The sequence below is a fragment of the Varanus komodoensis genome, unplaced genomic scaffold, assembly GCF_004798865.1.
Source record: "Varanus komodoensis strain SLA01 unplaced genomic scaffold, ASM479886v1 scaffold135, whole genome shotgun sequence".
Lineage (NCBI taxonomy): Eukaryota > Metazoa > Chordata > Lepidosauria > Squamata > Varanidae > Varanus > Varanus komodoensis.
In genome coordinates this window covers 130,893-201,471 of record NW_025335391.1, presented here as the reverse complement: position 1 = coordinate 201,471, position 70,579 = coordinate 130,893, and the positions used below count along the sequence as shown (strand labels likewise).

At 51.2% G+C, this 70,579-nt stretch overlaps 2 protein-coding genes across 6 annotated transcripts in view; one reads left to right on the top strand and one right to left on the bottom strand.

Moving 5' to 3' along the window:
• The window catches only part of LOC123019734 (immunoglobulin superfamily DCC subclass member 3-like), a 30,038-nt gene extending 29,060 nt beyond the window's left edge, over window positions 1-978 (top strand). The window contains exons 14-15 of the mRNA XM_044422788.1: window positions 338-442; window positions 845-978. Of these exons, the coding sequence (XP_044278723.1) occupies window positions 338-442; window positions 845-978 (239 nt within the window). The remainder of the gene's footprint in view (window positions 1-337; window positions 443-844) is intronic.
• Window positions 979-10,262: 9,284 nt separating this feature from the next.
• GATAD2B (GATA zinc finger domain containing 2B) lies at window positions 10,263-69,003 on the bottom strand. Of its 5 annotated transcripts, none has more exons than XM_044422771.1 (11): window positions 68,926-69,003; window positions 31,620-31,949; window positions 26,068-26,200; window positions 25,283-25,414; window positions 24,630-24,761; window positions 20,132-20,302; window positions 19,261-19,576; window positions 18,760-18,962; window positions 18,232-18,345; window positions 17,670-17,787; window positions 10,263-17,065 (listed from the first exon to the last, which is right to left on the bottom strand). In XM_044422771.1, exons 2-11 carry the CDS (start codon window positions 31,946-31,948, stop codon window positions 16,932-16,934), a joined length of 1,782 nt encoding a protein of 593 aa, XP_044278706.1. In that variant the 5' UTR covers window position 31,949; window positions 68,926-69,003; the 3' UTR covers window positions 10,263-16,931. The 5 variants fall into 5 exon arrangements, with proteins under 5 accessions (XP_044278706.1, XP_044278705.1, XP_044278704.1 ...); XM_044422770.1 differs by lacking the exon at window positions 68,926-69,003 and adding an exon at window positions 50,429-50,638; XM_044422769.1 differs by lacking the exon at window positions 68,926-69,003 and adding an exon at window positions 46,426-46,723 and having other exon boundaries at window positions 19,261-19,573.
• Between the last annotated feature and the right edge of the window lie 1,576 nt (window positions 69,004-70,579).

Below are 70,579 nucleotides of genomic sequence, written 5' to 3'. Positions count from 1 at the left end.
GAACCCCAGCCCACCAGCGTGAAATGGCACCTGACAAACCGAAAAAGCGGTGCCCCCTGCAACCACAGCCTAAAGTGGTACAGTCTGTTCCACCACCCTCAGGGCTCTACCACCTCCTCCGAGGAGCAGAAACAAGGAGGAGTGGTTTAGCGTTGCTGGTCTTTCCACGTGGCTTTGAATCCCCCCATTTCCTGGCCTTCCACTCTCCTTGCTTCCCCAGGGCTCCTTAGAGACGGGCATCCCTGCTAGCACCCCCCCGCCCCACTGCCCAGGCACAGCGCCCCCTAGTGCTGGCTCCTAGCAACCTGACCTGGCAAACCTCTGCTTCCCACCGCAGAGCCCTCCGCTACTTACGAGATCAAACTCCAGGCCTTCAACGGGAACGGCGACGGCAACAGCAGCGTGAGATTTGTCTCGCTCAAGGAGAACTCTGAGCGGCTGGGTAAGGGCTTGGAATGAGTGAGGCCGCCCCACACGCACAGACACACATCCTGACAGGTGTGTCTCTGCCGCACGCAGGACCCAAGCGTGGAATTCGCAGGCACAGACTGCTGCTCCAGGGTCGGGGCAGGGGCAGAAAGAGCATGCCCGGCCCTCGCCTTTGGGCTGGTGTCACGCGCCAAACAGGCCCAAGGGGGCTTTAGCCGGATCCTGCAGGACGCTTCCCGTGTCCTGCTGCATTGCCACCGCCTCCCCGATCCCTCTTTTCCTAGGCGGCACCCCAGCACCCCACAGAAAACGCCCAGGAGAGGTAGGGCCGCTGCCCAGCTTTGCCCAGCTTGCCCTGCCCCCCTCTGGCCCACCCTCCCCGTCCCCCTGCTCACATGCCCGCTTCTCCCCACAGACGCCAACTCGGTTTGCCAGTGCAGCCAGGACGGAGAAACCTCCCTCGCCGGCATCGTGGTTGGGGTCCACATCGGCATGGCCTGCATCATATTCTGTGTCCTCTTCCTTATGTTCGGCTACCGCAAGAGGTGAGCATTCAGAAGCCCGTGGGAACCGTTTCGCTTCGACCCGCCGGCGGTCCTGGCAGTGCTGAGAAGCGATCACGCTTCGCCGGTGCCTGTCCCACCTGGAGCGAGCGAGAGCAGGGCCCTTGCTTCCTCAGTGCCCTGAAAGCTGCCACGGGGCACCATGGCCTAGATTCCTGGTGAACGCTCACCTCTGAGCCTGCATGGAGCTGGGCACACGTGGCTCTTAAGAGCCACGCAGATGCAGGGCCCCAGGTGTGTCCCTTGCAGGCACACTTCCCCTCCCAGCATCCTTGACTTCCACCAAGCAGCTCACATTGACTTTGCTCGACTTGTCCCAGGATGCCATGCAAAGCCGCTTCCATGGACTCCCCGTGCCTCCCTGCTGCTCAGATTTTTAATGTCCCCTTTGCAAGCAGAGGTCTGAGTGTTCCCTGACCCCCTGGCCCTTCCAAGGATATGCACAGGCTTTCAGGCAAGCTGGGAATTCAGAACAAGAGAGTGATGCTAGGCTTCCAAGCCACCGTCTGGGAAAAAAGGCTTCAAACCAAGACCACGTTCCCCTCAGCCCCTCTCCGTGCCTTCCCAACAGTCTGTTCTGCAAGAAGGGGATCCAGGAAAGCTGGACGGTTCCACAGGGCTCAGAGCTGGTCCAGACCACTTCCCGGGAACTTCCCCGATCCCAACGCAAGCCAGAGAGTGGGGCCAAACCCTCGGAAATGGTGGAGCTGGTCACTCAGGTAAGCTGGTCTGTGTGTGTCTGTACATAGGGCAGAGGTCTTGGTGCCCTTGTCTAACTGGGGAGATGTCCTGCTGGCACTGAGGTGCTTGGGAGGAAGGCGGCCGAGTCCTGCCGATCTTGCAAACGGGGACCACAACTGGGCCTGGCCACGGGGCCCAGCACTGCAGGGGAGGGTCTCTGGGGCACATGGGAAAAATGAAACACAAAAACCCGTCTGTGGCATTTTTATGGAAAGCTCAGCCATACAAGGTCTTGAGAAACTTGAACACTGGGCTGAGCTGAAAGCCACAGAATGGGATTCGATAAGGGCAAGTGTCAAGTCCTCTACCCGGAAAAAGACACCAAATGCTGCCGTGCAAGATGGGGAATACGTGGCTCAACAGAACTGAAGAAGAAAAAGATCTCGGAATAATTGCGGGCAATAGGCTAAACATGAGCCAACAATGTGATGCAGCCGCCAAAAGGGCAAATGCTATTTTGGGATGCGTTAACAGAAGTATTGCTTCCAAATCACAAGAAGTATACTCCTCACTAGTCAGACCTCATCTGGAATACCGTGTCCAATTCTGGGCACCAAAATTTAAGAAAGATGCAGGTAAATTAGAAAGGGTCCAGCAGAGGGCAACAAAAATGATCCAGGGTTTGGAAACACTGCCCTGTGAAGAGAGACTGAGGGAACTGGGCATGTTCAGCCTTGAGAAGAGAAGGCTGAGAGGGGACATGAGATCCCTCTAGAAGTCCCTGAAAGGCTGTCACAAAGGGGAAGGTCAGTATCTCTGCTTGCCGATGCCAGAGTGTAGGACAAGGAAGAATCAAGTCAAGTTGTGACAACCCAGATTCAGGCTGGACATCAGGAAAAGCTCCCTCGCTGTCAGAGCAACACAACAGTGGGACCAGCTGCCTGGAGAGGTGGGGGGCTCTCCCACACTGGCGACATTCAAGGAGAAACTGGGCAGCCATCTGAGCGGGATGGTGTAAACTGGTGTCCTGCAACTGCAGGGGTTGGACTCGATGGCCTTCATGGCCCCTTCCAACCCTACTGTTCTATGGTTCTAAGATAACCCCCCTCCAGAAGGAAGAGCCCTCCCTCTGAGATGCTAACTTGGCACCTCTAAGAGGGAAGAGCCCTTGGCCTCAACTGAATCCTGAGCAAACGCGGTCCAGTTTACCTATGGAAGGGGGAAATGGTGGCGCCTTTAAGCACCCTCCCAACCCCTCGTGTGGAACACAGCGGGTTCTGTGGGGCAGCAGACACGGGCTGCGGGGCTCGGCTGGGGCAGGGCTTCCAGGGGCCGCTAGCGCTGATGCCGCTTGCTTTCTCCCCGCAGAATCCCCCCTCCTCGGATGGAGTCACCAGCCACGACGCCCCCCAGTTCGAGGTGACCGTGGAGCGCTGCCTGCCTCCCCCGCCCAGCAGTTAAGCCTCGGCGGGGCGCGGGGCAGGGAGCGCCGGGGCAGAGCCACGGTGGCCGCTCTGCGGGCCCGGCCTCCCTTCGCCCCAGGGCATGCTGCCGTCCAGCAGCTCGGCCATAAACCTCCGAAGAATCTACCTCACCTCCACCGGACCCAGTGGCTGGCCCAGTCGCCGCCCCAGCCTGACCCCCCGGCTGTCCCGGATTCTCTATTTTTGATACAAATGCCAAACTACCTCAACCTGCCAGCCGCTCTGGCTGCCAAATATGCCCCCCCTCCCTCGCCAAACCGGGGTGCGGGGGCACTGCCAGAGAGGGGAACCTGGACCGGTTTTCCGTGGCAGCTGGAAGATTCCCGGGAGCGAAGCTAGAAATGGGGGGGCGCTTTGCTCCTCAGCGCTGAGGTGGGCACCGCCCCGCCTCCTCCTCCTCTACACAGTGCCAAAACAAGGCGTTGGGAGGGGTGGGGGTGGTTGAGGCCCCCCCACTGATCCCTGGTGAGCAATACCCTCCCTTCCAGGCGGGTGAGGATTGGCCCCTTCTGACACCCCCACCCACGGTGCCTGGGAGCAGCATACCAAATATCGCCAAACCAAAAGCAGGAGCAGCAGCGAACCCCCCACCCCGCAAATGTCCACCACCAAGGGCCCCCTTTGCCCCCTCCCTCCGTCATGAGGGGCAGGGGGTCGCTTTGTCCACCCCCACCCCATGTCCTATCTCTGTAGCTTCTTTCGCTGCTTCCTACAGAGCGTCTTTTGCGTCGCAATCCAAATATTTTTAAAGAGGAGTCACAAAAGTTGCTGAACTACTTTCCAAAGATGTAGAGCTTTAAGTGTACATGGACAGAGCCGCAGCGTTCCGTGTTTCTCCGAGCGGGAGCGGGATGCCCGCGGGCGCAAAGACCACACTGGCCCCACGCCCTGGAGCCTTGGGGCTCTTCAGCCAGCCAGGCAGGAGAATGCTTGCGGAAGAACCCAAATAGACCCCCAGGTTGCCTTCAGGGGACTCGACCCCCGGAAGGTGGGACTTCGAAGCATTGGGCTGGCATCCGAGCTGCCTGGCTCCAAATTATACCCCATTTTGAACCGTAATGTTCTCCAAGAGCAGAGTCAAACTGAAGAGCCTCAGGGCTGCGGGCTGCGGTGCCGCACTCGGGTCTGGGGACTTCACGCTGTTGCTACGCCCGTGTCTCTCTCCTCCTCCTCGTCCTCCTCACCCCTTTTCTCCCTCTTGCCAAAGCTGCCCCCCTCTCTCTCTCTTCCTTTTCTCGGACACCAAAGCTGGCATGACAGGGCAAGGTGACGGTGCTCTGGACACTCATTCCCACCCTGCGAGGCACAGAGGGGCCAGGAGTGAGTGTGCGGGCACAGGGTGTGGTGCATTTCCCACAACTGCCCCACTCTTTCCGGTCCAGTCTGTCTGCTCAAAGGGTTCCCGACAGACCTTCTTCTGCCACGAAGGAGCAGGGCTGGGAGGACGCCTCCGTTGATCTTCGCTAAATGTGGCTCTTTTGGGTCACAGAAGCAACGGGATGGCCTTCTCGCCACAAGTTCACCCACCGACACCTGATCAGTAGTCTGATAATAAATTTTTTTGTCCAGTAACAGGAGCCTGGGTGTTACTAACCAGTAAACCCTGCGACCTGCTCCATTTGGCCAAAATACAGCCCTGGACCACCAAGGTTCTGCCCCGGTCCCTCCAAATCGGCTGTACACCTGAGTCATTTGACCTTGCATTCTGGCCCTTGAAAGGAAACCGTCGATTCTCGTGTGAGCCGTGCCAAAAAAAGGGCCATCTGGACAAACCCCGGCAGAAGTACCCCCAGCTTTGTTCATGCGAACACAGAGAGACCCAGGTCCTGCCAGCTCCCTTCTGTCCACTTCCCTTCCTGCTTTTGATTTGCAGCTCATTCACAGAAGGAAAAGCACAACCAGGCAGCCAGAGACGATGTGAGAGCGCGTTACTCTCCTCTTACACGAGTGACCTCAAAACCCGCCTTCTCTGGGTTCTCTCTGTGTGTGTGCGGGGAAAAAAAACCATCCATCCAAAGTTTGTGTACAAAAAAAAGAGAGAGTACCAATAGGGTAACTCCATCCTGAAGTTTTTCTGTCCCCACTTTCACCCTAGTTTCTTCTCTAGGAATCATAACCAAAATTCCCCCTTTCCCCCACCAAAAATATGAAAAAAAACAAAAAACAAAAATACCCGAACCCTTTTCTTTTCAATTATTTTTAGTGCTTTAGGCAAAAATGTTTTCTAGCTGAAAAGAATTTTTCCACCTCCCTTGGATAGACAGTGGCTCTCGAACAGCAGGGGGCCACACAGTGGTTCCACGTGAGTCCAGGGGCCTGTTAGAGGCCAAGGACAAAGGAGAAAGATTCCAGTGTTGGCCACGCCAAGGCACCAAGACATATTCCACCCCACCATTGCCCGCAACGCTCCAAGAGTAACCAAAGGTATGTCCAAAACCAGTGGCTGCAGCCAACATTCAGAGATGCCCACCGGTGGCCTACACCGGGCCACACAGGCAAAAAAAGCTTTCTCCCGCATACATTACCCCATGGCTTTACGCACCCACAGAAATGACATTTCAGCTAAGTATCCTTGAAGCTGCAGCCCTTTGAATCTAGGCTTTGCTTTCCGTGAAAGGCCAAGCAGCCATTTCCTCTCGCCCCACAAACCACGCTCTCCACACCTGAAAGGCGTCGTGGGGCTACAGTGTTGATTAAAAGCTCCTTGTCCACAGGTAGGGCCGAACTGCCTGTACACCCAGCTCCCTGAGAGGTTTGTTTCCACAAGCACCACACTGCAGGGTCCCTATATTCAGGGCATTTTATTCCTACCTCACATCCTAAAGTTCTCCCAATTAAAAGCCATAACATTGTCCCTCGTGGGCTTCTTCGGCTCACAAGATCGTTTTCAACCCATAGGTTCTTGTTCAGTCGTTGCCAGAGCCCAGCTTGAACAAAAGATCCCTGGATCTTATTACCAGCATCTTCTAAAATATTTGGGGAAATCCTTACTTCTCCCAGAGGTCAAAAAGATACAAGCTCATCCCCTCACACTGGTTCTGTAGGTTATAGCCTGAGCCAATGCAGTGTTACCCAGAAGAAAATCTTACCAATTTCAGAGGAATCTTTCCCATTAGGAAATGCCCACAGATTTTTTTTTAAAGTTTAGGGCCCTCACAATGTCCAACTTCACCACCATCTTCCATTGCCCAATTCCTGTTTGGCTTGTGAATACATTCCTCCATATATTCTACCTAAAGTACTGTGCATGAACAAGATCTTTTGCCTGAAAGTTGGTTTAAACCAGACCATTGCAAAACTTCCAGGAATTCACCAAGGCACCTGCAAATAGGCCAGGCAGATCCTCAGATGGGAAAGCTCTTCCGGTGAAGAGCACAAGGGGCTCCTCCGTTTTAAGCTGACACACCAAACGACGACAGCTAAGTAGAGAAAAGCAGGAACAGGGCTGTTGGCATGCAGTGACTGATTAAGCTCACAAAAGGCCTTAAAGCCTTTCTCAGCCTTTTCCAGACCCAGGGATGACCGCATTTTAAACTTTGGTGACCACCTAGAAACCGGTGTGTGTAAGAGTCATTTTCATAGTACTTCAGCTTTGTACCAAAGCATCTCCTGAAAACTAAGTCTAGCATCTAGCTTTTGCATATTTTGGGGCATTATGCCACCTGAAGACTGCAACCGTTCAGGGATGCCAACAAACTATACCCAAAGAGATATGAGCAACTGTAACGGAGGTGCCCACATAACTTTAAAGACTGTGAAATGTTTAGCTTAAGGGCTAAAGTCGAAGGCGGCGACACAATGCTCCTTTCCCCAGTGGGAGCCACTGCAGCGGCACTGCCTGGCACCCTTACGGCAATTGCATTTTCTGTAAATCTGGAACTGAGGTCTAGCAAGCTGCCCCCTTAGCAACATTATCTTGCTATGTCAGTGAAAGCCACCTCTAGGCTTGACCGCTTAACTCAAGACCTGTGAATAGTTCCCGTCTCTTTAGAAAGAATCCACCCCAGAATAGGCAGCATGTCCTCCGGAGGTGCACGAGATCTGCTTTCCAAGAATTGCACATCTGATATGTTTCTATTTCAAGGCACAGATTAAAAAAAACCTGTGCAACAACATGCTGCTGGATAGATCTTCCATAATCATGGCATTTCATGAAACCTATTTTCATATTTTATACATGGCACAGAAATAGATTTTGCCAGACGTTCCATATACGTGCATACTCTACAAGAAATCTTTCTTGCAACTAAATTCCTTTTTCCATTCCATTCTCAAATCCTTTGGCTTTTAAAAATACGTTTGAGACTTGCTTTAGAAAATCCCAGTTTTTTTCCTGCATTATCCTTGAATCCAAAAGGGCTCCTGAAGTTACACCAATCAGAAATGATGGAATCTGCCTCTGGCAAAATTCCGTCCATCTCACAAAGTAAAAATCAGCTGCCTGATTAATTGTGGACACTTTTTTAGTCTATCAAAACATTTTGGATCAACCAACTGAACATTGCAACCCTAAGCATCTATTAGACAGGTATTCTATCTTCCGAAAATCTGCAAGATTGGAACTAAGGCAGGGCTGTTTCCAGTTCTGGGAAAACAAACATTCTTTCAGCTACCGGAAGCATTATACCATACCATCAGTTATCTCCCCTTTCCCTTCACTTCAGCTCAGCAGATAAATCCAGGCACATTAGTAACATATAAAAATATTACTGCCAAAGAAGCGCGACCACTTCAAATGCCAGTTTTTAACCAGTTTACACATGCAACATTAACAAGTTATGGCTTAAAAGAAAGAAAGAAAAAGCAAGTCAGGCTGTATTTCAAAGCTTGTCTGCCCAGAGATTTTAATTCACCATAGCTGACAACACAAGGAAGTTAATCTCGTGCCTGCTTCATTTAAAATTGGTGCCAACACAAAGATGTACTTTTCCCATGATGGCCAAACGGAGCCAATGGGAATAGAACAATGCCCAGTATTGTTGCTTCTGACCCATATTTAGCAGAACACGACAAATAAGCACCTCTGGTCCAGATGTGATGCTAGGCAAATTTGGGCAGAGAAAAAGGACTACAATTCCCAGCACATTGGCAGTTGTAGGCTTTTTTTCTGCCTAAATACACAGTGGTGCCCTGAGAAACAGATGCTTTGACATGAATGAACAAGCACACAGGGTTTTCCCCCCATTATTTTCTTCAGATATTTAACATATTTCAACCTCTTTGTGTCCGTAATACATACCAATGTAATGGAGATGGCGTGATCGGCCTCACTGCCATTTTTTGAGCCTGGCCTCTGCCCCCGATGAACCACTGTGAAAGGAACTATCTATTAAGGAAAAAATGGCTAGTACCAATGAGATGAAGAAATGCTTTTGAACCTAAAGAAATTGTTTAAAATGTGTGTTTGGTGAAATGAAGAAATGAGCTTTAACAAGGTGTGGCCAGGGTCTGCCCAGAAGATTAATTATTGGAGAAGGGAGACGCCCTCGCCATGGAAAAGCTACCATCCGATGCAAGAGAGACAGTACGGACCAAGGGTTGATGGAGAAGAACGGAAAATAAAGGATCGGTGGGAAGAAGTGGGTTGTGCTGAGGAGTTGAAGAAAGGGGAATTAGAAACTGACCAAGAAACTCCACTCTTATCACCCTTCCCCTTCAGGGCCCAGTGCGTACGATCAGAGAAACACTCACGATTTTAAAACCCCACAGTAGCTGCTCACTTTTCTAACAAAGAAAACCAAGGAATTGGGGTGGGGGGAACATAAAACAGACTTGCTGTTTTGTTGGCGGATTGTCACAGTATTATTTTCCCTCAAATTGGTTTGCAAAACTTATTCTAACATTCGCTCCTATTTTTGGATATTGATTGGAGATTTTAGAGTGGGGGTTTTTTCTGGGGGAGGAATGTGAAAACACTAGAGCTGATACGTTGCATTATCAGCTTACCATTCCTCACTGTTGCTGAAGGCAATGCTTTTCTTGAAGATTGAGAAAAGCAAAGCGACCCAAGCAGTCTGCATTCTGAAAGCAGGAGGTCAATATTTGAAAAGTCCAAAATAACTCCCTAATTAGAGAGGTTCTCCCCACCCCAAAGAGTGCATATTTTGTTTCTGTTTGGCATCTGAAAAAAGGGGAGTGGGAACCCTGTCAGAAGAGTTTCTTCCCACAGCTGTCCCCACAGGCAACCCCCCCCCCCCCCAAATTCACAGCTTGATTCAAGCAGAAGCAATCACTGAGGGTTTTAAAACCGTGAGGCTTGCCGTGCTGATGTCCGGAAATCTTTCTTGTGTTGAAAATTAAAAACGAAGTGGAAAAATGGCTCTGGGGTCCGGTCATTTCTTTGGTCAATGGAATCATACACATTAACAGCATTTAACATGGGGTAGAATGTGAACCAGCACATGGAAACGAACGTGGCTGCGAGAACAGAAGACAGGTAGGTGCTCATGCCAGCTCCAACAGGTCTACCCAGCCCAGCACATGCTTCCCACAGTGCCACCAGTGGATCCCACTGGTTCCCAGTGACGGGTCATACCTGGGCAGGCTGCCACCGAGGCCAAAATGACAGCACTCACGCCTCTGGCTCCGTGCCACGCTTTTCACCGACGGGCCGCGACCGAGGCTCTCCGTGGCCAGCAGGAGCATCGATGCCGCCCTTCCAAACAGAACCAAATTCCCGAAAAGCTGATTTTTTGAGTTGGACCAGGCAAAGGGTGCTCCCCTCCCGTTTATCAGGGATGCCAACTTCCAAGCACTCGCAAGGACCTCCCGACGGAGAGGGTCCGCGGCCCGTTTTTAACCCCGAGAACCAGTGCACGCAGAAGGTCCAAGCCACATCTCCAGTTCGAAAAAGCTCAAAAAGAAGGGCTAGGAGCCTGGTGAACTGGCGGCACAGAGCTTGGGGACCCATCATCTTGAGGTGTGGGCTCTTTCTGGGTGAGCAACAGCGGTAGGACCTGCTCACAGCGACCAATCCTGCTTAACCAAGCAGGACACATGGTAACCACAGAGCGGAAGTGGTTGCTTTGGGCTTCTGGGCCCTGGAACACACAGTTGCCATTTTAAGATTTGGCTCCAAGATAACTCCACCAAAACAGCCACATCAAAATGTATAAACCATTCCTTTCTTTATTAAACATAGCTTGCAAGTGATAAATATTACAAAGGTTTTTTTTAATCTTTTCTCCAAAAATTAGCTTATTATTATTTTTTTTAATCAGGTCACTGCATAATCAATTGGCAATATTTAAACAGCTTTTCTTCTTCTTCTTCTCCTTTTAAACCAGATTCAAAAACACAATGCGGAAAATAAAAATAAAAAGCCCTCTTAAAATTGTGCAAAAGGTCTGGTTTCCCATCCGAGCCACCCTTCCTTCCTTTCCAAGACTTCAGCTGAAACCTCCCCCCACCCAGGCCACTACCCCTCCCTCCTCCAAAATATCTAAACTCGGCTCTCTTCCCACCCCCAGTGTGGTGGTGCCGAGATCCCGGACGGAGCCCAGCTTTGCAATTCAGTCTGAACACTCCATGCCTAGCACACACGGGCACTGAATGCTGTGAGCAGGCAGGAAAACTGAAGGCTGAGGGAGGATCTTGCCAAAGGTTTGTGGGAAGGAGGGGCAGCATTCTTCCTTTGATTGTGGGCTGGGGCCGCTTTCACAGGCTCTTGGCCCAAAGACACCCTCAACAGAGAGAGCCAGTGCTGGCATGCGCTCTGCCCATGTAAGATATCGGGTTGTGACACAAACCGAACTGTGGTCCTGCCCCCAGAATCACAGCCATCCTTACCAGTGCCTGTGTTTCACCTGTAACAGCCTGAGGGGCAAACCCATGATGCCAAAGCCTTCCGATGGGAGGAGGCGGTCCAGCATGGAGGGGCAAGAGGGAAGGCCAAGTGGGGAGATGGGCCCTGTAGGAAGTGGCGGCCGGTTGTCAAGACCCGGGCAGGCCCTTTGGCAAGCAACGGCGCGCTTTGGGGTCGAGGCCCCACCCAGGGCAAGGGGGGCAGGGCAGAGAGGTGGGGGAGGCTGCCAAGCTGCATAGAAAAGGGCCGTGGGGGCACGAAGCCAAGAGGGAAAGTCTCCGGAGCGGGAACTCACTGGGAACCAAAGGAAAGGCGCGATCCCTTTTCCCAGGCGGGGGAAGCGTGCGGGCCGAAGCTTGCCCCACTCCACGCACAGCACAGCTGAAGACTCCAAAGGTGGCCAAGAAGATCCTGTTTCGGTGGGCAATATTTTATAAGGGCAGGGGCATGGGGAGTGAAGGAGCACGGACTGGGCAGCGATAAGTGCTGGAACCCACATCTGGGGGGCTGGACTGGGCCAGGGGAGCCTTTGGGCTATAGCCAGGTGGCTAGCGGCTTTGGCTGAGGGAGGGGCACAGATCGCCAAGCTGGCTCCTCCGGGCCATTCTCAGGGGCCGGGCAAAGACGCCTGCACACAGGTGGACCCCTGAGGCTCCACACAGGATGCCTTCTTCAACTCCAACCGTTTGCTAGTTCCAAACCATCTTTGATGAAGAGGTGTAGCCTTTTCTTAGAAGCCTAGGGTTATTGGTTTAAAGGGAAAAAACTGGTGGCAGGGATGAAGGGGCTGTGGAGTTGCGTGACAAGCCATGACGGATGTGCACACGCACGCACGCACACACGCACACACGTGCTGGAGGCTAAAATGACAGCCCCTGCCGTGGGTGCCTTCTTGAACATACAACTGTCACGAGGACTAGAAATTTGACCACAGGTATTAAAAACGAGCAAGATGCAAACTTCTCAAGATGCCGAAATGCTGCACGAGATGCTGGTGCCAAAAGGAGTAGAGCCTCTCAGAAGTACCTCAGCCAGGTGCCTCCTCTTGGTTCCTGACACATTCTCCAAAAATGCAGGAAGCCTCACGGGTCAGGGAGGCTCCAAGACGGGCTGCAGCGAACGGTGAAATGGTGCCATCTTGGCCCGACTGCCAAGATGACCGTAGGGCTAATTTCAAAAGGGGACCTGGCATGCTGTTAAGGTGGGAGGAGGGTCCCTAAAGGCTGAGCATGGGCTCTTCTGACAGGGTGGAAGAAGGAAATTTCAACTCTGCAAGGCGAAGGCTGCTTACAATGTTCTCACAGTCCGTCCTTCCTAGAAGAGGTCTGAAGGACCAGACAAAAACACAGGTTTCCTCGCGCCCAGTGGGTGTCCAAGGCAGCACAAAAATGCCCCTCCAAGGGAGCCTACGGTGGTTTTTGTCCCACAGGGCAACTGAAAAGGAGCGCCTCTTACATCAGACATTCGAGCGCTGTGCTGATGGGTCCGAATGGTCCGACCACTGGTGTTCCGCGGTGCAAGATGCGCCTCTGCCTACTTAACGGAGCCCGTTATGAAGGGGATGGCCACACAAAACACAGACGGTGACCAACCTGAACTGCGGTAACTTGTCACAGAAGTTGCCCATACGCCGGCAGGAGAGATGCTTTGTTTAAAAACAGAACACAGAAAAGCAGAGATAACGAGGAAGCCAAATCCTGAGCGCCTATCAGGGTGGGTGGGTGAGTGGAAATACCAACAGCAGCCCTAACTAGGGGGTGATCCCGCATGCCTTCGGAACTACAGAAAGCTGACATTTCCCCCGGGAGGGAAAGGGGAGATCCCAAGCAGGAGGGAAAGAATCAGAGGTGGAAAAGGCTGCAGCCAGGAATGACGGAGAGGAGCCGAGACGTGCCTGGTGGCCAACAGGTGGTGGGTCAAACAGTGCAGAGAGGGGGCCCCCCTTAGAAAAATCGCTACAGGGGACTCCACCTGCCCGCTGTGGGCTCGTCCCATCTGCCCAAGGAAGCCTGCTGCTAAATGCCAAAAGAAACATATATTGTCCCAAAGCTAAAGCAATTCCTTATAAACAGTGCAAATATATATACAGTTTAATAATAAGATTAATACTTACGTTGCTCACCCCCTGCCCTGGGGGAGAAGCAAAGGGTCACCCCCTTTGGACGCCAATGAGTGCTCGAGGGGGCCGGGGCAGGGAAAGAGGTCCAAGGCCCCCAGGTTCCGCCCGAGCTGTGTGAGCTGGTAGCGTGCGGGGCGGGGGGGGGCGTCTCCCTGTCTCTCAAAAGAGGAAGAAAAGGCACCTTTGTGGTGGGTGGGAGAAGGAGGGCTACACCGAGTTCTTTTCGGCGTTTGGGGGGGAGAGGGCTTGGGGGGTGGAGTGTGTGACATAAGCTGCATAGCCTCCCCACAAGAGCCACCTGCCCGCCCCGCCGGTTTCCAGGAAACCGCCTTTTGCACATTTTAATGTCATACACAAAAGTTCACACTACAAAAGGACGTTAACAACTTTCACAATATTCATGGCTAAGCTGTCTTTTTTTTCGTCGTTTTGTTTTCTCTACACAATGTACAATTTCCGGTTTGTATCAGAGGGTTTTCTCCTCAACCTTATTTTTTTGTTTGTTTGTTTTTTTTTAAATGTGTCAAGAAATAGCTTATATACAACGAAGGAGTCCTTGTTATAGTTTCGGCAGCAAGTACTGTTAAGCGAAGAAAATCCCGTCTGGAAGAGGGAGCGCAAGAATGGGGGAAGGGGGAAAAAAAAAAAGGGACCAGGAATGGAGGCTGAGGGAAAAGGGCACACAAGGTGTGCTTCTTTTTTTCCTGGGGGGAACACAGATTAAAAAAATAATAATAGAACAAAATAAAACAGCATCAACCACAAAGCATCTACAACCAAGCTGTAAAAGAAAGGCAAAACGGAAGCTGGGAAAGGAAACCCTTAATTCTGTACCATTTTATAAAATTTATTGAAAGGACATCCAAAAAAGCAGAGAGAGAAAGCAGAGGGCAGGGGGAGAGGGCGGGAAGTCTTCCGAGTCTGTTTTGGGAAAGGGGGCCACTGGGAAGAGCCATTAACGGAGTGGGGGGGGTCTGTGGCTCCCCCAGACAAAGCCAGGTCCCAGAGTGGGGTGTCGCTGTGTGTGAGGAGGGGGATGCGGGGGACGCGCACGCTCACACACACCTGTTACACCTGAGCAAGTTCCACCTCTGGGCGCAAGTGCAAAGGGGCCCCCTCCTGCTCTCTGCTCGAGCAGCACTGCACGCCGCTCCCCGAGGGGGCACGGCCCGTGGGCGAGCACGACCCCCTCCCCCCAGGGTGGGGGCAACAGAACTGCCCCCGGAAGAATTCTCCTTCCTACACACCAGCTTGAGCCCTGGCGAGGCCAACGGAGCCGTGCTCTCCCCTCCCGCTGCAGGGGCATGTGAACCGCGAGCCATTTGCTCCGTCCTTCCAGCCGACCCACTGATGTCAGAGAGTGGGCTGCGGGGGGAGGATGAATTTCTGGCCAGCTGACCCTCAACTGCAAAACCCGAGAGGAGGGGAAGGAAGCAAGCGGGAGAAACACGGAACGTGCCCCAGTGATGAAACCCACGCTCCGGACTGGGATGGGGGAGCCTGCCGGACCCCTGCCCACCCCCCCACCCCCGTCCCCAAAGCACTGTCTGGCCTGCTACCGTTCAGAATTCGCTGTCAAAGCCTCTGCCTCGGCCGTTACAATGGAGGCAAAAATTATTGCACATGTCTTAACGTCGTCATCGTCGTCGTCATCACCATCGTCTTTTTCTTTAAAACAAACAAACACACCAAACGAACAAGTAAAAAATACCATATCATACCAAAAAGAACAAAGCCCTAATTGTAACCAAGATGGGGGTGGTGCTGGGATTCTTGGCAAGGCCTGATTTCCAGGGGGCTGGGGCGGTCCATGGCACTTGGGCTTTGGTTAAAAGGGAGGTGGGGCAGGGGCTGGAGACCATCAGCCAAGTTCCGGAAAGCGGTCCGAGTTACTCGTGGAGAGAGAAAGCTGCTCGTGAGTGTTGTGCCGGGTCAGCAGAGGGGATGACTTAAGACGCAACGTAACCTTTTGGAGGAGAAGGCCATCGCAGCTGCAGCCAAGCCAGGCGCTGCAGGGGACAGACACGTGAAGACGCTTTCCTGGAGAAACGCGGACACTGGGCGGCGGGGCCCACGCGGACGCGCCGATAGAGCCACACATCTGCCTGTACACGCGCCGCCACGCGCCCGCAGCGCAAGCCCAGCCTTCCGGGGCCAGATGCCCTCCGGGCGTGTGGGACTACAACACCCCGCTGGCTGGGGGACGCTGGGAGTTGCCATGGGACATATCTGGAGAGCACCCGGTTGGGAAAGGCCGCGTCGACCAGTCACTAGGTTTGAAGGAGCACTGGGCGGGCACACGCACCAGCGTCCCTTCCGCCTCCTGCAAAATGTAAGTGCTCAGTGGACGGAGGCAGGGGAGCAAGTGCGTGTCACGGGTGCCAGGCGGCTTCCGGAGGGAACCTCGGGCCAGGGAGCTGTGGCTGCTGCTTCTTGGGTGGATGCTTCTTGAGGAGGCGGGTGGCTGGCGAGGAAGCAGAGGAGGAAGGGGAGCCCTACACTGCGACGAGCACACCCTCCACTCCTTGGGCCGCAGGGTATGGAGCAGAGAAGACAGGCGCCGTGCTGAAAATAAAATGCGGCGGATAAACCTTGCGGAGTCTCTGCAGCAGCCCGGGCTGCGACCGAGCCGTTCAGCGGTGCGACCGACGCCGGGTAAATGCCTCCAGGTCCGACCACGGGCCACCTGCCCGCTCCCACACGTGCTGGCGGTGGCAGAGGAGGCCAAGGAGGCGCCTTCCTCGCTCAGCGGCCGGGCCTCGTGTGGAGCTCCCTGGACCCACCCCACCGCGGGCGGGCGGGCGGGCGAAGGTGGACGGGCTGGGCGGGCGCGAGGTCTGCGGGGTGTGAGCTGCTCCGGCTGCTGGCACGTCGCTCTCTGCTCGCCTTGCCCGGTGGGCTGCCCGCCACTGCTGGGTGACCTTTCCCGCGGCTGCGGCGCGACTCTTCGGGGCGCAAAGGTGGGGCCGGCAGCTCCCCTGGGCCTGGTGGTGGGGCCGGGGAGCAGCCGGCAGGTGGAGGAGCAGGGACAAAAGTGCGTTTGAGAGCCCACGGCGCCACGCCCCTTTCACCGATGGCCTCCTGTCCCGAGCATGGCGTCCTGGGAGAAAAATGGCCGGCGCCGACCTTGGCTGGCGCCCTCCAGACGGAAGCATGCACGGCCCCCTTCCTGGCAGAGGACAGGGCCCTCGCCCCCTCTCTGGTCCAGGGCTGGGCGGCGAGACGCGGCCAACTGCGGCCACCGCCCTGTGGGTGAGATGCTCAGACGTGCCCACATGGGGGTGGGGGTGGCCCCTTCCCCCGGCCTCAATACTGCTCTGGCTGAAGGCAGGAGAGAACACCAGGGACCCTCTGGAAGTGTTAATATTTCCAAGATGACGCTTAAAAAAAAAAAAAAGCCAAACGAAGCGACGGTGAGGAGCAGGGCAACCGTCCATTTAAGCAAAAGGGGAATATTAAAAATAAGAGGACACAACAATTAAAAATTACAAAGTAAAAAGCAAAACAAAAGGAGTGGAAAACAAGCGTTAACGCGTATAGTGCAGGGTCCAAGCAGATGCGTTCCAACCTTGGGCTGGGTGGGCCGGGCCTCTCCCCGTTAACGAAATCCAGAGAAGAGAGAGAGAAAGAGGGAGATGGTTCCGGATGAGGGGAGGTTGCTGAAGTTGTGAAATGTTCTGGTCTTTTTTTGTTTCTTTGTTTAGTTTTGTTTCGTTTTCTTCTTTTTTTTACTTTTTTTTGTCTTTTCCTCCACATATGGTGGGCACCAGTACAGGCACTGCATGCGATGGATGAGGGGGCTGGGCCGGGGTGGGGGCTGCAGGGAAGGAAAGGGGAGGGCGCGGCTGGCGTTATTTCTGCCCACTGATGGACTGCGATATAGAGCGCGGCGGGATCATATCTAAAAGATACTCCCGCTGCCGGTCCGCCAGACTTGATGCTTTGTGGCCCCCAATCCCAGCGTTCAGGTAGGCGATGTTGACACCTGGGAAGGACACAGAAAGGTGAGCGCGTCGTCCCTGCTATGAGGCCGACAGGTGCTGACCTGGGCAGCTCCAGCCGGCTCGTTCCTGCGACCGGAATCGGCGCAATCCCCCTTTACGCTCCACCGACTGCCTTTCGCTGCCCCCCATTTCTCTCGCTCTCCTTTGACTGAATTTTCCGGAAAAGCTGAGGTTCAGGGGAGAAAGGAAAACGAGGCGCCGAGGAGGAGAATGAAGGGAGGTGAGCTGGGCACGGAGAAAGGCAGCCGGAAAACGGTGTGCATCTGGGGGTGCGACCTTCTGGCCCTTGGTCACGCTCTGGGGTGCCTCAGGGTCGGGGACCTGGGGCATGCCATGAAGCTGGAAGCGAGTCTCAGTCCAAAAACGGAGGTGCCAGAACACTTCTGGTTCCCCCAGCGCAGCCTGCAGGGGTCCTCTGAGCTCGCAACGCCACCCACCATCTGGATGCCGTGACAAGTCGTTCCCCCACCCGTAACAAACTTGGTCAAAGCCTAAGTGCCCCCACAACCCCACCCCCAGAAACACTTTGGCGACTAGCCCGTCTGGCAGGCGCTCCCCTCCTCCCCCGAGGCTGGCGAGTGATACCTGGCATGCCGAGGAGGCCCCCTGCGACGGAGAGCTGGGGGGCCTGCGCGAAGTTGGACAGCATGGAACGGGCCGAGGTGGGGATGCCACGCTGCAGGGTGTTCTGGGGCTGGGGTGCCTGGAGCAGGGGAGAAAGAGAGCAGTGGGGAATTGGGCCACGGACACCGAACGTCCCGACTGCCGAGCAGTGACCCGTGGCCTCAAACCCCCTCAGGCCTGGTCTGTTCGGTATTTTCAGATCCGCAGAGGCCAGAGATGAACTTAGGATTCTCTGTGGAGGGAAGTACTAAGTTAAGCTCTCCCTTTTGATCTTGGACCAAGATTCGGTGCTCGCCTGGCCAGAAGCCAAGCCTGCTGGGGGGACCAGGGCAGCCACCTGGCTGTCCTTGCCCGAGTTCTTATGCCACTACCTTCAGGGGACAGAAGGTGCTTGGGAACAGCCCATCCCGGGGATACCCACAGCCTGGCAGCAGGGAAAGAGAGGAACCGAGGGGCAAGGGGCGTATCCCGGGTGGTGCCGCCCATGACACGAGGGACAGGTCGCGCACGGGGGGGGCCCTACCTGGCGGAGTGTGTGGTGTCGCATGATGCTCTCCTGTTTGCTGACGCTGGACACGCTGGCGGGAGCGGTGGTCGGCGACAAGGCTGCCTGCTGCTGGAGCCGCTGCTCTATCTCCTGCAGGGGAGGGAGGGAGACGCCTGTGGCAAGCCGGGCCGCGCGACCGATGCTGGGCGTGCGCTCGGCCTCGGCTCCACAGCCACCAGCTCTGGGACGCTGCCGGCGTGTGGGCTGCTGCATCTCCCGAATGCCCGGCAGCCCACTGTTTGCAGACAGGCGGAACTTTCTCCTCTTTGGAAGCTCGGGCAGAGAACTCCCTGCTTGCTTCCAGAGCAAGAGTTCCTGAGGCCCTGAGGAAAGACAGCAGCTCCTGGGACCCCTTGGGAAGGAGCAGCAGAACAACAGTCACGGGAAAAGCAAGTGCGACCAGCAGGCCGGGGCAGTTTGCAGACCTCGCGCGAAGGCAGCCGGGAAAGCCGCTTCCTCGCGGCACCGAGAGCCCCTTCTCCCCCAGGAGCGACCGCAGCTCACCTGCTCCTGCTGCAGAGCTTTGACGAAGGCGTTCTTCAGCCGGTTGGTGTGCTCGGCCTTGAGCGCCTTCTTCTGGTTGGAGGTCATGCACTGCTCACAGAGAATCTTGCCGTTCTTCTCCTGCTTCCAGTGTGGGGTGAAGTCCGTGCGGCACTGGGCGCAGACAAACGGCTCCACTCGCAAGAGGGAGGCGCAGCCCTTGCCTGGAAGAGGGGGCAGAGGAGCCGCCCTGAGCACCACGATCCGGCTGCGAAGCCAGCTCAGGGCAGGGGGCGGGAGTGGCACTCCCGGGGTGCAGAGCTGCAGCGCCTGACCCCCACCTCCCTCCAAGCAGCAGCCAACAGCTCGGAGGCCGAGCGAGCATGCAGGGTGGCCCCGCGTTCCACGGGCCGAGCGCGCCAGGAGCCCCCGAAGCGGGATGGGGTGTCTTGCTCGGCCCTGCCCCGCTGCTTCACCCGGCTGGGCAGCCCCGCTCCCGCGTCGCCCGGCCACGGTGCTCACCTTGGCTGTCGATGACACTCTGCACCACCTCCTCCAGGCCCACCATGTAGATGAACTCGCTGTTGGCCGCACTGGGCAGGAAGTGGAGCAAAGGGGCCGGTGGCTTTGGGGGCGGGATCTCCAGGAGGGTCTTTTCCAGTTGCTTGCGCAAGGCGAGCTTGGCGGCCGCCTGGGAGTTGGCGGCGTCATTGAGTGCGCTGGGGCTCGGCAGTGGCGAGGAGACCCGGTTCACCGTGCCCGGCTGGATGTGGGAGGCAAGGTTCATGTAGATGGCAGAGGACGTGGTGCGCTGGCAGGGGACCGCTGAGCTGGACTGCTGGGGAGGACATGGGGCGGGGGGCAGAAGGAAGGTGGGGAGGTTATGGGAGGCAGGGACCAGAGCTGGGGACCCTGCATCCACAGTGGCCATGACCGGGGCCCCTGCTGGCCCAGCACTGACATTCAGAGGCTGTTGGAGCGTAGACGTACATACGCTCGGATCCGCCAAGGGGCGAATGGCCCTCGCGGACTCTGCCCTCCTCTGGGTCTTGCATAACTTGACCTCAAAACCCTTCAGGTTGGCAGCCATCCCCATATTGGGCAGCAGCCTCGCCACAAGACGTCTTGAGAATTGGTGGAAAACAGAGAGACGCTGCTGCTTGCTTAACCTCAGCTGGCGGGGAAGGCCACCCAGACCAGCCACTCCCCCGTTCCCACCCCGCCCTGGCAGCCATCTGCTAAACTGCAGGAGAAAAATGTCAAGCTACTGCGCAACAGTGTGGTGGCCATCTTGCCCCTCGGCTGGAGGCCGCGTGCTCCTGCCCCTCACCAACCCCCGGCCAGCTCTGCTCGGTGCCAGCCCCCCACACCTCCCCGGGGGTGCACTGCTCACCGGCTGGTAGCTGATGGCGGGGCTCATGCTCGGAGTGGTGGTGCGGATGAGGCCTGCTTTCGGGGGGATGCGCTGCCCCTGCAGCTGGGTGGGGTTCGGCGCAACCACACGCTGAGACATAAGCATGTGGGGAAGGGCCGTGTTGGTGGCTGACCGGATGACGCTGTGACCCTGCCCAAAGAAACAGAAGGGGCGAACAGCATGTCAAGAGACAGAAGCCAGGGCAAAGTGCGGAGCCTTTTCCCCGGCTCCGCAGGGCCAAGTAGGAAGCCTATTCCCAGCCCCACTTCCCTAGACGGGCATATTCCGAGATCCCATTTACAGAGGAATAGTGGCCAGTGGCTTTACCTCGACAAAACTTCAGCCCATCCTGCTTACTGCGACTTTCCTCCAGTTCTTTTGGACCTCAACTGCTTCTAGCCCCAGCCAGCGTGGCCAATGGCCAGGACGGTTCAAGGATAGGCTGGACATGCACATGGGAGGTATGTTATGAGCGGGGCCAGCTGGGGGTCAGACTAGATGGCCCAGGAGGTCCCTTCTGACTCGCTCTGTTTCTATGAAAGCTAGGAGCTGTAGTCCGAAACAACTGGAAGGCATCTAGTTGGCTAACTATTTGCTGAAGAGACATATAGTAAAGATTCAGACACACGTGCTACAATTCTCTTCCTCCTCCAGCAAAACACAAAACCACTGAATGCATAAAATGTCCACAGGTAAGGCATTAGGGAAGCCATGGTACTGGCTGGCTGGCTGGCTGACTTGCGAAGGCAAAAGAGCAGGTCCCGCTAAAAGCCTGCTGGATACATGCCCACTGTGCCAACTGCTGAGGGCCAGGAGCAGAGGGAACCCTGGCCCTCTCCAGAGGGAGGGGCATCGCGGGATCGCAGCACCCCCACCCTGTCCCCCGTGCCCACCATGCCTCAAACAACCTGCCTGAGGCCTAGGCCAAATGGCCCACCTTTGCATGGGCCGCATGACTCTGGGCTGCAGCTGATGCAGGATCCCGCTGCAGAATCCGAGACACAAGATGCCTTCACTGAAACGCATGCCTACAGCAAAGGCAACCTCATTTGCCTTATGTGGTGACAATGGGCCCATTCTTGGTGAGAGGGAGCTCAGGGAGCTTGGAGACACCCCAAGCCGTCCGCAGAAGTGGATTTTGTTACGGAGAACTTGTGGGGGAAGGCGCTCCCAAATGACAGGCGGAGGATGGGCCCTGCTGAGTTTCTGCTGTCGGAGAGAGGGACTGGAAAGCCTGGGAAGGGGAGGTGGAGCAGAGTACCTGGGGAAAGGACGGGGCTGAGCGGCACATGAGCCATTCTGCAGGAAGTTCCACTTCCTACTGTGATAACTGAACGTTCCCTTGGGCACGATATGCGGAAAGGTGGGACAGAAACCATGTGCACAAGCATGCCGCCTTTGCAGCCAGTTCAATTTAGGGGCGTGTGCACGTACATGAGGCTCCTTTGGCCCCTGGCCACAGGTGGCCCCGTGTGTTATGGACGGAGGAAAATCAAGCCAATGTTCGTTTCCTCCACGCTGTGCAGAGTTTTATAACCCTCTGTCGTTTTTCCCCGCAGTCCATCCCTTTTAAGGCCGCAGTCCATCCCTTTTAAGCACCTAAGCTCAGGGTGAGCTCCCAGCAACCCCGGGTCAGGCCAAGCAGGCCCCTTGGAGAGAGGCTGCCCACCCACAAACAGCACACTGGGCTAGACAGACCAATGGCATGGCTCGGAATAAGGCAGCTTCCAAGGTTCTGTTCCCAGCAGTCCTCTCTTCAGAATCATGAGGACCAGCATCATGCTTGTTTTGGGGGAGAAGGCCTCACAGCTCAGTAGCAGAATGGCTGCATTAAATGCAAAGAGCCCCATGTTCAGTCTCCCTGAAAGTGGTCTAGAAAAGAGTCTCTCTAAAACCACGTGCAGTTTAAACAGGCAACACGTGGACCAAGAATAAAATCTATGCATTTTCCCCCATTCGAAAGGTGCTAAGGCCACCTCCTTACCCCCAAGCCAGACCAAGCACATGCCCTCAAATCCATTTGGAACCTCCCCCAAAGGACATTAGATCGGCCTTCACACCCCTGGTCTTTGAACTGGTGACATTGCCTACAACAGGGCAGGCAGCATGAGACTGCGGGTGTGTCTTTGTGAACGCAGCTTAAGAAAATGGCATGGAGAACGGCATTCCCTTGGCATGGGCGCCGATGAAAGGGCCATGCTCTCTGTCCTTCCCCCTTGCAGGGCTCACACAAAGGGCAGTGCGGCGCCGGCGCACTTCGGGAACTGCTGCCATGATATGGGAAGGGGTAGAGGTGTGCGCGAGCCAACTGCCTGGGAAAACGGGCACTGCCCTCCCCTGCGACAAGAGGAAAACCCGCTCTGTGAACATAAAAGCGGCTTCACAAGCAGATGCGGTATGAGCATAACTCTGAGCTAAAAGTCGCTGTTTCTGCGTGCTTATCTTTGCAGGGCTGGACTAACGGACTGAAGCAAGCGGGTTTCCCTTGCAAGAAAAGACGCGCTGCTCTGCTGGAAAGGCTTGCTATCCTGAGAACACCACACGATCCATTTTTCAACAGCTCTCCCATGACTACACTCCTCTCTGTGATTGCTGGGTGCCGGTGTGGCTTTGTGAGCATTACCGCATGGGGCTCCTGGGGGAGAGCCTTTGTTCACACCACGCAGTTCGGAGGAGACAGTCTTTTGATGGCAACCTGCTGATGGAAGGCGATCGCATTTTGCTTGGCAGGGGGACCAGAGATGATGGGACTTTTAACTCCGAAGATATATGCATATGAGAGGAGTCATGCAAGGACCCTGCCTGCCCCAGCAGTCCCATTACGGGCAGAAGTCAGCACACACCATTCATGGCCCTGAGACCATTGTGAGGGGAAGGGCACGAGCGAACAGGCGGACCTTTGAGCTCTTTCAACACAACATGGCTCCCTTCTTCCGATCCCTGACTCTTATCAGCTCTTATCAGCCCTAACTCTTATCAGAAGGAAAAATCTTGTTCCCCTGCAAAGGGAGGGCAGCTTCCTCCTCAGATGAGAGAAAGGCAGCCTTCTGAAACAGCGGACTTTGCAGAGTCATGGAGCTTTAAGCGGCCAGTCAGGGCCATCCAGGCCAACTGCCTGCTCATTGCAACCAACACCTCCCTTTCCACAAGTTAAGCCGTGCATTCCATGCCCTACACCCTTAAACGGGACAGGTTGCAGCCCTCTTCTGTCTGACAGCACTTTAACCAGCTGAAAAAGACAATCACACCCCCCCTACAGTCTTCTTCAAGGATAACTATGCCTAGTTCAATCTTTAATCACATAAGTTTATTTCTTAGTACCCTTAACACATGATGCCCTTCCCTTAAATAATCCCAATTTATCGGAATTCTTCTTGAAGTATGTTTTCCAGAACTGGACACAATAGTCAAGATGAAGTCTGGCAAGTGCAGAGTGGAACTGTTACTCTACTCCATCCAGTGATTTAGGAACTATTCTATTCCTACTTCTATTATGCAACCTAAAATTTAATTTCCCTTTTCTATTCACATCACACTGCTGATTTATATGCAGTTTCTGGTTGACTACAACTCCAAGTTGCAATGTATGGCTGTGAAAGCTGGACCATAAGGAAGGCTGAGCGCAAAAGGATTGAGGCCTTTGAATTGCGATGCTGGAGGAGACTCCTGCGAGTCCCTCGGACTGCAAGAAGATCAAACCAGTCAGTCTTAGAGGAGATCAACCCTGACTGCTCTTTAGAAGGCCAGATCCTGAAGATGAAACTCAAATACTTTGGCCACCTAATGAGAAGGAAGGACTCCTTGGAGAAGAGCCTAATGCTTGGAACAATAGATGGCAAAAGAAGAAGGGGATGGCAGAGGATGAGGTGGCTGGATGGGGTCACTGGGGCAGTGGGTGTGGGCTTGGGTGGACTTCAAGGGATGGTGGAGGATAGGAAGGCCTGGAGGAATGTTGTCCATGGGGTCGCAATGGGTCTGACGTGACTTCACAACTAACAACAACAACTCCAAGATCCTGTTCACACGTGCTGTTCTAAAACATCCTAAGTGGGCGTTTGATTTTTGTTCCCCAAATGAAGAACTCTGGACTTCTTGCTGTTATAGTTCATTCTGTTATTTTCCACCCAGGTTCCCTGGATGTTCTTTCTCAAGCATTTAACTTAAGCAGATCGGAAGAGCCCTGATGCTGGATCTACCTAGTCCAGCATTTTGTTCTCACAGTGGTCACCCTGCTCCCTGAAGGACCCCCCACAAATGGTATATGAGTGCAAAAGCACCATCCTACTTAGATTCAGCTTGGCCTAGATTAAAAGCACTTCTGAACACCTACTATTGTGGGGGTTGTTCTGCTGCTGTTCACAATTAGAGGTGCATCATCTCCCAGCACAACCCAAGGGGCTCTGCCTCAGTAGCCCAGGAAGGAAAAGCAAAGGAGAAAACACAGTTGTAAGCACGCCACAATCCAGAGATTCCTTACCTGTAATGTCCGGAGGTTTTGGGGCTCAACCCCTTGAGCTCCAGGCCTGGAGGGAATTTTGGACAGAGCCTGCTGTCCGACATGGGCAGGAGATGGCTGGACAATAGAGGCTGCGTTTTGGACAACGGGAGTCTAGCAGGCAGAGAAAAAGAAAACAAGGGCTCTTTTGTGACTGTTAATGGAGAATGTGGAAGAGCATGTCCAACATCTCTAATGCCCAGAAGACACATTTTCTGGATTAGAACTGGGGCAAGGTTCATGCAACACCCAGAAAAGGCAACATGGATTTTTCTGCATCAGCTCCCAGAAGGATAAAGAGGCTCGCCATGTGGCAATGGTGGGAAAGCTCACATAGGAGCTCCTTCTGGTATCTTGCCTCCTACTGCTCACTCAGTCAGAAAACGAGGTAGGGCTGTGCTTTGCCCACAAGCTCACTGCTTTGGAAAAATAGCAAGTGCCCCCTGGATCCTAATCCTCTTGCGGTGATGGCGCTGCCCCAACGTGGAGCAGAGACCAATGTTATGCACAGCCTCCTTGTGGGTTAGAGCACAACTGTTTAAATGTTCAAGGCAAGACTGGTGCACTCTGGACAGAAGTCTAAGGTGGGATTTTGCCACCGGAAGGGCCCGCCCGACTGCTGGCTGGCGCCTCACCTTCTGTACCACGTTCTCTTTCTGCAGCTGGCTCTGCCGTAGCTTCTTCAACAGCACCAGCCGTGCCTCCTCCAACCGCAGCTCGTCCCGGAGCTGTTTGATGAGCTGCTGCCTTTCCTCTATGCCTTTTCCCTGTGGAGAAGCAACACAGAGTTTATGAGGTGCTTGTACCTTTCTGCTCAGCTCATACCTGCTAGGCTTTGGTACCAAAGGACTACCCACAGGTGCAGGAATCCCACCCCTTCTTGGCTCCAGCTAGCATCACAAGGGTGTCTACACCTTTTCTGGAACCCAGTCACACACATCTACAATAATAAAGGCGGACAGGATCATCCCTCAGCACCGTAACTCCAAGATCATGAAATCTGGAGGGCATATTAAGAGGATCGAGGGGGCGGGGGGTTGGGTTGCTTCAGGATTTGGGGTTTTGAAAAGGCATCAGTTAATTTTGATGTGCCCACAAGTGTGCAGCCTGTGGTGGCATCTTCAGTCACTAGGTGTCAGACTTCCCTCACCAGTGTATGTGAAGAAAGTGCAGCTGCAGGCCAGAATGAATCCCAAGACTCCACGGCGAAAGCCCTGACAGTTACACACACTTAAGACTGCAGAGCAGAGAAGGCTTTTGGCAGTCCCAAGCAGGTCGCTCCACCACAGCTCCAAACTAAGAAACAAGGGCTGTATTCTTCTGCCTGGTGTAACGTTCCGGGTAACCTGTGCGTTTGCATATGCCCTCGATGCTCAACAAGTCTTAATTTTTCGGTCGTTCAGTCCAAGGCTGCACTTACTTTGAACATCTCCAGATTGGCAGCCTTAAGTCTCTCTTCCATGCGGGAATTGGAGCGGGGACTGGAGGCCTCATTATCAGAAAGGACAATGATATCTGGCGAGGGGGTGAGCCGCCCCCTGTCCTGGTCGCTGCTGAAATTTAAAATAAACAAGAACATAAAGAAGGGTCCTGCTGGATCAGGCCCAAGTGTCCATCTAGTCCAGCATTCTCCTCACAGAGTGGCTAACCCCCCGAGAAACCCCCAAGGAGGACAGGAGTGCAACAGCACTCCCCTACCCATGTTCCCCACACATGTACAGAGGCATGTCACCTCTGATATGGGAAGTAACACTGAATTTGTCCAGTCACCTTTTAAAGCCATTCTGATGGGTGCTCATGCCTACGTCTCGTGGGCGTAAATTCCAATCTTTCCTTTCATCTGCTGAATCTCCCTCCAATCAGTGTCAGAAGAACCTCCCTCCACTATCCACTAGCTCATCACCATGCATAATATCCTTGGACTTCACGAGGATGCAGGCATGTTGGCCCGCAGTAAAAAGGACTTGTACTGCCCCTTGAAATCCTACCCCTCTCCAAGACCGCAGGGAAGGCGGTTTCACCCCCTCTTGCTCATCAATTCCCATCCCACACCACCAGCAAAAATTTGGGCCAAACTTCCAAAACTCTGGGCTGCTTCTAGATAGATCCCAAATAAATCTGGAGTGGTCTTCTAATTTGCACATGTGTGCAGTCATATGCGAAGTGCGTGGCACATGGTAAATGCATGTTCATGTCCAAAGTCAAGGAGACCATAATGGTGTAGTGTGGGGGTGACTGTGCTGGGCTGGGGAACTGGGAGATCCAGGTTCCAGTCCCCACACGGCCATGAAGCTCTGTGGGTCACTCCCCCTCCCTCTCAGTTCAACCCACCTCACAGGGGTTTTGTTGTGGGGATAAAATGGAGCTATGAAAGCTGCTTGAGCTCCTCACAAGGGGAAAAAGGTAGAATATAAGATCATGCAAGATCATGATGATGATGATATAAAGTTGCATGCCTCTACCCTGTGTGTGCTACTAATCGCCTGCCTATCATAGCTCGTCCTGTGAGCCTATTTCTCATTAGAACCCCTCATGATACTGAATGAGGATGCCTGATCACATAGGTACATGTGTCATGGAGTAAACTGAATGCATGCACACCCAGCAACAGCAAAAATTGCCCAGCGCACATGAAAGTAAATGCACATGAACACATGTCTTTGTGTGGACTGATGATAAGCTCTGACCAGGAATGGGATCATTCTCAGTCCTGAGCTAGTTGAATCAACAGCTTGGTTAAGCAAAGGTTGGCTTCCTCCGGTCAAAACTTCCTTTCTATGGCTTTCTGCATCTCCCATCTTCTTAAGAGGAAACTCTGACCTTTTTGAATACAGAGAGTGGGACACCGTAGGATGTTCTGGTATTTGAGACAGAACATCCAAACTGGCATCGCCACCACCAATCCAACTGGGAGATACGGTAGACAAAGGCTGGGGAGTTGTTCTCCTTTCCTTCACCCATGTGCACTGCAGCAGAGAAAGCCCATGAGAGTGGAGCAAAACCATTGCCTTGTAAATGCATCCTGGCCAACTCCTACTGGTTGCAGTATCCCATGATTTTAGTGTGCAAAAGAAAGGTAGTCTTGTGAACTAGTCACCCACAAAGAGTCGGACTGCCTTGAGGCAATCAGAAAGGAAAAATGTTACAAAATTTTGCTCCTTTTTTTCCAGCAACAAATCACTAATCCTGGCAAGTGGTCAGAGTGAATTCACTTGCAAACCATGCTGTGTTCACCAGGAAAGGGGAAAAAACTGATTTTCTTGGAGACAAACTGGAAGGAAAGGCCATAGTTTAATATTTTGCTCTTATCATATTTGGAAAAAGAAACCATCAGCATGACCTCAGCTCTGGGTCTTTGCTTGTTAACCCTACCAATTAAATGGGAGGAGGGTCAAGTTCTAACCATCAGTTAACATGTAGCTGGTCAATTAATTGGCTCAAGCTTGAAAATCCAGGAATTAAAATTTTAGCAGATGAAGAAGCCTGCCGCTCTGGCTATTTCTGGCTCTAATTAAGGTTCCATTGGGTCCTAACCAAATGGGAAAAGCAAAGGGAAAGCAACTGCCCAGGAAAAAGTTCCACAGATAAAGCTAGCCAGATCCAGAAATGAGCATGTGGTAGATATTTAAATCAGAGCTGCAGTCAGAACAGCAATGAGGAAAGACAGCAGAAGCCGCAGAACTACAATACCTGGGCTCCATGCTCATCAAAAACTTGGAAATATTCTCCCTTCACGAGGGAGCTTAAATAGGGACTGGCCAAACCATGAACTGGAAATAAATTGCTTGGCACCAGAAGCGGCCGCAGCTTCCTGTCACTCGGAGATGGGTGATGCAATCGTGCGGTAACCAGGCGCTGCTGCATCCTTTATGACATCACACAGAGGGAGGCTCAGTTGCAACTGGGGCTTTTTGTGGACGAGTACCCCGAAACAACCAAATTTGGCACCCATAGCAAAACCACTGCTCCCCTTCTATCAACTTCAGCCAAGCAATGGGCCATGCATGTGTTTATACATTTGGCACGATTTACTTCTGCTGTGCAATTACTTGGATAAAATGGTGATGCTTTTTTTTTAAGGAGCTGGAACAAAGCCTCAAATGCTGCAGAGGAAAAGCTAGGAAGAGAGAGCAAAAGGTTTAGGAATGGGGCTACAGGAAGGATGAGAGCATGTGCACAGCACTGTACAACACACATGCATGCAATCTTCTTGCTGTGCTATGCGAGCTCTAGCAACTTTGCTTTGCACGTTTGCAAACTTCTGATCAAACCAACAGGACTAGGAACTTGCCTCCTTTAGAAAATAAAAGCAAACCAAAGCTCTCATGAAGCCAGAATTCCAAAAAGCCTGACTTTCATGTTATGCAGAATCTATGCAGGACATTGTCAATGCCAACAACAGCCAGCTGGTTGTCAATGATGCTCCGATGATGCCAACGTGTTTCCAAACATTTCTGCCACCATGAGGGTCAGAAACTTGAGGGCTCTTTAAATAAACTTATTGGTGTGACGGCTGATTTCCAACAAGTATAACAGATTCTGCCTTGGGGCATTACTGTATTCTCAACTACTGTATCTAAATTTGAAACTCCCAGGAGGCTCCAACACAACGCATGGAGTGCTGTGCAAAAGGAATAATAATGAGGGTAAGTCTGTACCCATTTACTTCAAACTGCCTAAGTTCTTCATCTATAAGATGATAGGTCAAGGGTCAGCTAATGAATTCCTTCCCAAAAGCACAGAAAAAGGTCCTTGGCCCCTTTCATTTATTCTAACTTCCAGTTATGGCTGCTCCCCATAGAAAGGGACATCAAAATTTTCCAGGATGGGGACAGGACAGGGAGGTGGTGATGCGGCCACACCTCTAGCTGAGGCCAGGAGCTTGTGTTACTTGAAGGGGTGCTGGCGCAGAGGGCTGGCAATGCACAACGTCATCATCCCCATCATGCTGCTCTGCAAGGAACATGAGCAGAGAGAGGGGTTCCACGGTTCTCCACCCCAGCCAGAACCCTCTGCCTCTCCATTTCTGGGAGGAAGGGAAGGGAAGGTGGAGATGTGTCTCTCTGGTGGTACGGGCAAAATCGTCGTTGCTGGGGAAATCCAGATGCCCCAGGCATATGGGCACATGAGCCACGACCCGGCAAGCACCATCCATCTGGATTTCGCTCCACCTTCTCAAATACCCCCCCACCCTCCTCGCCATCTCCGTGCCTGGGTAAGCAGAGGGTAGCAGAAATCCGCAGCGGCGCAGCCCAGATCGCAAGATTCCTTCTACTCAAGTACAAGGGAAGAGTGGATGACCAGCGAGCAAAGGCGGTGGTGCAGATGGCAGGTAGGTGGCCTCGGCCACCCAACGAGGCGGCAGCCAAGGTGCTCCCGCTCCTCTCCCTCCCACGGCTGGCATTTTGTCTCTGTGCCACCCGTGACTACGTGAGTGAGTCAGGATTTCGCAGCTCGAGTCAGCCCTACATCGAGCCACAGGGTGCTTCGCAGCACTCCCCGCCTCCATCCCAGGGACAAGCAGGCAACACGTGCCCCGAGGTCTCATGTGTCAGGGGACCATGAGCTCATCTTGCTGAGACCAGGATGGACAAGTGCACGGGCGTGCGCACCTACGCGTGCCCGCCAAGCAACGTGTCCAAGGACAAGTTAATCTGAGGAAGATCCTTCTAGCAAAAGTACTGGGCTCGGGAAGGGGTAACAGCAGTGAAAAATTGGCCAGGCTAGACCTGGCGTACAAGCCTGATAAGCTGAGCTTGAGGGTTATGAGGGACAAAGACACCCTCCTCGTCATACACCTACACAGAGGGCTAGTCGTGGCTTACTGGAATCAGCTTATTCTTGCAGAAAAAACACATTAGGTTTAAGGTGTTTATGATCACTGGACAGGGATTTTTATCCTCTTATGCTTCTTTGTTTTAATGTAATTATTTTTAAATAGCAAAATAATTATCAAATCAATAATAAAAGTGGCAACAAGATCGCCAGAATGGTTAAGCTAAGGCTATGTTACATATTGAAATGTCTCAGCTTTTGAGATATGAATGCTTGGGGAGGGCTGGGGGGTGGAATTTTTCCTATAAAATCCACTATTGCTTGAGAATGTTCACCTTTTCTCACATATGTTTACAACATTTGGCCCTTACCTTCCACTGCTTCAGCAAATGCCCCCTTTCAAACTCCTTCACAGAATGACCCCAGACCATTAAGGATCCTATAGTGACCATTATGATAGTACAGTATTTTACAGCTCACTAGATCTGGGTAAAGGCAAACGCCCCCAAGGGCAAACAAAACTTATTTACACAGGGAAAACATTTCAAAAATTAAATCACACTGGGTTGTGCTAGTCAGAAAGGTGACGGCAAGGGAACTTGGTTCCTGCCTGCCTGGATTATGCACCTGCTTCCAGCTCAGTTGGGCTTGACAGCAAGGTGTTCCTTTAACCCAATACCTGTCTCAGATTCCACCCAACTGGAGATGGGTCTTTGAGAAGATCTAACAGCACTGTAATTTAGGAGCAAAGGATTCAACTGAGAAAATATAATAATCTAAGGAAAAGTAACTCACTGAAATGTGTTAGCGTACCATTTAACAATAACTGCGTCCAGCAGTTCAGGTTCAAGGAAAAGAGACGGCGCTCAAAAGTGAAACATAAGTAGGTAGGTAAATAAACAAGTCAGCAGAACAGAGTTCTCATAAAATAAATAGGACTGGTAAGCTTATCTGGTGCTGCCCAAATGATTTGGACTACAAGTCTTCTAAGCCCGCTAGAGATTATGGGACTTGTGCTCCAAACCATCTTGAGGGCATCAGGTTGCCCACCCCTGATTTGTATCATAAGCAGCCTTCAAGTTTAACCCAAAGTGAACGCGTCTGAATCAGTAATGGCCTTTGCTGGGGGGATGGTGATGGCAGGGGGAGGGGGTCATACTGAGATTCGAGTTCCCTCCCAACTTGGGCACCCCCTACCTTCTCTTCGCACTCATGTCCACAGGCTCATCGTTTATGTTCTCCTTGCCCGGCCGCCCCGAAGACCGGCTGTCCGGGTGGGGCCGCAGGTTCCCGTTCAGCTTCTCCTCGTAGACTTTCAGGCTGTCCTGCTTGACAGGCAGCTCGTGGGGCACCTCGATGCCCGCTAGGTCCTTCCGCTTGAGCAGCGCCAGCATCTTTAGGCGTTCCATGGCTTCGTGGCCCTCCATTTTCAGCCGCTTGGCCAGGACGTCATCCCGCTCATCGGCCTGGTCCAGGCTCCGCTTCAAGAGGTTCAGGCGCAGGGCGTCCTCCGTCATGCGGTCCATCCTGTTGCAGCAAGGAGGACCAGAGAGGGAGGGAGGGAGGGAGGGAGACAGCAAGGTCAGCCAAAGGAACGTTCACAGAGGCCCTCATTATAGCACAGGGACTTCTAATAAGCAGCAGTGCCTCTTCTCCCTTGGTGGATTCACGGAGACCCACCAGCAGCTCTTAGACACAATCACTAACCAGAGCCTCCAGGTTCAGAGCCAGTCTACCTCTGAGTACTGGCTGCTGGGAGCAAGCTGCAGCAGGAAGCTACTGCCTTTGTGCCCCACTTGTGGGCTTCCCGGGAGGTTCCAGCATGAAACGCCATGTGAAATGGGGTGACATTCTAGACTGGGATTACCCCAAACAGATTCCCCTCCAGCTGAGTTGGAATGCAACTCTCATTAGGCCTGGTCATAAAAGCCATAAAAGCATATAGTGCATAAAGTCATTGCTGGCTGGGGCTAACAAGTGTCGTACCGAACTATGTAAAATCCAGGAGTAACAGCTGCATAACAACTGCACGATGTTACTCTACTCTGGGTCAGACTAGGGGCCCAGCTGGGCCAGGCCCCAAACCCAGAACTTCCCCCGCAAACCCAAACCCAAGACCACTGGACCACAACTCCTTGCCCCCTACCCTGCTTCGATGGAGACCAACTGAGACATCACAGGGCAGTGAGCAAGCGTGCAAGTTCTCTAGAACTTGTCTGTCTACCAGAGATCAAACGCATGAAATGGACGGTGTGCATGAGCACACGGGTCTTGAGAGGCTGGAAAACAAGGGTGCTCTTGAGCATAAATTAGTTTTGAAAAGGGTCCCTGTCTGTGGATGCTTAACGTGTGCGTGGGGGGAGGCTGCAGAGGTGCGATGGCATTGTTGTTAACTATATAATAGTAACAATTATTTATTCATTCATTTAGAACATTTGTATGCCGCCCAGTTCTGCCACAGTACCTCTAGATGGCTCACAACACAAGACAAAAACACAATAAAAACATAATAAAAACCATAGCACATTAAAAACAACAAATAACTTTAAATAAATACAAAGCAAAGGTCTATGGCAATTAGTTATTAAAATGTTTTTTAAAAAGGAAGGTCCTTCCTTCCTTTCTTTTTGGCGCTAGGTGAATCTCCTTGGGGAGAGCATTGCAAATATGGGGAGCAGCTTCAGAAAAGGCCCTCCCCTCGCGGCCATCCCGCTCACCTCCTTAAGGGATGGCTCACACAGGAGGGCCCCCTGGGTAGATATCAAAGACCGGGTAGGCACATACGGGTGCAGCTGCTCCCGAAGACAACCGGGGCCCAAGCCGTTTAGGGCTTTCTATGCCAACACAAGCACCTTGAATTGGGCCCGGGCCACAATGGGTAACCAATGAAGATCTTTCAGTGAAGGTGCTATGTGGGCCGCTCTAGGGGCTCCCCTCACCAACCGAGCAGCCCTATTCTGTACCAGTTGTAATTGCTGGACCATCTTCAAGGGCAGCCCCATGTAAAGCACATTGCAGTAATCTATTTTGCATGTTACCCGTGTTTTCATGCTCTGTCTGTCCAGGTAGGGATGAAGCTGGTGTATCCTCTGCAGCTGGAGGACAGCACCCGTGGGCACCAAGCTCACCTGATATTCCAGGGACAAACCTGGGTCCCCGGACTACAGATCCTGTCCCTTAGGGGGAGTGCAACCCCATCGAGGACAGGGTAATGCCCCTGCAACCTTGCTGATGACCCTCCTACTAGCAGCACCTCCATCTTGTCAGGACTGAGCCTCAGTTTACTGACCCTCATCCAGTCCATTACCGAGCTCAGGCCCCGCTTCAAGGAAGCGACAGCCTCACCTGGATGAGACGTAAAAGAGAAGCAGAGCTGAGCATCGTCAGCATATTGCTGAATCCTCAGCCCAAACCTCCGGATGACCTCTCCCAGCAGCTTCATATAGATGTTAAAAATAATGGGGGCCAGCACTGAGCCCTGCACTACCCCACGACCCAACCACCATGGTGCAGAGCAACAGTTCCCCAGGACTACCTTCTGCACTCGGCCAGCCAGGTAGGAGTGCAACCACTGCAAAGCAGCACCTCCAACCCCGACCCCAGACAAACTGTCTAGAAGGACAGCATGGTTGATGGTGTCGAAGGCCGCTGAGAGGTCAAGCAGAACCAACCCTCTGTCCCTCTCCCTGCACAGGTCATCGTACAGGATGACCAAAGCTGTCTCTATTCCAAACCCAGGCTGAAAGCCCGATTGAAATGGATCCAGATAATCCATATCCTCCAAGAGTGCCTGCAACTGTCTGGCCACCACCCATTCCAACACCTTGCCCAAAAAAGGGAGATTAACAATGGGCCGGTAGTTACCCAGTACCCCTGGATGCAGGCCTGGCCTTTTAACGAGTGGTCTCACTACTGCCTCCTTTAAAATAAAGGGCAGGGACCACTCCCTCTCTTAATGAGGCATTGAGAGCCTCCTGGATCCAGGGCCGAACCCCATCAGATCAACATTATTAAACATATATTAATATAATAACAATTGTATATCCACTGTACAGGGTACCTGTATACATTGATTCCACAGCACTTTATGGAACTTCTGCTCTAGTCAGTATTCTTATAACAGCCTTTCTCTGGGGTTTCCCAGGATTTTTGGAGTACCAGTTACCAGCTTTTCTAACCAATGGTCATGCTGGCTGAGGCTGATAAGAGGCAGAAGTCCAGAATGCCCGGAGGGCCCCAGGTTGAGAGAGACTGGCTTCAAATGAGGGTGGCTTTCAGTTTGCAACCTTGTTTTAAAGGTATAGAACAGCCATCCCAAACTGCTGCATTCCAGGCAAAGCTTCCAAAGTGGCTGGCAACTACACACTTAAAATCAAACACTGAAGCTCAGTTTAAAAGAAATTAAAAGTTGAAAGTCACAGGAAATGAAATCAGCAGTGAAAGTAGCAAGACAACCTTAGCACCATCAGCATCTTCACCTGGAGCTTAAAAGCTGGCAAAGAAAGTACTGCCTGCATTACTCCGCCGGAGGTTGTGGGGTGGGCACCGTCACACTCATCTATACTCTCATTCACCACCTCCTCTCTAAAGTTGGCTGCACACTTGGACTCTGCAAGGTGAAAAGGACACCCCTGCATCCCCTTTGAACGCGAAAGCAGCGGCTAACTCAGTGTGTCTCTCTGCTAGATGCAGACTTGCAAACAAGTCCTCAGGACTTACTTGTCCAGCCTTGGAAATAAGCCCACTTATATTTCTGTCCTGGAAAAACACACACACACACAAGCTTTTACTGACTTGAGGGGAGAGTAGAGATGGGATTTCCTTGTTATGGGGAAACCCAGGGGAGAGGGGGAAGCTTTTTTCCTCTGAAACCTCATTAGGTTTCTTTGCAGGGCGTCAAGCTTTACTGACAGCCTGTTCACTCACTCATATGCAAAGCCGACAGCAACCAAGCTAGCGCTTAAAAACAAAGCCATACTAGTCCCTGCAATATTATTTGCTTGCATATCCTTCTCTTAGGAAGATGCAGCTTAAGAGAGAGGGGAAGGAGAACTAAAGGGTCACTTGAAATCCAACAAAGAATGAAGGGGTATTGACACCAGCCCATGTGGATAGCCCCCGGGGTAGTTTGCTTCCCTTTGCAAAGCACACAGGAGCAGAACTTTGGATTATCTTTCAAATCCAAATGGGAAGACGGCTGTTGTTTCACAAGCTGACATATATGACATGGATAAACGCATGGATTTAAAAAATGGGCCAGTATGCCAGTTTGGGGCCGGTTTTGACAGCAATACCTGAGATGTGATTTGAGACCTGAAAAGACTGCAGGGAATGTGAGATGTTTCCTCATGCTGAGCTGAGTCAGGACATCGATCCATCCAGCTTAGTGCTGTCAAATACTGACTGGGAGTGACTCCTTAAGGCTCTCACTGGGGCCTTTCCACGCCCTGCCTGGAGGCCCCAGGGCTAGATGGGAACCTTTGGCATGCAAATTAGGTGCCTCAGTACCGGACCTTCCACTGAGGAAGAGAGGGGCCATGCATAACCCTCCACACATTTTGGCCTACAAGACCTTTTTCAAAAAAAGCACGCCTCATGCCAAATCCGCCTAGTGCCACACTGTCCACTTTGGTTGGCAGTGGCTTCCCACAGTCCCAGGTTTGGAGGTCTTTCCCCTACCCAAGCAGAAAGGTCAGAGGCTGAACTTGTGCCTGACAAAAGACTTCCATGGCCATCCATTTCACACCCTGCTTTTTTTTAAACCCTTGATGCTAATGTGTCACTATACCACAGAATGCCCATTTTATGCGTTCTCTGCTAGATACAAGGAAGGCTTTTTCACATGGTAATACATGGCTAAACTCGTAAGCTGAGCATGTCAAATCACACACAGATAAAAGAACGCCAACACTAACATTAAAAAATACAATTAAAAAGTCAGTTTTCAACTGTGTATGTCAATAGTGCAAAAATTAACACACACCACCATGTTAAAATTAGGCTCCCAAGCAGACGTGGCTTCGTATGGGATGGAATACTTCTTAGGTTGGCAAGGCAAAGTCATCAAGCCTGGTTATGAAGCTGTCAGAGTCCGACAAACTGAAGCCGTGCCTGCTGGCACCCTGAAGCACAGCCCTTGAGACGGTCCATCTCCACAGCCCACTCAGGGGTTTGTCCACTCATCGGGGGGGGGGGGCACTGCCACACATCAGGGATGGGTGTGTAACTCTGTGTGACAGCTTCCTAGTCTTCCCTGGTTTAAAACCATAGTCACTGAAAAGTTTCTAATGACCAAAGATGTTACTGCAGGCTTCAGCCATATGGACGTATTTACAATAATTAAAATGAACTGATGGGCTTCACATACAAAACAACCCTGTGGCGCACAGCCCTGGGGCCTGTTAGCGCGCACGCCAAGTTTCAGGTGTCTAGGTTTCACTGTCTTGGAGCTATGGTGCTGGCAGATGGCTTTACACATGTGTCCTTTTATAACGATAGCCTGTGTTCTGCAGAGCGATGAACGGCGGATGAAAAGCTCCTGAGGGCAGCACCAACAGGTCTGCTTGCCCAAAAGTCTGCTCAGCACAGGTGGACTTTACAAATTCTCCCAGGGTTACTGCAGAAAAGACCCTGCTCCAGCACTGTAAGCAGCGGCTTCTACCTGAAGGAGAGGCTGTGGCTCAGCAGGTGACCGCATGTTTGGCATGCAGAAGGGCCCGGGTTCCAGCCAAAGTGTCTTCAAAAAAGGCTGTAATCCTAGAGCAGTGCTGCCAGTCTGTGTTGACAATATGGAGCCAGATGGATGGAGGACCGCTTCCTACAAACAGCCGGGGCAGGTCCCAGAACCACTAATGTTCTGTTAACAGTCTGCTTCTGCTAGGCAAGGGAAGCACATAGGAAGAGAAACTGACAGGGCTGGAAGGATGCTCAGGCCCTACTCTGACTTCTGTAAGCCTCTGTTGCCATTTCCAATTGAGATCTTCCACTATCCTGACGATCAGGGGCCCAACAACAGAAGGAAGGTGCTATTCAGGGATGGGTAACGAGGTGCACTTGCAACATTGAAGACTACAACTCTTATAAGCCCCAGCCAGCTTGCCCAATGGTTAGAGATTCAGGGAGCTGTAGTCCAAAACACCAGTGTGATACCTGGGTCAGTGTATGAATAACCGTGTCACTATACATAGGCCTAAAGAATCTCCCCCTCAGCCAACAGGTAGTTCAGTTCACAGCAGCAGCAAGATTTCCTCTGCAGCCACTGGAACAGCAACAAAGCAAGCAATGAGCCTGGGAAAATGGGTAAAGGTGCTTTGAGCATCAGAACACCACTAAGCATGTTCATTTAACAGGAGAAACAGCTGAATCTGCACAATCTGTTATAGGCTGCTGGCATTCTCTGGGAGAAAGGCAGGGTACAAAGGTTGTGGCTAGCTAATGGGCTGAATAGATCACTCTCCTCATGCGGAATCTGCCCTAAGACAACTTTTTACCACAGGCCTAAAGGAGAACCTCCCCAGTCCCTGGAGCAGGTTTGGCTAGGAAAGCTTTTGGGAGGGTAAAACCGGAGCCAAAAGACAGCAGGCAAGCTGAGACATGCTTAGGGGGAGATGCGTGTGGAAAACTGAGCGTGGGATGTTTTAAAAGCATACTGTTGTTGTGCTTGAAGAACTCTGCCCCTATTTAATCATCTTCTCTTTAAGCAATTGATTGATTCTGATAAGGCTACAGTTTTGGAAAAACTTTCAATATAGGTACCTTTTTCAGAAGCCGATGATGAAGGATGTAAAACAAACAAACAAACAAAACCTGCCGTGCTTTGTTAGAATGGAAGTAGTCTCTTTGATACTTCTGTTTCCCTCACCAGAACAGAGCCAAACAAAAGCCCAGCCTTACAAAACAGCCACACAACAGCAAATTAAATTTCACCAGTACTCACCAATTATAACTTTTGCTGAATAGCCTACCAAATTAAAGCTTGCAGGCACACCAGAAATATCATCAGTGTGGCACCCGATTCGCTGCCCTCTATCACGCAGGTACACTTGTTCCTGGATGTGCAACTGAATCCTGAGTTTACCCGGAAGCAAGTCCTGCCAAGTTCGGCAGGTCTGACTGCCACATAACTGGGTGTAGGGAACTGTGGGTTTAGCCTTGGCAAACTAGGGTTTGCTGTTGGGTAATGCCTGAAGTTTCCTTTGTTCCAGCTTGGAGAAGGTACCTGCATCCAAAGAATTTGGCAGGTTGGTATAAAATAAGTAGGAGTTTTGTATCTGTGAAAACATCCCTCCCCAAGTTCCATGGAAGACAGGGACAAAGGCAGCTGGCAAGGGTTTAACAGTGCTTAGGGAGAACTGAGGAAACAGCCAGCTCATGTGTAAAGTCATTTATATTACAGTGGGTATTTCTTCTGGATGCATCAAACTGAGGGTGAGGAACACATCATAAAGCACAAACTGCTACTCACCCACACTCCCCTTGAATCCTAGCATGACTATATCTCAGGAACAACAGAAGAAACTAGGAAAAACCCACCCAAAGACTCTAGGAAGGACAGGAAACAGATTTTGACAAGCACTGGGAACAACTTAATGCTGCAAAGTATTCCCTCCCATCCTCCACTCTTGGCTCCTCCTGGAAGACTTTGCTTCGTCTGGCCTTTGCCGTCAAAAAGGGGTCTTCTAGCACTCACACACACAGCTTCCTTGGAGAGAGCACAAATTTGACCACTCCGTGAAGGGTAAGGACTTGGCTCTTTGATATCAGGGAACAGTGCACAATAGTCTCTGCCGTTCTGCTGGTGGCAGCTGGAATGTCCTTCGGGGTTTTGGACCAGCTTTCTAATTGGCCAGGCTTGCATAATACAAAACCAGGGGTCTCCAACCATTCTGGAGCCATGGGCACATCTGGCGATTTGAGGCACTGCTGTAGGAGCTACCAAAAAATAGCTTCCACGCAAGATGTGGCTATTCATCTAAGAGCTGCCAGGCGGGCCTAGCCAGTCTAAAAGGTGGCGAGGAAGAGGGCAAAAGACTGAGACTAGAGGCTTTGATGGGAAGGGACACACCAGAGCGAGTCAGAGGCAAAGCTGTTTGTGAAGGTGAGAGAAGTGGGACAGAGAACGGGAATGGAGAGAAAGAGAGCGAGCAAGCGGGAAATGTCTGATTGGAGGAAAGACAACTGGATGGGCTAGGAAACAACTCTTTCTTCCTGCACACTGAACAGCTGATCGGTAGCAGAAAACCTGGCTTCCTAACATTTTTTCAAGTTTCTTTTTTTTACGGTAAAAATGCATTTTTGAAATGGAGAGGGAGTGGTGAGCTTTGCAGGTGCCACTGGAGGTCCCAGAGAGGCCACGTTCAGGATCTCTATCCTAAAATGTGCTTTGGGCTGGGGAGGGTGACTTGTGCCCCCACCCCCGGATGTTTAGGTCCACTATACTATCAACAGCCAGTATAGCCAGTGGTGGGGAAAACAAGCAATACACTCCCAGCTTAGGGAAACAAGCCAACTTTGCGCAATGGTTTATGACCCTGCCTCGATCCTTTAAAGTTAAGATAAACCATAACTCTTTGGTTCACATGAAATAAGTAACCGACCAGTTGAAAAGGGAAGGCAAAGGTTCCGGCCCCCTCCCTCCTGGCCACACTGGGAGGAGCCCAAGGCTTGGCCGGGCTGCTTCCCAAAACGCTAAACTCTGGTTTACCATAACATATGAAAGCAACTGTTGCCTGGAAACCAAGCTTCCCTGCCACATCACTGACCCAGCTGCCCTGGGCACAGAAGCCCCTCTGTCACAGGCCTGACTTGACATGACCCCACTCAACCCAGCCCGGCTCCTGCTGGACCGCCCGCTCTTCCTCCCACTACAGCTCCTATGGATGCAGGCCTCTGCACTGCTTCCACAGTCACAGTAATTACGTGTTACTGGCTGCTGTAAAACCAAAATTAATGTGTGATGGTAACCTGAGCAGGCCCCTGACAAACTGCTACCCTCTCCCACCCTCCTGGCTGTGGGATGCTTCACGAGTGACAGATTTTCTGACTTGAAGGTCACATGTTGTTCCAATGGGGTGAGTCCTTTGAATGTCTGACCTTGAGGCTGGCCCTTTCAACATTGACTTTTCTGCCACAGGACCCGCAGGAGTTGCCAACAGCTCTGGGGCTCACTCCCTATCCACTTGGGGTACAAGCCACACCAGGCACCTTTATACATTGAGGACACATCCTCGAACAGCCTTCCTGTACACATCTAAAGAAGAAGGCTGGAGAAGCCTCCCTGGCATTATGTCCTCCGGGGCAGACTGTCAATGGCAGGAAAGCAACCTTTTGGAGAAAGCATTTTATTTCTTCAATGGACAGGCAGCCTCAGAGCCAATGCCTGCAAGCATGTATGATGTTAATCTGACAGCATCAGAGCAGGTCCTGGGGCCAGCTGGTAGGGACAGAGCTCCATACACATGGGATGTCCTCTTCCTCCTCTGCTACCCATTAGCGCTTTTCAGAGAAAGGAGGCATGCTTAGGAGAGAGGGTCCTTGAAGGAGCTCACACAGCATATGCAAATTTGTGCATTTCGCTTTTGTCTTGCGGGCCTGAGCCCCAGATCTTTTTGGCACCCAGGACCACCCTGTCCATCACGCCCCACACCCATACTTCGAAAGTTGCTGGGATGTGGAGCAGAGCCCCCAGCAAGATTCCTCCATAGCAAATGCCCCTTCGGGTGTTATCAAGCTTCCCAGCGATCGAGTCCAGGGATCCCAAGAAAGGGGAAGTGCAGGTGCAAATATAAGAAGGTTCTTCAGGCTTTGGAAGAATGCAAAGATTGGCAATGGTGACTGTGGGGTGGGGGGGGGGGAGAGCATGGACTTTTTAAAACAGCAGCTTCCACAAAAGCTGAGTCAGTGCCCCAGCAAGTTTGGACAATGCAGAGATGGAAGCAGCAGCACAGGCACCAAGAAACAAGAGAGATGTGGCAGCTGGGGAGAGAGAAAAGAGCAGGGAGGAAGGAGAAGGCCAAGCAAAGCCCAAGGGACAGAAGCCTGCTCAGACACCAAACAGGAACTGCAGCAATTGGAGAAATCAAATCGGCTGCATTTATCGGGATAAATAAGCCTGCCGCTTGCAGAGCCTGTTGGGAATGAGAAGATACCGTGGGGCTGGCACAGAGGATGCCAATGGCTGCCAGGCCTAAAGGGCTTTGACGTGCTGCCTGGCTGGTCCCACTTCGAGTTAGCTTCGCTCATCACCACACAACCTGTGCTTTCTGCTAGCGGTGCACTCTAAGACTGTGGAGACTGCTTTGCCGGGCCGGGCCATTTGGCACAGTGTCCCACTTCAGACGCAGACAGTGAGATGCCTCCAAGAATTCCATGAACAGGCCATGCAGGCAAGGCCTTCTCTGCTCCTTTTGTCGGTTCCTCTCAAGCATCTGATATGAAGAGATGGACAGCCTCACACAGGGAGTTCCCATTGAAAGATATATAGCCAAGGAGAAGCTTTCATTCATCTAAATTCCATAAATCTATCTAATTACATTTTCTAAGGAAGATCATTATGTGCTGCCTTACATGCATTCAATGAAGCACATTTTCCCTCTGGTTAAACAAAACCTCCAAGTACCTTAAATCACATGCTCTAAAAAGAATTCAAGTATGGACAGGCCAGGGAGTAAGGGCTGCACATGAGCTGGCAACAACTGCAACAGAAACTCTGCTCAGAATTCCCCTTTCCTCATGGTCATCATTGGCTGCTCAGCTTCTGCACGTGAGCAGGCAGCTAAGGGCTGTAAGAAGAAAGTTCTGCCAAAGCACCCGGAGGCCTTTGCCTGGGCTAGAGGCAGGAGGCCGAGCCAGTGTCTCCGACCCTTTCGGCCTTGCTCAGAACACTAGTTGCCAATCAGTGATACAGCAGTCGGGGGGCCTTCACCAGGCAGTGTCAGTAATAAAGGACCAGCAGACCATGCGTGAACAGGCCGTTCAGTCCTGGTCAGGCACCTGGTTAGGAACAACTTAGATCATCTCGCCCAGCATTGTGGACGCTTAGCAACAATGGCTCTCTAGGGATTTGGGCTGCATCTGCTGCCTCGCCTCAAGATGGCAGGAATTGAAACTGGCCCCTTTGACATGCAAAGCAGGGTAACTGCACAGTGCTAGAATCATGGAGACTGGCCTTTCGAGATGGGGTCTGTTTCTGCTGCAATATACTTCCAACCAGTGCTGGAGCAGTGCTTTGGACACTCCCCCAACCCCTGCTGTCCAGGCTTCACCCAACTGTTCATCCCTGGGTTCAAGAAAAAGGAGGGGCTGTAGCTCAGTTCTAAGAGCACCTGCTTTGCAGGGAGAACAATCTGTGGCATCTCCAGGTAGGAAAGGATTTTGCTGCAAGTCAGTTACTATCCCACTCTGCTTCCTAGCTGCTATTCTCTTCATGGGAAGGAGAGTATTAGCTTGCTCCAAGCTGATGCCCTCCAGATGTTTTAGACTCTAACTCTTCTCGGCCCAAGCCTGTATGACATAGAAACAGAGCGAGTCAGAAGGGGTCTCCCGGGCCATCTAGTCTGACCCCCAGCTCTAGCCAGCTCCGCTCACGACATGCCCACCATGTGCATGTCCTGCCTATCCTTGAACACCCTCACCGATGGGGCCTCAACCTCCTCCCGTGGGAGCCCATTCCACACCCTCAGGGTCCTGACTGTCAGGAAGTGCTTCCTGGCATCTAAATGGAACGCTGGTTCCCTGAGCTTTGCTCCGTTGTAAAAAAAAAAAAGTAGTGCTCACCAGGCAGAAGAAAGCGCTGCTCCTCCGGAAATGCTCTCATCTGTTTACAGGTCTGAAGGAAGGCTGGCAAGCTAGTTTGCAAAGGGGAGGGCGACCACAGGCCCAGCTACAACCGCCAGCCCACCACGCATGGTGCTGCAGTGGCCACCTGTCTGGGGCTTGGAAACTGTGAGGAGAGGAGCAGCTGGAAGATAGAAAGGCAAGACTTTCCCCTGCTGGATCACAGCAAGGGCCCATCTATCCTGATCAACAGCCAGATGCCTCTGGGGTGTCACAAGCAGGGCATGAAGAAAATGCCCCACTGCTGTTCTTTGCCCCCTGCATCAGGGAATTAGAGGTCGCCTTTCTCAGAGCAGTGGGATTCAGTAACTATCACAACAGCTGTCTGCTTGTGGGCAACCAGCCACCACTGATGTGTGTGTGTGTCTGTCTCCGTAAGAATTGCCCAGCTGAATGAAAGAAAACACAACCCATCTACCCCGGCATCATGCTTCCAAAAGGGACTAGCTGGTTCTCTCTAGGATGCTGCCTTTTAACAGCTGGCATTTGGGGGAAGACTAACACTGAACCAGACTTGTAAAAAAAAAAAAAAGAAAGAAAGAAAGAAAAGAAAAGCCCACAAAAAGTTACCAGCCAGCAAATATTCTTCTTCTAGCCTGCTAAGGCGGCCAGCAGCGTATATTCTCATGCTGCCTTTGGAATGATCCTGAAAAGGAAATGCAGGCTATAAGCTTTTAAGCAGTGGGGTATGAGGTAGCGAAGGAACTGCTTTTCACCAAGGAGGTCGGCAGAGGTGTTTGTGTGGCTGCAGAAGAAGGGCTGGTGGATTTGTCCCCACAGCCTGTTCAGCTGCCTGCATGGAATTCCTGATCGCTTTCTGCAACCCTGAGACTTGTTAAATATAAGGCTAATTTATCTATCATAGCCACTGACAGATCTACTTAGTTCCATGAATTCGTATAATACAAGCTTAAAGCCACTTAAGCCAGAGACTACAATAACGTCGTATAACCATTGAGAATATAGTTGTATGGAAGCAAAGCACAGCACAGCACTCCAACAGTAATCCTGAGAGCATCTGAAAATTATCAGGATCACCATGCTGAATGAGATCAAAGGCCATAAGAAAGGCCACACTGGATAAGTCCAAGGGCTCATCCAGTCCAGAATTTTATTCCTACATAGTTATATGAAAATAGGAAACTCACAAGCGGAGTGCAACAGCACCCACCGACCCATGCTCCTCAGCAACCAGTATACAGAGAAACTGGGCCTCCGATACGAGAAAAAGCATAGTGCCTTCCCAGCTAGTAGCCATCCCATAGCCCTGGCCTCCTGGAATCTGCCTAATCCCCACTTAGGACCATCCAAGCTGATCTCCATCACTACAACTTCCACTAACAAATAATACAGTTTGACTCTACCCTATGAAGCAGCACGTCTTTTCCTGTACCCCTCACTAGATAATTCCGGGTCCTAATATTATGATAGAGGAAGAAAAATGTCTGCTAATCTACTATCTCCACACCAGACATAATTTTATACACGCCTGTCATACATCCAACTCCAAGCCCCTATTTTTTCTAAGTTTCCCTCATAGGGTAATTGCTACACCCTTTTGATCATTTGGGGGTCTCCTTTCACGTACCCCTTTCCAACTCCAGATTTGTATAATGATGCTATAGCAATGATGTGTGTTTTATTTTCCATCACTTTCTAACCATCTCTGGTATGGAATTTGCTTTCTTCTCAGTACTCACACAGCAATGTTTACACTGAGCTCTCCATGACCACAAGATGCCTTCCCTTCTCTGCTACCACCACCTCAGACCGCATCTCCATATCTGTGAAGTCAGAGGGGATCTTGCCCCAACAAACTTCACTTTCACTTCCTTCCTCTGAGCTGCATTTGCCTTTCAAGACCAAGTCCTGCAGTTTGCAGAAAACCTTTTGGAACCCACCTTGCACAGAAGTGAGGAAACAGGCCTTCCAGGTAGATCTGTACTCCAACCTTCACCCACCCCAGTTAGCATGGATGAGTCCAGAATCAAAGACCACTACAGGTATCTCACCCCTTGGATCTAGTACAATCTCCCATTTCAAACAGTGGCCAGCCAGTGGCTGTTCAAAAACCTGCAAGCGAGTCATGAAGGCAACAGCCCCATTTCGTTACTTGCCCCCTCCCTAGGCTGCAGACCGAGCCTAAACGGAGGAGGTCCCACTCCCAAATATGATCGGAGCCGTTTAATATACCAAGAACCCGGCTGAATCGGACCAAGGTGTGTCTATCCAGGGCAGAAACTAGTTAGCGTGTTGGACTGGTACTTGGGGGACTCGGGTTCTAGCTGCCTTTTCCCATGATACTCCCTGGGTGGCACTGGACACTCACCCTCGGCCTAACCTACCTCACAGCATTGTTGTGAGGTTAAAATGAAGAAGACTGATGAATGCTGCGTTGCACTCCTTCAAGGAACAGGTGGAATATAAATGAAACAGGTGGTGGTGGTGGTGGTAAGAAGCAGAAGCAGCCCAAATCAGGGAGAGAGTGCTCTGGAGCTCAGTAAGGGTGCGCAGGGCTACACTACCCCAATGCATGGGGAGCTTCCTCGTGAAGAGCTGCTGAAACAACCTCTTTTTCTTCCTTTATTGTCTCCTCCTACCTGCCTTCAGCATGCACTGCCTACAACCGGCTTTGGCATTATCTAACAGCAAAATCCTTGGTTTACGGTAAAAAAGAAGAAAAGGGGAACGGGAATTTGAAAAAAAGTGGCAAGCAAGCCCAGGTGCGAGCTAACCCTTCGGCAGCACAGCGCCTTCTGCCTCACTCCAAGCCCACCCTGCAGGAAGCCCCTTTGGGCTCAGACAAGGAGAGGTTTCAACACCGGTTCAAAACGGACAGCCACACGCAGGCAGCTGCGGATGCTGCTCTGCCTCGAGTCCTCCAGCCAGCATGAAAAGCAAAGTGACGTTGCCACTGTAAAAGACATATTTCAAGACAGGACGCACAAAATGGCTGTCTCCCAAGACGAAGCGTTTCTATACAATGCTATAAAAAGGACAATCGCCTAAAAAGGAAAGAGGGATTTGACAGCCAGGCTGACTGAGGCAGCGGTGGTAGAGAGAGATGCGAGCAGATCAAATCCCCCACTTCGTCACCCCCTCCCCGACAGACTGGCTCAAACCCCAATGCTTCCTTCCGACCGCACCTCGTCCCGACATATTTGCTCACATTCTCATTCCGCGATCAACTTGCAAAGAGATGCATTATGACGCGACTGTGTCTTGAGTTCAGGGACTTGGGTGGTGGGGGTGGGATATCATGCTGAGAGGCGGGAGACGAAGAGGCTCGCCTTACAAGCAAAACAAGTCTCTCTTTCAAGCAGCATGCGATCCAAATTCCGCTGCAATCCATGGCAAGGAACAGGATTTCTAGCAGGGCTCCCCACCCGATGCACAGCAATTCTCAGAATGCGTGTGGCGACAGAGGATGGCCCCAAACACACCGGGCTCTGTTTATGAAGGAAGCGGAGAGGAGCTGCCGACGCAGTATCCGTACGAGCCATTTCGGCGCAAACTCATTGAAAACAGCTCTGCCGCTCACTCTCCCTCCCCTTTCTGGCTCTTCAGAAGCAAGCAGTCTAAGGGAAGGGGAAAAGCTCACAGTACAGAAAAGGGGTCCTTAAGATGGTAAAAGCCACTGGTGTTAAAAGAGGGTATCCTTACTCCCATGGCAATGTTAAAGGGGAAGTGGGAAAAGGTCTGCGACTCAAGAAACCAAATGAATGGAGAATGCAGAGGCGATGGTTTGGCCTGCTGGAACGTAAGCAGAGCTGCACTCAATGACAAGGGAGCCTAGCAGATGTCTGAGCAAGTCCACTGCAAGAGAAGGCAGTGGATGCTGCTGCAACAGATCCCAAAACTCTTTGGTTCTGGCTGGGGCTACATGGAGCAATAGCAAAACTTCACATTTATTAAGCAGCTGGAGCGGCTTCAAGGCACTTGCTACACACTCGCTCACTAGCCCTTATAACAGTCCCTTTCTGATATAAAGCGGTCCTGTATGGAATGAAAAAATGAATAGAGCATGTGAAAACGGTGGTGAAAGGGGCATATTCCATACTGGGGTTATTAGGGAAAGGGAGGAAAAATGGGATGGCTAGCAGAAGAATAAAAATGCTAAAGGTTTCCCCATGTCATTGAAGTCCAGTCATGGCTGACTCTTGGGGGCGGTGCTCATCTCTGTTTCCTAGCCGAGGGAGCCAGCGTCTGTCCGCAGACAGTCTCCGTGGCCGTGTGGCCGGCATGACTAAACACCGAGGTGCACGGAATGCTGCTACCTGCCCACCGAGTGGTTCGTTTTTATCTACTTGCATTTGCATGCTTTAGAACTGCAAGGTTGGCAGGAGCTGGGACAGAGTACGGGAGCTCACCCCATCTGCGGATCCGAACTGCCGACCTTTTGATCAACCAGCTCAGACATTTAACCCACTGAATACTTTTATCTAAATCTTTAGTGCAGCTGCATTAGGATTACTTTGTACGTTTCCAGTTGCCTTGTCTCTATTAGGAGACTGCAAACCTAAAAAAAGTACTAGAAAAGGTTCTAATCCCTGCCTGACCATAAAGTTCAGGGGGTGACTTTGGGCTCACCCTGCCTCCAAGTGTACTGTGTTCTCATCTTCCCCACACTTTCTGGACAAGTGAGAGATACGGAGGGAAGGCCAGGCTAGTGAGGGGTTTCCGTGGCTTGGGAGGACATTTCAACCAAAAACCCTCCTCACTCACAGCTCCCTTCATGCTATCGGGTCCTGTCAAATTTCTGAAACTGTATTTTATTGATTTTATTATTATGGACAATTTACCTCTTAAGGTGCTTTTATAACTTGAATGTGCTTGTCTTACATTGTAAGCTACCTGGGAAAGACCACTGTCTTGAAGTAAATTGGGTAAGAAGTAAATTAAGGGAATACAAATTAAGAATAAGAAGCCACAAGTGGCAGCATATTTCATTTCAGGCTACATATTAAAAGTAACATTTTTGATGCACTTCTTACATTTAATCCTAAAATAACCCCCCTGCCCCCACCCCCAATCTTGCAAACAGAAAACTAGGACAACAAGAAGAAAGGTTCTAGCTGGTCTTCTCCATGCTATACTCCTTTCCTATTTACAAGAAGGCTGCTTTTTTCATGCATGGAAAAAGAAGCTTCGCTTTGCACTCAGTAAGGAACACACTCAGTTCTACCACCCCAGGATTCTACTGCTTCATTTTCCTACAGGTAGACCTGGGTATGAGATGGTGTAATAGGGACAGTACCATTCAGACTGAACGTTATTACATTTTGGAAAGCCCCTCTTCCAGGAGAGGATGGAAGGAAGCAGCAGGACAGGGAAATGGGCTAGGCGAAGACATTTCCCCTCAGTTGGCTTTTTTTTTTTTTTTTTTAATAAAGGCAGCAGGGGAAGCATCAGGAAGTAGCCTCCGCCACCTGCACCAGGTATAATCTGCCCTCTCATGACTCTACCACTTAATCCTGAGGAGCAGGATGTGTACTGGTTCTCTGACTCACACAGATGGAGAAATGTGAAGGAAAGGGGAAATGTAAGAAGGCAGGGAAAAGATGGACTCAGCTGTGTGTTTTGTTTTTAAAAAGGAATCCAAACTTGTATACTGCTACAGATACTGCATTCTGGCGGAAAAATGGAAATGGACGAAATTGCCTTATGCGAGGTCTGCTTGTTGGTCTGTCTCATTAGCTCGGGCCCCACAATTTGGAGACTGCCTCCGTGGGCCCTTCCACAGCCATGAATGTGGCAGGAGACCCTCAGGAGCACATGCTCAGAGCCTTTGCTTCCTGTTTTGGCAGGGTACAGCGAAGCAAAAGAGAAAGAAAAAGACCTGGAACGTGTGAGGAAATTACAAACATACACCGAACACGCAAAGACCATCTTCCTCTGGCCACAGAGCCACCACAGACGACCACCACACTGCTCCAAATCTACAGTAACCGATAGCGGAAGGTGCCAAAACCACCTTCACAGGGGCGATAGGGACAACCCCCATGGGACAGCATGTAAAATTCCTATATAACTGAATAAATATCAATATTTCATCACACAGGCACTGAAATGTGTTCTCCAACACCGAAGTGAAACATAACAATGAAAGAATCTCGGATGGGGCTAGATCTGTGGAATGCAGAGACTGTTCAGACTGGGATGGCCTGAAGTCTTATCATGGGTCAAATGCTGGAGGAAGAGACCCAGCAGAGGGGTCCTCTTCCTTCCTAAAGAAAAGAGGCTGAAAGAAACCTCCAAGAACACATTTCTGCCAGCCCTGGTGGGGTTTTTCTTCCTTCATTTCCGATGAGGCGGGGTGGCGGACGGAGTGACAGGATAAAAGCTATTTATTGGCATTAGCTCAATAACCATCCGGCCACCCTAAAAGAACAGAGGAGGGGGCAAAGGCAGGTTTAAAAGGCCAGCCTCTCCCCTTCCCTCTTCCCTATCCCCTCTCCTCCCATCAGCCTGAGTGACGCAGGCTCCCTTATATAATACGCTGCGATTTCCTAGACCGCAAGGAAGGCCTTCCCCTGCCGCCGCCGCCGCCCCCCCCGCCACTGCTTTGTGCTCAGTGTACACTTCACACACGCGCAAACGCATCTTCCAGCGCCTGGCACGGTGCCAGCGCTCTCCCTCGTCAGCTGGCTAGCTCCATTCACAGAGCAGGGTTGTAGCTGACATAAAAAGAGGGGGGGCGGGTGAAGGAAAGGGGGGGGAGAATGAGAGAGAGAGAGCGAGAGAGCGAGAGCGAGAGAGAGAGAGAGGGAGAAGGTTTGGGGTATTCTATCAAACTATCAGCATGCCAGAAGAGACAATAGAATGCCTTTGCCATATTCTTTAAATAATCCACCTTTCTTCCTGCCCCCCCTCCAAATCTGCTTCCTCTGCAGCTTCAGATCAGTAACCACACGAACGGAGAGTACGGAGGGGAGACAGGGAAAAATTGCCAAAATAAATGAATTAATTAATTATCACCCTCCACAGAAAGCAAGGGCTTTAAAAAATAATAAAATTGAAAACCCGACATTCGAGAGCTCACGGCTATTAAAAAGAAGAATAAGATCTTTTTTTTTTTAAGAGGTCTCGACTAATCCCTAAAGAGCCCTTTGTTTAAATGAGAAGGAGAAGAAAAATTAAAAATAGAAAAGACAGCCCAAAACAATACTTACAGGTAGCGTATTCTGCCTCCCTCCTCGACTTCTCAAGAGGAGGGGAGAGACAGACAGATGGAGGGGAAGACAGATCGCGAGCACGCGAGGAGGGCAAGGGGGAGAGCCAGGGTGTTTTTTCACGAGAAGCCCCCTCCTCGGTGGAACATGGGCAGCCGCGGCGTGCCATCCCCCTCCAGGGACCTGCCGGAGCCCAGTCGTAGAACGGGCACGTCCCTGCCAATCATCTGTGGTGCCGTTATATTAAACAAAAGAAAAGGGGGGGATGCTTACTTTTACCCATGATGCCTAGCGGGGGCAGGGGAGGAAAAAAAATAAAACCAGTTGCAGCCGGTTTGTAACCTCAGGACATGGAATTATCGCTTTAAAAAAAAAATTAAGTTGGTTGTGCCATAAGAGACAGTTAACCGCTTTGCCCCCCCCCCCCCCCGCCCCCCTCCTTCCCTACATGACTTCCATCATCAGGTCTCTGGCGCTCACGCAGTCGCCCCCACTCCTTAAAGCCCATTCCTGGCACCTTGCCAAACTTTGCCTCTCATTCATAAGCGTGGGCTTTTCCTCCAAGGGTCTTTTAACTAGTTAGCTGCCAATAATAAATGGTGTAGCGTTTTTTTTGTTATCAGTTTTGAAACACTGGATGCGCATCAGAAGATACCTTCCACCAGAAGGCCTAAGGAAGACTGTCCAACAGAGAAATGGCAGAAATAAGAAAGGGAAGGCAGCTGCTGCCCGGCCTAGGTGCCCAAAGAGAGAGCAATATTCAGCTTGGGTAGAAGCATTCACCCCTCTGAATGCTTTACGAATCGTAAGATGGGTCACAGGTGGTCAGCAGGCCTCATCAGTCCAAAAACCACTTCCAGGCTCAGAATGGTCTTGTCAGGATAGGCCTTGCTTGCCATGGACCATGGCGCCATCTTCCTGCCCAAGGCTTGCCGTGAACAACCAAGCAGAGACTGCTCAACAGGATGATGGTCAGATTCCATGGACCCGGAGGTCTTGCTCTCAAGGATGAAGAGAACAGCACTGGTGCTGCTAAAAGAAGTTTTCTTCTGGGCTGTTCCCAATAGCAGATTCAGCTCTTCAGCACATGAATTGTCGTGCCCGATGGATAAGCTCGGCACTTCTGCTTCCAGGCTCAAATAATCCATGGCAGTCCATCTTGAACCCAAGTTGTGGGAGAAACCATAGTGATGATGAGTGTCCATCAGCATCTTCCCTGCACCAGCTTCCACTCTATGATCAGGGACAACAAAGTAGGAAATCTACCAAAATTACCCCCACACCTCCTTTAACAGTGGAACCCTCTACAAACTCCTAGCCATTTCTCCAGAGTCTCTGTTCAGCCTCCAAGTCAAGTCTATTTGGGCCAGTCCTCAGTGTGGGCATTAGGGACCAGCCTCAATGCAATCCTGAACAGCACTTTGGCTATTAAATTGGCTGGCTGACATTCTAATGGCCAACAGTGGCTGTAGAGGGCTTTCATCATAGAGCTGGAGGGATAGAGCAGCCCAGTTTCAGGGCTGATGGCTGCTTTCTGCTCTCTACCAGTTTAAGCACCATGTAGTAGAGTTCACCTATTTTCTTATTTCTATATGATGAAGCATTCATGCCTGCCACAACCCTCCAAGTGAATACAAATTAAGTCTGAATTAATACATACTCCAACCCGATGGATCCGTTGTCCCCCACAACATTTTCAAGAGTAGCACATATCTGACTGGTTATGCAAACCTGCCTGGCTTAGCTTTGGGGTTTTTGGCACAAGCATTCCAGTTCAGGAGCAGAGACATCCACTAAAATCACTGCCTGTGCACACAGGCATGGATGGGCTGAAGCGAAAGTTGGAGCAAGAATGTTTCCACAAGAGCTATGGATCCAATGCTCCTTCGAATGCCCTTCTCTGGCCTACCCTTCCCATCACCATGATCCCCTGGGCGAGCTTGCTTCAAGCCAGGAATCCCAGCTGCTGGTGGCCAGTCCAGAATGAGGAATGGTTCAAAATGTGCTGACCCCACCAGAAAGCTGCCTCCCAGGGCAGTGCTTTACCCCCTCCCAGAAGTATTCGATAGTAGTCTTGACCCCTTTTCACACAGCCCTGCCCCTCCATCTGCAAGCCAGGCTTTGGGTCACACATGCCACAGTGTCAGAGGGCCTGATAAATGGCTTTTAAATCATGCATAGAGGGTGGAAAATTATGACGTGGCAAGAGATGAAGCACTGGTAAAGCCAGTGCAAAGAAGAACACCAGGCACTGGTAATTATTAACATAGCTTTTCTACCTTATTTGCTAGAAAGCCATCAAAGTAGAGAGGGACAGTGAAAAGGAAGACGGCAGAAATACTGCACAGCACACGGTTTTCATCCTGAATGCTAGAACCTGTTTACAGACCCTGGGAGCAATATGGAGAAACCTGGGCAGGCTTAAATTGCACTGAAAGCAGGGGTGGGGGCTCATACTTGTAAGCACTGCTCTGCTGGACTTGTCTGGGGAGGCATCATGCTAGAAAGGAAGTAACAGTGGGAAATTGATAAGGGACTGACTGTTTCTCAAAACTGTTGTCCAAGAAAGGGACATCCCCTGCTCCTTCCCTGTAAGCACCATACTTCACGCCAAGAGTGCTTTGCAGAAGCAATTTGCCTTAAGTAAGGGACTACTTGCAGGAGTACCTCTGTGCTTGCTGCTCCAATAAGCTGCCCTTCCTCCGTTGGTTCAGCAGGCTGCATGGCCGACATACAGGTGATCTGTCTGGATTTCTTGTGAAGGAACATTCCAACGTGCTACCCTGGCTTCCAACCCCCCCCCCCAGTGTACATGCACACACACATGTGCGCGCACGCACACAACCTCTCTCAGTCGGGGAAACTCTTCTCACCAAATCTCCTGAATGTATAAAGTGGCTCTTTACTTCCTATTTGACATTAAAATATGTGATGCTTTTAAAGGGTCACCTTCACAACTAACAACAACAACGAAGCAGTAGCCTCACCAGCCAGAGGAAGTTTTAAAAAATCGAAAGACAATGGCAAACATAAAAAAAGAGCTTTGCTGCACCGGAGTAGCCACTTAGGTTAGTCAGGGTTGTGATGGCAAGGCACATAAAGACACACTGGCCACAGACAGGCTGACGGAACAGGGCAGCTTCACTGATGTCGCTCAGTCCTAATAAGTGGCATCGGCAGCACAAATGTTTCAGCATGGCATTAATGCTCCCGTTCAAAGTGCCAGCCAGCTGCATCACCTTCCAGGATACTCCATTCCATCCCCAGCCCCTTGACACAAGAGCCAATATTCCACGGCTGCCAAGCATGCCAGCTCCCCACTGTGCTGTTGGGAGGGGATATTTGCTCCCTTTTAGAAAATTCAGACATTCTTTGCACTGCTGTACAATGTGACATTTTACCACACATGCCGATACTTCCCCCTTGTTTCTCAGTAGTCACATGTTGACCAAACGGCTGTTAGAATCTGAGTGTGCCCTTAGAGGGAGTGATAACTGGGGAAAAAGCCTCCAGGGTTAGAGGCAGTCTAGCTTTGAATACAAGTTGGCGGATAGCCACCACTTTCGTGCCCAGCATGGAGCCTCTGACAAACCACTAATGGAGGCATACAGTCCATGCTCCTGGTGTTAACATCCTCCCTTATAACACACCTTACAGAGGCACATGCGATATACATGCTTGCTCCTGAGTTCACTATACTGACACGTGGTTCTGAGCATGTTCTGCAACAAGCACAAAAAGGGGTTCATATGGATCATATGGACACAGAAACATAGAAGCAGAGCGAGTCAGAAGGGTCACCCGGGCCATCTAGTCTGACCCCCGGCTCCAGCCGGCTCCACTCATGACATGCTCACCATGTGCATGTCCAGCCTATCCTTGAACACCCTCACTGATGGGGCCTCAACCACCTCCTGTGGAAGCCCATTTTCCTGTCTAAAGCTAGCCAGGATTTTGGCCTCGGCCAATGCAATTTCTGCAACAAGGAAACAATTCTGCAACCTGGTAAGTGGAAGGATGTCAATTAAAGCTAAGCTCCATGCTTAGCCTTAACTTGGGGTACCTGGGATTTCAGTGGCTTTTTGCGTCCACACACTGCGTAGCTGTTAGGGCATGGGACCTGCTGTCTCTCTCTTAAAAAATTAAATGTGGTTACTTTTCAGTGCGCCACTGCAACTATGCCACGCAGACCATCCTGACAAACTGAAAGCTAGACCTGACCCCAGGACTGAAAGAAAGGAAAGGAAACAGACCCCAAACCAGGTGCCTAAAGAATATAGGAATGCAAGGTATTCCACATCTTCTTCTCTTCCTAATATGAATGCTCAGACTGCCCTCATGCTGTTCCTTGTTTGTCCATAATGGTTGAGAAAACCTGAACAATAAGCTATTGAAACAACAAGGCCGTAAGTATTTTATGCCATCAAGTCAGTGTCTCCGCCCCCTCTCCTCCCCACTCCTCTCTAGATTATAACTAGAGATGATTTGGATGAGTTAGGGAATGTTTTGCAGGGCTGGGGAGTGATGGAGGAGATACACCGTCGATTCAGCTTGTTCGACAGCAGAAGAGGGCATTCCCATGCAACCATTTTGAATGCCAGCATCCAGCATACTGTTTTTCTTCTTCCAAGGAAGAAAAAACTGGAAGAGCGCTCTCTAGCCATCTCGCTCCAAACGCATCTGTAGAGTTCACTTGCGGCAAGTAAGCCAGAACCTCCCCAGCCACTCCCCGCCCTTTATTTCTTTACCACATAGGCATAGTAGCCATCTTTATCTGAATCACTTCCCAAAGTAATTAAAATACTCTGAGTGACATTACTGAACAACAAGTGATTGCTATAGCTCCAAAGTCAAGTTTTAAGCAGGGGAGAAAGGCAACTTTTGATGTGCTCTTTGAACCGCTGAGGCCTGGCCCAATCGATTCGATCCTACATGCAGTGTCCAATCACCTACCCATATTTAGGGTGAAGAACCCTCCCATCATCTTATGTAACCATATTCTTACTACACCTCTCATACATTAAAACCCTCCCTTCTTAGTTTTGTGTGTCCACCAACCTTAACACTGACCCGGGTGAGCTTAAACCAGGCTGCAAACGCGCACATGCACACTCCAGTTAGCAGCTAGCCAGGGTTAGCTTGGAAAGTGCAAGAAGCAGGTGTACAAGATGGGAGAAGCGTGCAAAGCCACGAAACAAGGCCAGTGTTACGCCTGCAGCCCTAAACTGGGCTTGGCATTTTAGCAAACTCCCCAACAACCTGCAACCAATGAAATACGGCTTAGTTAGCACCCTGGCATTTTTTAAAAAAAAAGTCTATTAGAACTGTAACGACATTAAAGAACTGAACTAACTACAGAAACAACTGTTGTCCCAGGCATGTCTAGCAGTTAGTTCCCCCAAGACATTTCCCACAAAACTATAGCAGAACGCAGAGGTCCCTCCTCATCAAGGTTTTGCAAGCTATGCCCCTGATATGGCAATTTATATGCTCCCCTTCCTCTAAAACTCTGTTTCCTATTTCTGTTCAGCTTTGCTTTCAGTTATGAAATACTGCCCGGAAGAGAAGTTGGGCTGTGGTAGGTTCAACCGGGAAGTGAGAGGCAGCATTGCCAGCTATCCTAAAACTTAGGAGAGAGGGAGCCAGTCAAGAAAAGGGGAGGAAACTACAAGTGGAGAGAGGGGACACTGGCACCTGGCCAGACAGGACCGGATGTGTATGTGGGTACACCTACTAGCATCATCTTGCAAGAAAGGTAGAGAGCACTCCTTGATTCTGGCTCTTTCCCCAGTTTACTTTCACCTGCCTGTGGACTCACCTGGGGTAAGTCAAACCTCTCTCCGGGCAACCACAGGGGGAAGCAGAAGCTGGCTTTTCAGCCTCCCATGTCCCTTTAAACCTCCCATGTCACATAACAAGTCCACTGGGATTAGCGTAACACATACATGTCTGAGTAAACATGCACCATGAAGTACCAGAAGACTGATGGATGAAGGTAGATGAGTATTTTATGTGGACTTCTTTGCAAGCCTGAATGGTCGATCAACCAACACTCTCACCACTGTTATTTGTGATACTGACGCGTTCAGCAGTTCTCACTATCTTTTTGCCGCAAGAGCCACTTGGAATGAGTTCTGCTGCTTCTGCTGGGGTGGGGCTACAGCCCTCTGAGGGTGGGCTTCTCTCAAGCTTACACCCTGACCCATCACAGCTTGACAGGGCACATCAGTTCCTTGTGTCAGCAGCCTCTTCCTTCCTCAGGTAGGTTCAGAAAGGGCAGTGCCACCCCCCCAAGAGACATTGTCCTTGACAATGCTCCCTACTCTGGGAACAGGGCACAGTCGGAGACAATTCTCAGTTCTCCTCCAAGCATTAAGCTTGGAGCTGGATCAGTGTTGCTACGCTCAGTATAAAAACAAGCTTCTGCCCTTCTACCCCGTATCTCAAAAGCTTGGAGGAGCAGAAACCAGCCCATGCACCTCCCCACTCTAGCTTAGAACTGGACAAGGGAGATGGAAGTAGGAAAGGTTGCTCTGATTCTCCGTCTACCAGGTCCACTGAGGCCCAAAAGCTGAGGGCCAGGCATGAGCAAACATGCAGGGCTCTTCTGCAGGGCCTTACTGCCTCTGCCACCAGCACACTAGATGAAGCACTGTGGTCCAAGGGTACCATCGAGGCCAGGGGTCAGCAACCAACCAGTCCTATAATCCCAGATTATTGCTATGCTGACTAGGGTTTATGCGAGTCCAAACTACCAGACAGCCATTAGGTTGCGAACCCCCGGTCCACGGAGTCTTACCCACCTGTCTGAACATTCTGTCATGTGACCCGGGGGACCAATCCTATCCTACCAGACCCTATAAAATCCAAGGACCCTCAGACCTTGCTCTTCAGCCCAAGCAAGTACCAAATCACTGCCTGAGCTCCTGCATCCTTGGATCTTGATGAGTGATGGGTTCCAACTTGACAGGTGCCGCAGACCCTGCTCAACTCTACAACTTGACTCCTGCCTCACCACTTCCCCCTGGAGCCTAGGACTGAATGGCTCAGAGTCTAAACATTGTCTGGGCCCTACAACCTCACCCTGCCTTCCTTCCCAGACAGGCATCCCTTCACCCAGTCACCCCAAAGCATCCATGGGTGCTTTCCCTGCACATGCCAGCGAGGGAACTGCAGCCTTTGAAAGAGGAATGAGATCTAAGTTAATTTCCATTCTTCTCCAACAGTAAATCTGTGGCCGCGAGAACGGGAGCGGGGCAAAAATGAAGACCCACTGCAGTGAAGCAAGTTTTATAATTCATTAAAGTGAATTATCTCACTTCTCATACAAACAAGTATCCGGCAGTTGGAGGAAAGGAGGGAGGGGTGGCGGGAGAATTCAACAAACGGTTGAGGGAGAAAGAGAGAGTGCGCACTCTAGTCAGCAGTAAAAACCTTGTCCCCCAAACCATTTCCAGTTATCCATCTCACTTAACGTCGCCCGTGCTTCTCGGAAGCAGGATTCAATACCGCTACCAAGATATTACAGGCTGAGCTGCCCCGAGTGTTGGTTGACGGGTTGCAAGGCAAGACCTAATACGGAAGGAAGAGCGGGGGGGGGGGGGGGGGGGTTGACAGATAGCTGCTTCAGCTTTCCCTGCTCTGCTGTCAATGAAGTGATTCCAGCGTACCCCAACAAGGCAAGAGAGACAAAACAAATCAAATAGTTAAAAGCTTCTGTGAACTACAAAAATACTTGCCCACAGAGGAGGCCGTCCTGTTGTCCCTTTGCGTAAGACAATGCTCTACTCAAGATCTTACAGAGCACAGGGAATTCTGCCACATCTCTGCAGTGGATGGAGTGTGACTGGGTTTCCTGTTCGTTCATGGAGGAAACACACAGCAGAATCAGCAACCCTCAAAAGAGGCTGTCCTGTTGGATCTCTGTATGAGTCAATGTTCTGGGAATGTGGCCTTTCTCTTTGTAATCAGATCTTCCTAGATGAGGGTTAATCTGACCCAGCTCCTCCTCGGATACAACTCATCAACCCCATCATGCCCAATGCTAGTGAAGCAGAAGGTTGGCCATTGAGTTTCTTTCAGAGTTTGTGTTCTGTGTCCGATGTTCTCTAAACAGCATCTGCAGGAGCACATGGAATTCTGTTGCATCATGCAACTGAGGACAAGTTGTTCATACATGTACCCATGATAAAGAATCACAGCAAAATCTGCCTGCCTGCCTGCCTTCCTTCAAAACATTTCTATGCCGCCCCCATTTGCAAAAAGCCTCGGGGCGGCTTACAAAACATTCTTGGAGAAGGAGGCTGTCCCACTGGATTTCTTTGTAACTAACTGCTCTGGTCTTGCTTCTGATCAAGCTTCTCATGGCTAATTCTGCCCTGCCTTTGCCCTGGAAGCAACCAGGAACCATTTGTCATTCATAGAAGAGGGATGTATCAGAATTTGACACCCTCAGAAAATCCAGCCTTGTAGTGTCTCTGCACAAGATGCTGCTTCAAGTTAGACTTCGTCCAGTCAGGGAGTGTGTTCGGATCTGTAACTCATGCAGAAACATGCCAATGCCCTACCCTGAAAGTGAGTGCTTCTTACCTGAACCCACTGTAAGCACACTTTGCCAACAAAACCACAGAGGTGGAAGGGAACTTGGCAAGTATCTAGTCCAAACCCCCTGTTCACTTCCCTAAAATGTTAACCATTGGTTCAAGTTCTGTTCTCTGGAAAGTAAGTCCAGTGGGATAAAAGTCAGTGACAAAGTACATGCTTTGCATAGGGAAGGTCCCACGTTTGATCTCTGGACTCTCCAGGGATGACTAGGAGGGAAAAGAAACTTGCCTGAAACCCTGAAAAGCTGCTGCCAAGTCAATTAGGCAAGATGGACCAGTTACTAGCTGACCAGGTGTACGATTAATTCTTAAGTCTGTTTCCTTTCTGCCTGACAGTCCTTCAGACATCTGTAAGACACCTTCAGTCTGCCATCATTTAGGCCAGAATATTAAAAAAGCTGTATCAGACAGTTGGGTAACACTGTCCTGATGCATGCAGGGAGTGGCACCTCTTTTCTCAGGCTAAAACTGCACAGGATTGTGTTGTATGTCACAATTTTAGGGAACCCACCACCAATGCTGTACTCTAACTTGTTTTACTAATTAGGCACATCTGCAATAATTTCACATATTCTACTTTGTTACCAAGAGCCAGATTTTCACCAAAATCAGTATTTTATTGGTAAGAACAAAGTGCAAGACTGAAAAATTATTTCAAAAATTTAAGTCATCAGTAGGACATATTTAGGAGAAAGACTTGAACAAAGCCATAAAATCAAATCAAATCAAACCCCAAATTCCTTAGACACCAATATTACAAATATTTAGGGAACTCAATACCAGAGACTTAAATGAAGGAAAAGGAGAAAATGATACATAAACTGAGAAGGTGGGCTAAAAAGTCAGGGAACAGGAATAGAAGAAAGGGCAGAAATATGGAGAAGTATGGATGTGGAAGGGGTAGGGCTGATCCTGCCCAGGCCTTCCCTGGCTTTGGAGGTTTGCCAAATATCCACAAACTTTCATGCTGCTCTGCTGCCATGAGGGCTAGAAACTCTGTCTTTATGTTTAACATCAATGCCAAACATCTTCAAATGCCTCTTTCTTTCAGAAATGTGAGGCCTGAAAGGCAATATCCTAAAAGCATGGAAGACCACTGGCCCTTACCATCAGTTGCCTTATTTCCAGGAACTGGTATATGTCAACATTTAAATAAATAAATAAATTTCCCCAAATCCTGGTTGCCATGATCAAAAAGCCCAGCCATGTATCCCAGTGTTTCCTGCACCAATGACAACTACTTTCAATAAAGTTGAATCTTAATACCCCACGAAAGACCATACACACAGTGAGCAGATTCTGTGGATGCCCCCAACTCCGTCTTTCCCAGACAAAAAGCAAGGGAATGTGCAGTTAACAGTCGGTCCTCCCAAGCTTTTCCTGTGTTGCTGAGGTGGAGACATGGCTCATTTCATCCTCAGCTGAGGATTTCTCTGTTTTCAGTTTCCTCTGATAGTAGCAACATGTTCCTTTCCCCACTCTAACTGAAGGTGATCTCTTGATCCCTGGCGAGACCCCAGTGCCTGTGTAAAGGGGCCCCTGACAGGATGCAATGAGAATCTCAAGTCCCCGAAACCCTTTGGCTCTCTCTCCACAGAAACAATATTTTCACCCCCATGGCCTCTGCCAGGGCTTAGCAATGCAGCAGACACCGACACTTTCCGCAGCATCCAGAATTATCTGACTGTATCTGTTGCTGCTCCTTTTTAAAGAATGAAAGTTAACAGCAGCAGAACTTGGCCAGGATATGGAGCAAGTTACTCATCCTTTGGCCTCACCCGCTGACTGTTCTGTGGAGCGGCTGTGCCCCCCTCCCCCACAGCAGTCGTTTGGTGCGTGGGCAGCCCCGCGTGGCTGTCAGCTTGTGTTGGTGCCCAGTAACACTTCCTCGGAAACCAAAGGCTTCCACCAGCAGCCAAGGGCTGGGCACTCCTGTGCTGACTGCAATGGGCTTTAAGAGCCTCACATGTTTCCCCAAATACGGGCAGCATCTTTGTGCGAGTGGTTTTCCGCTAGAGCTTTTATGGATGAAGCTCCTTGCCTTACCAGCCCTGTTTTCCATCTGGGTTCAATCCTGTTTTAATGCCCTGAACCAGATTCCGTGATGCAGAATTGGGTTTGAGTGCTGCCATCTAGGGGTGGCCAAGGGGGGAAATACAAGGAGCGAGCAGCAGCTTCTAGGTCAGGAGTGGTCCTTTGGCATGGATAAACCAAACAAACCACTGCTCTGTTAAAGCTGAACACAACAAACTGTGGTTTATTCAAGCTACAGTTAGTGAAGAAGCCAAGTTTATAAACCATGGTTCAATCCTAGCTCATTTGAACTACTATAGTTTAAATAAATCATAGTTTCCCTAGTTCAGGTGTAACAGCTTTTTTTAAGCAGAAAATTTTGATATTCTCCTTTGGCACATGCCAGAGAAGAGAGGAGTGGAACTGAGAACCCTAGGCTCACCACCACTTGTGCCTAGAGCAGGAAACCATGGTTTCCTGTTATGTCTGAATCAGCCCATTGTTTTAACAGATGAGTTGTACACTGCTTTGAGGACCAGGAAATCAATAGACAGGATATACATTTTTTAAACAGACCTATACTGCATCATTTTCTCCATATAAGTGAATGGCAGTCATTCATTTATATGAAAAAAGTAAACATACATGCACCCAGATATATAAATGCCATTCGTGTAGGGACCAAATTTGAGTGGCCATGGCTCGTCATGTACCTTTACCATAATTTTGTTCCATAGAACTGTTTGGCATCCCACTGGGACCTGAGCCAAGAAAGCCATTATTTTGCAGTGGAGAAAGAGCAAAATGGCGCCCTGGTGCCATTAGGATAAATAAGGGCATCCACAAAAATCTACTGTGGAAAAGAAAAAGGCTAAACGGGTGAGATCTATCTCGTGTGTGTCAGCCACAGGCAACAGCTTCTTTGGGAGGGTCTTCCTGTCCCTGCAACAACCAGCACTCTCCAAACATGAAGAATAGCTTGAAATTGCATCATATTCTAAGGGAACCGGAAAGGCAGCTTGTGGAACATTTGGGCCCTCTGGCCACATCTCCATTCTCAGAGCGTTACCATCTCCATCCAGGGGTGGCTGATCCTTCAGCCATATCACAGGAAGCAATGCAAAGCACAGCAAGGTTTTCAAAAATACAACAAGAGCTGCACTCTGGTTAGAAGCCAAGGGATGTGCTGAGGTCCAGAGGCAAAGTCTCACGAAACTGAAGGAACAAAACTACTGCTGCTGCCCTTCTCTACTTGCTGACTGTGATTCATTTAGGATAGCCTTCCCCAACCTGGCACCCTCAACTCCAAACTTTCCCTGCCAGCATGGCTGCATTGTCTTGGACAGATGCATGTTTAGTCCAATACGCCGGGAAGGTACCAGGCTGGGCAAAGCTCAGTTAGGAAAAGAACTTAGAGCACATCTCAAAGGCTTTGAACATATGAAAAGAGTGACACGAGGAAGGGGTGTACTTTGCACACAGAAGGTCTTTCTCCAGCACCTCCAGTTAATAGGGTCTCAGCTGACATGACTGACAGAAACCACCGTGCAGGGGCAGGCAGCCTGGTGTGCCTATGCGAGCTGTAGTCAAGCACATCTGGAAGGCACTTACTTGCCTGAACCTCCTTAGAGAGTTGCTGACAGTGAGAATAAACCCATGGCGTAGTAAAAGCTAGTTTCCAGCCGGGGACAAACTATGGCCCACAGGTGGAATGCAGGAGCTGCATCCCAGAACGAAAAGGACCCCAAGGAGTAGGCAAGGTGAGATCTTCTCTGCCTGCCACCCTGGAGAGCGGCTGGCAGTTTGAGGAGGCATGCCCAGTCTCGATGGACCCAAAGGAGGATTCCTTTTAAGACATGCTTGTACAGACTCATCCACACCTCTTGCAGTGAAGTGCGCATCACTCTTGGAGTGCCCAAACAAAGAACCTCCTGAACTGGACCAAGAAGCACACTAACCAGCTGCCCCCACTACTGCTCCATCATTAAGAAGATAGAAACAGAGAAGCAGAGCGAGTCAGAAGGGGTCTCCCGGGCCATCTAGTCTGACCCCCGGCTCCAGCCGGCTCCGCTCACGACGTGCCCACCATGTGCATGTCCAGCCTATCTTTGAACACCTGCACCAATGGGGGCTCAACGGCATCAAGGCACTCGCAGGCAGAGTCACTCGAAACCCTGGCAAAACTTTTCATGGAAATTTATCAAACCTAAAAACAAACACACGGCACAGAAGGAGGAGCCTGCCTTCAAAACTTCTGGGCCCTCCCGATTCACCCGCAAAGCACCCCTAATTTGTCAAATCCTCAGTCTAAATGGAGGGCAAGAGGATAGGGGATACAGAAATCGGCAGACTGGGGCGTTAACCCAAGCACCCTAATAAACAAGAAACAGAACAGGAAAACTTTAACCCCATCTCGAAATCACACCGTCTGATGATGCGCAGGCTTTCTTTTGCCTTTCCTTGCCCATTACGGGGATCAGAGAGCTTTTTCTACCCAAGGAAACAGAGAGCCACAATGAGCTGGAGTGGACAGCACTAAGGAGGATGGACTCAGGGCCCATCTCAGTAACTGGGTTCAGACAACATGATAGGCCACACTCAAAGACCGAGAAAGGTAGTTACTGCTGCATCATGGCTTGCTGTTATCGAACCATGGGTTACTGCGCTGTTTGAATACAGCCAAGATAACAAACCATGGGGAACAACCCACAGTTGACAACTCAAAACAAACTATGGGCTTTATTTGCTTGTAGTAAACACAAGCTTGTTAGCACAGCTGCACTTACATAGCATAATAGCTTATGCTTCAACAACAATCTACAGGTCAGCAATAACCCACCCTCAACCACTGAATCCGGTTATCATGTTGTCTGAACCTAGCCAGTGTTTTCCATTCTTCAGCTGAATTGTCAAATAGGCATCCTTTCTTCTTGAACTGGGTTGGAAGTATGGGTCAGGGAGAAAGTCACGGCCAGATATAAGGCAGATCAGGAAGAAAGTGCTCAAGGTTTCCCTTCCCCAGGATCACCGGCCCGTCAGATTTGCAGCCTTCCCTACTCCCACTACCTGTTGCTTTGAAAGTAACACTATCAGGAGATCCAGTCCACAGTGGTGCAGTTGGGCCCTGTTACCACCCATACATGCAGCCAGCCACTCACCCTCAGCAGGGCTGTTGTGAGGAAAAGACTGAGAGGAGGAGGAGAATTGTGTAAGCTGTCCTGAAGGCAGGATATAAATCAATCAATCAAGCCTGCCTGGATCCTTGTCTAGCTGGCACTGAACCCATCTCAGTCTTAGCAGCTGGAGCAGTGGGGAGAGAAGCCCCCTACTGTCTCTCCCTTGCCCCCACCACTCAGCATGTGAATCCATCCCAGAATGGGTACTTTTGAAATTGGTTTACGTACAGCCAGCCTAACGCTGGGAACAAGTGATGGCAAAAGAAGAAGGGGGCGGCAGAGGATGAGGTGGCTGGATGGAGTCACTGAAGCAGTGGGTGTGAGCTTGAGTGGACTCCGGGGGATGGTGGAGGACAGGAAGGCCTGGAGGAATGTTGTCCATGGGACAGCGATGGGTGGGACGCCACTTCGCAACTAGCAACAACAACAGCAACAGTTAGGCTACTGGTTCATGTACATTGGCAGTGGCTACACCGGTTGGATATGGCTTTCCGAAGTTTTAGAGAAAGTCAGCTTGTTGTATGACCTGAAGATGCTGGGACTGGAGCTGGAACCCTCTGCATGCAAAGCAAGGGCTCCCCTACTAGGGTTCTCTTAAACTAAGAGGGATTCCAGTCCTCTTGGTTCCTACTTAAATGAGACCATTGTTGCACAGTGAGGTGCTCGGCAGCTATTCTGGACTACAATGCCCAGGATTCTTGAGAATGAGCTGTGCTGGCTAGGGCTGATGGGAATCGATGTTGAAATCATCTGGGGAGCACCAAGTTAGGAAAGGCTGCTCTATACTGCGTCTTCTCCAGCCTTATGTAGAGACATCAGAGGCTAAACCTGAGTCTCTCTCTTTGTAAAGCAAGCATTCTACACTTCCCCTAGTGCCAGTGACACAACAAGTTATGTTCCAGAGGCCAATGCAATGCAAGCCAATCCAGGATGGAAAGGCTTTTTAACTCACAGGCCCCATTGAGACCATTCAGACAGACAGACGGAACCTGACGTAAAAGTAGTTCAATAAAAGGCTGTTTCTATAGCCATACTGTGAGGATGGTGCCCTGACATCTCTCAAAATCAGGTTATTGCCACTGCAAAGCCAGAGACTTCTGCTTTGTGCAATGGCCAGAATTGTGTGCACAGTACAGATTTTTTTTTGGGGGGGGGGTGTCTTTAAAATTAAAACTTTCACTGGTTTTTCCAGTTAATACAGAGACATTAAACATCCCTTCCTCCCGTCATCTCTGTTTGGAGCTTTCCCGTAAGGGCATGAGGCCAAGGAGTGCTGTACTCAAAACCCCCAATTCAGGAACCTACCTCTGTGCCTTACAGCAATTTTGTGCACACACACACACACACCTTGTGGGCTAGGGTGTGGCTCCAGCATTCCAGAAAAAAGCCTCCAACATCTACCCAAGTGCTTTTTCACAGGGCAGTCAAAACCATCCACCTGAGCAGCGGAGCCGGCTGAATTTGTCCCAGTAAAGCAAATCTTCAGGGAGTGAAGGGTTCCCCCCACCCCTTCGCAGTACACCCAAGAGAAGCAACTTCCCCAAATCAGGCTCGGTATCCTAGGGCCAGCGGCACACAACGCTTTAAAATCGTCATTTTTGCTAATAAGTCCATTATCACAGCTGTGCCCAGTCACCCCACTTCTCACAATTCCAGGTGAAGGCTGGAATCTTCCTCCCACCCCTTTCTTTCTCTCTGCCCAGTAAAACCTTCCCTCAGACCAGCCTGCTGGGATGGGAAAGCGGGACTGTGATGACAGCCAGTCAGGTGGAGGCGATCAATAAGCCAGTCTGCCCAGCGCTTCCCTTCCCCCCTCCCGCCCCCACGTTGATTCCACCATCTCCAGTCGTAGCCTCCAAAGCATTAACCCTCCGCTCCAGCAGAGGAACAAGGAAGCCGCACACTTCCAAATAAAATGTCTTCTCCGAGGAGAAGGATGGGGGAGGGGGCAACACGTCCTACGCACTACCCCCCCTCCCCATGGCTGGGTTCGGCCCCTCAGAGTATGCCGGCATGTGCCTCAGATTAGACAGCCCCTCCAGGCATGCCCCCGCCCCACATCCCCACCCCACAACTAGTTAGAAGGATGTCCCCAGTGCAAGACCATGACCTCCTCCCATTTTATTTCGTTTTAAAATCTGAACGCAATCTGCCTTGTCTTTCCACCCACATTGAGAGGTGGCATCGGCAGTGCCTGGGTGGGGGTGGGTGGGTGGAGAAAGCACAATTGTGAGGAAGATCTATGGAGAAGAGATATGGGGAGGTGCCCCCCCCCCCCACACACACACACTTGCATCCATCAAATTCCCAGATCTAAGGGCACCACGTGAAAGAAAATGCAAAGATACCAGATAGGATCAGGTTTTGGGGGGAAAGCTTTCTGAAGCAAGGCTGAAGAGGACGGCAACCTCCTCCCTACCCAATTTTCTATTCTCTCACAGTCCTCGGAGATTCACAGCCTCACCCACCCAGGACAGACTGGTGCCTTGATAGGCTGTACCCCCTACCCCATGGGGAGAGGCCCGCCATTCCCCAGGCGCCCCTGCCTGCCCGCAGGAGGAACAGTGATGAGCGCCGTAAAGCAAAGGAGAACCAGGCTCCCTTCCTCAGCACCCCCCTCTGCCCATAACGGGCACACAGGTGAAGGGGGCAACGGACGGATCCTCTAACTTCTCCTAAGAGGGCAGCCTGAACTGAAAGAATGAATCCACACAGCGGCTGCTTGCCTCCTGCCACGGTCGATTTTCACTGCCCCCCGCCAGCCAGCCAGCCAGCCAGAATCCAATGCTCAGCTACCGACACCCCGAAACCTTGACTGGTCCTCTCCATTTGCTTTGCCCAGATGCATCGGCCCACCCTGCCACAGCCAAAGGCCTGTTCATCCCACCTTTTTGGTCTCCCAGCAACAGCCAAACCGGCCTCCGCAGTCCCTGCCACTATCACCACCCTTCAGCAGGCGACTTTCAGCTACACCAGGCCTATTCGTCTAACCCCCACTCCCGCTGCATCACCACCCCACAGAAAGGCTGCCTAAAGGCATAACTGAACTCCCCACTTTCAGGTTCTACTGCTACTTAAGCTCAGCTTCTCCATCCATTGGCCCAAAGGGATCTCCCAGCAATGCTCCTGCCCACCCAACCCCAAATTTTCTTTGCACCCCAAAGTTCAAGCTAATACCTCCCATCCCCTCTTCCAAGCTACATTCCTTAGCTTTTGGTCCCCTGGATAACTTTGCACCCTGCCACTTTTGAAACTCACCCCCACCTCCAGAAACATATAGAAATGAATCCCCCCTCAAATTACAATGGGCTTTGACCCCCACAAATCAGAGGTTGCAGTCCACTCATATGTTTCCTACACCAGTCCAATGTAACACATTTCAGTCTGTCCCCAGACTCCCAATATTCAGAAAACCTGTAGGACATCCCCTATCCCAAGAGCAACACCTGCTTGTTCAGGAAACATATATTCCAGCCCATTAGAGGTACCCCACATAAATGATTTCATTCACAACCCTTAACTTCAGAACAGTTCTTATTAACACCCCCTACATGCAAAAGGACTAAAAATACCCTGCTTTTACCCATCCCAAAGTCTATCACTGCACACTCAAGCAAAATTATTACCCCATACTTTGAAGCAGATATTCTCCACAGGCACTCCGTTTTAGCACCCAACTCAGGTTAGGTTATAGCAGGAGAAAAGTGACCACCTCAACCCATCACAATGCACACGAACCTCTGCTTAACTGCCTACCTGGCTAGAAATATGCCACTACAAAACTCCCCTGTGCCCAGCCCCAATATTCAGAAAAGCATGCTCCCCAAACAAGCTACCCTATTCCTTCATGCATAATAATGTTTATAGTAGCCTTCCCAATACTTTCCAACAGGCAAACCTTCAACAGCCCCTTATCAACCTTCGAAATTGAAAAAAAAAAAAAGATAAAATATCCCAGGGGGGACACAAATAAACTCCTAACGTTTTATTTACCTCCACAACCACTAGATTGTCGTCCCTACATCTTGTATGAGACACACCCAACAGACACCTACGTACACATCCCATTTTCTGGACCCTACTATTCTGGGTATTTCTACAACTGCTAACTTCCATCACACACAATCCATCCCATCTAGTAACATCCCGTATTTAGCAAGAGGAAACATCCACCGTCCCGTCCTGAACTCCAAAATGAAAGACATCACATCCGAAAAGGACCTCCCCCACCCTTCGTTGGTCTCACACATCGCTCCAGCCACTAGGCTACCACTCGCTTCTCCTCTGCAACCCCACCCCCACCCCGGCTCCCTACACAACACGTCTGGACACAAGACGCAGGAGCAGCCCCTACAAAAGACAAGGGCCACCCACCCGCCCCTCGCGTAGGAAAGGCACCCGCGCTGGGCGCAACAGGCCTGCCACACAGACTCCCCGGAGCCCCCGCATTCAAAATGGCACCTCCACCCCCGCCGCGCGCACCCCTCCCAGCCCAAAGGCCGCCAGGTTGGCCACACACCCCTCCTCGCAATGGCCGGAACCCTCCCATCTCCCCACACCCGCGAGGGCGGCCCGGGGCCCTGTCCTCGCGGGGTGCCGATCCCCTCCCGCCCCCGCGGCGCCCCCACTTGACCCCCCCTCCCCTCACAGGACGCCGGCCGTCAATCGCCGCCTCGGCCCCCCGCCCCATCCCCCTCCCCCTCACCTGGCGGGGCGTATTTGTGCGTGCGGAGGTCGACGTCCCTCGGGCCGAGCGGAGGGCGGCGGGGACGGGCCGCGGGAGGCGGGCGGGAGGCGGGCGGGCGGCGGACAGCAGACGCGGCGCCACCGACACCAGCAGCCGCCGCCGGAGCCGGCACCCACCACAAACAATGCTCCTGATTGGGCAGCGGGCCCCGCCGGGCACGCCCCGCCTCCCGAGCGCCAGCTCCGACGCCCATTGGGCGGGCGGGAAGAGCGATCGGGGAGCGCGCCAATAGGCCTGGCGCACTGGCCGGAGGGCTCCCGCCCGGCTGCACCCATTGGCTAAGCGGAGCGGGTGACTGGCGTAGGGCGCGGCCAACGAGCGGCGACGGAGTGCCCCGCGGGGCGCCTTTTTAATGGGTCCCCCGCTTCTTGGGCGTCTTTTTTTCCCCCCTTCTTAGCCGCCACATCCGGGTAACCGGAGGCCTCATGGATGGAGGGAGAGATGGATGTGTCGGCGGGCCAAGAGAGGGAAAAAAGGGAGGGGCGCGGGAAGGAGAGGAGCCTCCTCCGTCTCCCCCCTCAGGGCTTTTCGGGCCCTCCTGGCCACCGTAGCCCAAGTGGCCCCCTTCAGAATGATGCCTTTTTCTTGTTTAAAAACAGGAAAAAAGTTGATTAAATACCAGCCTTCACACAATAAAGCCTCGGAAGGGTAGAGCAGGTGCTGGGCCTTCTGCCTTGGGCAAGCGGCTGCGCTAGGCCTCGTCCTGAATGGGTCATGACGGCTGGAAGATGAAGGCCTGTTGCTGCCATCCAAATATATTATTTGATTTACATCCCGCTTTTTCTTAAGAACTGAAGGTGCCCCACACCATTCTCCTCCTGCTCTCAATCGTATCCCCACAACAACAACCCTGTGAGGTAGGTGGGGCTGAGAGTGTGGGGCTGGCCTTGGCTCCATGGCTGAGCAGGGTCAGGAATTAGGGTTGCCTGACCTTGTCCCACGTTCTTAACCACGATGCCACACTGTAGGCCTCAAGTTGTGCTTTGACATGGAGAACATCCATGTACGTTTTTATTGTGCTTTTTTCCCTTTTTATGGACTGTGCAAACCGCCCAGAGTATTTTGGCTGTGAGGCAGTACACAAATAAAATAACACTGTACCAGAAAGTAGATTTCAGGTGGCTAAGCTGGCACTCTCAGATGTCCACATTTGCCAAAAATTGCGGACTGAGGATGGTAAGGAACAGCAGTGTCTCAACAAGCTTTAAATCTGCCTTTGGTCTATATAGTTTATATATACTTATATAATTTCTATACTCTGGGCGGTTCACAGCACCATATTTAAAACTAATATAAAATATACCAATAAAATAGCAAATCATTAAAATGGCCAGGGCGGCTTCTTTTATATTGTTTATTTTATATTGTTAATTTTGTATTGTTATTTTTGTATTGTATTGTATTGTATTTTGTGTTGTGAGCCGCCCCGAGGCTTCGGCAAGGGGCGGCATAGAAATGTTTTAATAATAAAATGGTGGCAATACAAAATTTAAAACCAAATCAAAAACAGAAAAACAACACGTCTCTATGTGTATGTGCCTGCATGTGTAAAAATATGCGCACGCACATGAAAAAAAATCACACACATAATAAGCCTCTTTTACTTCAGTTA

What these genes read in the sequence shown, in the direction of transcription:
- GATAD2B (XM_044422767.1), bottom strand. An exon ending in CCAATCTGGAGATGTTCAAA is followed by an intron (nt 25,415 to 26,067) that starts GTAAGTGCAGCC and finishes GCTTCTCCACAG; the next exon opens with GGAAAAGGCATAGAGGAAAG. An exon ending in GACACCACACACTCCGCCAG is followed by an intron (nt 17,788 to 18,231) that starts GTAGGGCCCCCC and finishes CCCCTGCTCCAG; the next exon opens with GCACCCCAGCCCCAGAACAC.